The sequence below is a fragment of the Cupressus sempervirens genome, chromosome 7 (genome assembly GCF_028749045.1).
Source record: "Cupressus sempervirens isolate cs-2001-9-10 chromosome 7, ASM2874904v1, whole genome shotgun sequence".
Taxonomy (NCBI): Eukaryota; Viridiplantae; Streptophyta; class Pinopsida; order Cupressales; family Cupressaceae; genus Cupressus; species Cupressus sempervirens.
Window position 1 is genome coordinate 644,312,512 of NC_143124.1, and position 72,089 is coordinate 644,384,600.

At 34.9% G+C, this 72,089-nt stretch overlaps 1 protein-coding gene across 1 annotated transcript; it reads left to right on the top strand.

Annotated features, from left to right (window-relative positions):
• Nucleotides 1–15,453: 15,453 nt before the first annotated feature.
• On the top strand, nucleotides 15,454–47,509 carry LOC149548325 (phosphatidylinositol 3,4,5-trisphosphate 3-phosphatase and protein-tyrosine-phosphatase PTEN1-like). Its single transcript, XM_089792408.1, has 7 exons — nucleotides 15,454–16,138; nucleotides 19,853–20,029; nucleotides 23,164–23,277; nucleotides 23,366–23,548; nucleotides 46,720–46,956; nucleotides 47,041–47,139; nucleotides 47,332–47,509. The coding sequence occupies exons 1-7, from the start codon at nucleotides 15,908–15,910 to the stop codon at nucleotides 47,476–47,478; spliced, it is 1,188 nt and encodes a 395-aa protein (XP_089648534.1). The 5' UTR covers nucleotides 15,454–15,907; the 3' UTR covers nucleotides 47,479–47,509.
• The last annotated feature ends 24,580 nt before the right edge of the window (nucleotides 47,510–72,089 follow it).

The following is a 72,089-nucleotide window of genomic DNA, read 5'->3' on the forward strand; positions in this document are numbered from 1 at the left end:
AGGTTAATTACACCAGTATAGAGAAAGTTTGCCTCGCAATTGTGTTTGCTTCCCAAAATTTGTGACATTATATGCTTGCACACACTATACACCTCATAGAAAAAATTGATCCACTCAAGTATTTACTAGGTAAGGCTTTCCTCACGAGTAGGCTTGTTAAATGGATGATGATCCTTTCAAAGTTTGACATAGAGTATGTTGAGCATAAAGCAATCAAAGGGCAAGCCATAGCAGATCAATTGGTTGCTTTCCCACTACAAGATGATGCACCTATTCAAGTTGACTTTCTAGATGAGAACCTCATGTATATGACTGAAAGAACATGGAAGATGTTCTTTGATGGATCCTTTATGCAAAATGGTTATGGAGCTGGTGTGTTGTTTGTTTCTCCTCATGGGTAAACAATTGCTAAATCTTACAAGTTATTATTTCCATGTACAAATAACATTGATGAGTATGAAGCTTTAACAAATGAACTTAAAGTGGCTATAGAATGGAGAATTACAGAGTTACACATCTATGGGGATTCATAGCTGATAATCAACCAAGTCAATGATGATTATTTAATAAAAAATGAGAAATTGGTACCTTACAAGAAAATGGTTGATTCCTTAAGACGGTACTTCACATTTGTCTCATTTTAGCAAATCCCTAGAGCAAAAAACAAAGCAATTGATGCTATGGCTACACTTGCTTCACTTCTTCAATTAGAGCAACATGAATCAAGATTTGAATTCTTGGTGGAAGAGCTACATCACCCTATCTATGATTCCCAAGAAAGTCATGTTATTTTTTACCCTTGTTGGTCATGAGTCATCCCGTTACAATGCCATTTATTCATACCTTTGTGATGGCATTATACCTAAAACCTTTAACCAATCTGAATATAGAAACCTTATTCGAAATACCTCTCACCATTCCCTTATCTCTAGTGATTTGTATAGGAGGGGTCTAGATGGAACACTTCTTAGATGCTTAGAAAAGGAAGAATCTAATCAAGCATTAGTTGAAATCCATGAAGGCATCTGTGGGTAACATTTTAATGGTCTTTCCATGGCTCAAAGGTTGCTTAGGGTGGGGTACTATTGGCCCACAATGCAAATTGATGTAGTAGCTTTTGCAAAGTCACGTGAAAAGTGTCAAAAACATGGTAACCTAATACATGCTCTAGGCAAGGAACTCATTCCTTCTATCTCTCATTGGTCATTTCAGCATTGGGCCTTTGATCATGGTGGGCAAATTTATCCCAACTCATCATGTGGATACACGTTTATTATCACTGCTACTAAATACTTCACTAAATGGGTAGAAGTTGCCCCACTTTATTTTGCCTTAGGCAAGATAGTTTCTCTATTTATTCTGAATCATATTATCTATAGATATGGAATTCCTTCCGAGATTATCACTAACAACAGAGGCTAGTTTAAAAATAAGGACCTTAAACAATTCTATAAGAAATTCAAGATAAAATAGCATTGGTCCTCCATTTACTTCCCACAAGGAAATGGTCAAGTAGAAGCATCTAATAAAATCATTCTCAAAATCTTACATAGAATAGTTCATAAGAATGGTAGAGATTGGCACTTAAAGATAAATCCAGCTTTTTCAACCTATAGAAAATGTATTTGTACTCCTACTAGGGCTACTCCTTTTTCCCTTACATATGGTGTTGAAGTAGTGTTACCTTTAGAGGTTGAGATTCCTTCACTCCGAGTTTCCCTCAAAGGTCTAGTTATAGATGAAGACTACTGCGCCAAGCATCATTTGACCATATGAGGGTCTATCAAAAGCGCATGTCAAAAGCATTCAACAAAAAGGTTCACCCTAGAGAATTCTAGGTGGGAGATCTTGTCCTATGTGAAAATCCTAAGAATCAATAGAATAGAGATCAAAAGGGTAAATTTGAACCTAATTGGCTTGGATCTTACATTATTACATCAACTTTTGGGTCTAGTACCTATTTACTATTCACAGCAGAGGGAGAGCAGCTCCCTGATTCTATTAATGTCTTGCACCTAAAGAAGTTCTATCCATGATGCCCATTCTGTCTAGGGGCATCTTTGTACATATTTATTGCTCTTGAAAAAATACAAAAAAATGATATATTTAAAAAATCCAAAATGATATATTGTCAAAATTCTAAAACTTGAAAAAAGTCCTAAAAAAATGACCATCTTAGTAATCAACGTTTTGATGTATCTCCAAAAATAATTATATATTACAAAAATAAATAAATAAATCCAAGTGGTGAAAACCTAGAAATGGGCACTACTTGAGGCCTTTGCACCCCTATTTCTTAGCGCGTGTCCGCGACACTTGACCTTTCTCCATCATGCCTTTTCCTTGTTGCCTTGGCCTGGAATTGGTCTTTGTTTAGGGGGCATAACTATGTTAGCTTTGGTCTCTTGGTTGTGTTAGTCTTTAGGATACCTCGCAAATGGTGTTTTTCAACATCACCCCAACTATATTTTTTAATACAATGTAATGCCCCGCCAAGGGATCCAAAAAAATTAACCTAGAATCTCACTAAGTTTGGTAGCATATTTTTTTTTAAAAAACATGAAAGTAAATACCACTTATAAATTATACACAATAATGGAAGCAATAGCAATGTCCATCTAAAAGTAAACATGACATACATAACAGGTTATATTCTTTAAGGATCCCTTAACAATGAGTTACATCTAAATCAACTAACATTATTGAATCCATCTAATACAACAACCATATGAAATAATAATAAGTCCAATTACATTTCCCAATGCTCAATCATCCATTGTACATGTCACAGGGTATGAAAAGCTTAAAAGAATATACATATGTGAAATAAGGTACATCATCCTACTCTACTCCATGATATGACAAGGTAAAGATAATCACAAGTCATGCATGATACATCGTCATAGAAGATATAGACATCCAAGATCAAACATAATAAACTAAATGCACGGTTCCTCCCAACTGTAAATAGCATCATTAGACCATCATGGATCCTAGCCATCCCTCTGTGCGTAACATTCCAAAACAACGAAGAGATCATCGGTATTAACATAGTAGGAATGTCACACCTATACATACTACATCATATGTAGAAAGTAATCTAACTTGCAAATATAAGCATAAGATAACATCATCTAACATATGCTAATCATCAATAAAAGGATACATATCCACCATCATAAAGGACGCATCAACCATGATGTCTCAAACAGATCTCAAATGATAAGAGTGGAAAAACACTACCACCTGACTACATGGAACCTAAGTGGTCCACTCCCACTGTGCTGAGGAGATAATCTCAAGTCCCAAACAGGCTATCAAAATCACATAGCATAATATTCTCTAAGTCCAGGAATCCTAAAAGTACACTAACTCAAAGGTTCCAATCACAAAACTAACATCTAATCTCAGAGGCACACAATGACATGTAGGAAACCTACTATGCAAGCGGGAAAGTGTCATCGCATATATCATGTAGAAGTTACCCTGGCAGTTAGCTTACAACTCCATGGGTCCCTACTGATCCTCATGCGGCCACTAGTATCCTCTCATACTGACAAGGCATACTATGGAATGCAAGGTCGCAACCAAGCGTTCTCTCTACTCCCATCCTAGTCTATACTAGCACTGGAGGCATGGGCGAGAACAAAACAATTATCTTTTTAGGTTCATTTAGTTAGTATTAAGTGTGAATGTTTTCACTTATTAAAAAAACTTACAATGAGTTACTCTGGTAGCCACTTAGGGCCCCGACCCCCATTGCAAGCCACTTCCTGACATACAAGCAGATAACTTACCCTAAACTCATGGAATCATAAATCTCAAAATCACAAAAGACAATCCACAATATAAACATCAAATCTCCATGAGTCAACTGAAAAGCATAATAGATAATCATGACCACAATAGTTCTCTATTAGCCACTGAAGGTATCCCTGATAATCACAATAATCATTGGTTCTCAATAACCAAAATATATCTCAAAATCATACTGATCGAAGACTCCAACATGGTTGAGTCAAAATATGTCACAACATGACATCATAAATCAACATTTCAGTCCCATCATGGTGACTGGAAAGCAATCCAAGGATAACTAATCAATGACTCAAAAATGGTTAAGTCAAGTGTCTTAAATACACATACATCTCAGCTTCACACATGAAGACTGATAAGCAATAACAAACAGTAAATACAACATCTCATAGAGCATACCATCACATAACCATGGTTAGGTTTATAAAGATCAGAATTAAAAGACATCATCATGACATCACAATCATAACCCCCGAGCCTCTGGTAGACGTCCTATAATTGGTCAACACTAGTCAACCCAAAAACCCAAAATAGAAGCATAGAGAAAACACAATGCAAGCACATGTTTTGGTTTATTAAAATCACATAGTTGAAATAAGTGTGGAGGTATCAGTTTCCATTTCCAATTTTAGATATTGAATGGAAGAATGTTTTGCACATTTTTTCTAACCCATGTATATGTTTGGTAAATAAAGGTTTCTCTTTATAATTCTAAAAATCGATCTTCCAATTATTAAAATAATGTTATATTGAAAATGTCCCCCATCAAAATTCCAATTAAATTCCATAAACATTTCTTTTCATAATTCAATTCAATTAATTAAATCTATATAGTTAAACTGTAATATTACCAAGTAATTCACTATTATAAAAGATGAATCTTTAATACAAATCATTTATCAATTCTAATAATTTAAATTTAATAACATACATACATACTTACATATATATATATATATATATATATGCAATGATAAATATTAAAAACGTTTTAAGAAAATCGAAATGGAGAAATTTGATTTTGTAACCATCGAAATGTATACACATATATATATTAACACCACTGTTGGCACGCGATACCCTGCAGTCGTAGGGCCTACGACGATAGTGGGTACTGTGTACCCTCTGTTGTCGCAGTACCTGAGGCGTCAGCAAATATGGGGTGCGGCTTTCATCCCCCCTAACTTATGCAGTATGAAATAAATTTTATAATAACATTTGTAATCACTGCGATTCGAATTTTTAAAAAGGATAAATTTCTGCAGCAATTTTAACATGCGGATTATTATGATATATATACATATGTATATATATATATATATATATATATATGTATATATACATATATGTATATATACATATATATATATACATATATATATATATATATATACATATATATATACATATATATATACATATACATATATATATATATACATATATATATACATATACATATATATATATACATATATATATACATATACATATATATATATATATACATATATATGTATATATACATATATATATATATATACATATATATATATATACATATATATATATATATATATATACATATATATATATATGTATATGTATATATATATGTATATATATATGTATATATATATATATATGCAGATCTGAAACATGTTTATACCTACACAATTTTAAAGGCTTTCAATTTTAAGAAATTCCATAAAATATTTGTTCTCCAAATTTACCCAATAAATTTTCTAATGGATTTGGCTATAATTTAAACCCTAGCCCCGTAATCTCTTTAGATCTACACATATAAGATTTCACCAAATAAAATTTTACTACCCATATTAAGAATGCATACAACCAAAATAGGAAAAACCCTCAGAAAGCATATGGAAGACACGAAGAAGACAGGAAGTGCAAGAGGTGGAAATATCATAAGCAAAATCACAAGTGTCTACCCAAATTCTGATGCTAATTTGCTTCTCCTCAGAAAACCGCAGAGCAAGCTCCTCCCTTCTCCAACATTCCCGAGTCCTTCAACACACTCCAAAAACGCTCTCCCTGAGCCTCTAGGAGTGCCCGAATATAAAAGCCTCTCAAGAAGCACCTAGAATGTCTCTAGAAACAACTAGAAGGTGTCACCCACTAAGCATGCATCTTTTCCAACCTTCTAGATGAATCATGAGGTTGTGGGCACCATGTGCTTTAATTGGTGCACTAACTCCTAAGTTGCTGACATAAGTGAAATCAAGAGGTGCGTTTACTCCTAGGCAAGCTTATAACTTTTATTTTAATTTTTTATAAATTTCATTTTAATTTTTATAACTATTATTATTATTATTTATTTATTACTTTATTATTATTATTAATTTTCAATTAATTACTTTTATTTAATTCTTTTCCTCAATTAATTCTCATTTAATTAATTATAGTCAAAATATCAAAGATCATGATATTATATTAATTTTGTCCAAATAATTAATTAAATCTATTTATTTAAGACTTAATTAATAGAAAATTCACCATAGACCTCCAAGATAAAATATGAAAACCCATCATAGAACAATTCATACAAAATTAGTCTAAAGGGTTAAAAATCACAAAATATGTCATTCGACACATTCGGAAGGTAAAATATCCAGATACTTGTCCTATCTCTCTAGGACAAATGGTTTAAGGGTTTGGGATTTGGACTTGAGAATTTATCTCCCTTCTCTTATCATTGAGATAGTGTAATAGGGTATGCTCATCCTGGCAATTCAGGGAAGTTGATACCCAGTACCTACAACCTGCATAAAAAAACCATGCATGTAAATACAATATATATAATGCTAAGCTAAACAGGCAATGGCAGGAAGTGGTGCATCATGTAGATCCCGACTAGCAGGTGACTACGACTCCCTTCCTTAACCACATTAGAAATGCCATACAATAAGAGCAAACATGCACACTATACACATGCAAGTATGGGGTAAGTATCCATAATAAAACACCTGTGATAATAAACCATCTAACTAATCATCATCAATAACTAAAAGCAATGTAATCATCATGATGCATACATGAAATGTAGAGTCTAAATAATCTCATCATACATCAACTAAATCCATAACATAATGTCTGATAGTCTCGAAACAATGCTACTAATCCATCAACATAAATCTAGTCTAACATGGTCTGATAATAATAGCAACAATGTGTCCAAAAAGATATGAGTGAGGGTAGGCACTACACACAACCCCTAACATCGAGTATTTTTCAACACTTATTGGTTTGGTCTTGCCCAGTTTTTTCATGAGATCTTACCTGCTTGCAAGCATTCGATCCTTATCCTCGGAACTCAATATCAATTACCACACTTAAATTTTTAAACAGAAACACTTAATGTTTGACCTATGTCATGATCTTTTCTTTATGTGCTGACTGTTATTGATTTTTATTGAGTGTCCTTGTTTGATATGTTTCTCCAAGATACATAGCTAGAGGGCTTGGGGCATGGGGCATGTTTTAATTTTCTTTCTACATGTGAGTGTGGTCTTGAAACTCTAGAGTGTCTCTTGTTGTCCCTTTGAAACACTTAGGAGATTTGAGGCATCATCCTTGACTGTTTTTGCACAATCATTCTTATGATCATCCTGACATTTGTGCCATGATGTGAGCATGGTTTTTCTATATTAAATAGGGTAAGCTAACATTGAAGTCATCTTGACCTTTATGTCTTTGATTCTTATGTTAGAATCTTGCCACATTCCAATCCAATGTAAATCACATTCATATCTTCATAGTTGTGCTTGTAACTAGTGATGATTGTGTAATTTTTCGATGTTTGTTAATAATGGCCCAATGATGAAAATAAGTTCTTTTACATTCTCTAATGAATGATGAACACAAAATCCTATGTCATAGTTTCTCTATTGCATGTACACCTTTGCATTTTCATGTAGCTTGCATTATTAGACTTCATGTTAGTTTGCATTTTTAGGCTGCATTATGAGTTTGAGAGGGTTTTCCCTTCATTTTTATTGTGGACTTTTAATCAATTGTGGTCATGTTTTGATCTTCATTTCCTTATCTTCTTTCATGATCTCAATCAAAATTTATATCATTAACAGTTGATTAATTTTGAGGCATTATATTTCTTACGAAAATTTTTCTTTTCTTCTTTTTGTTTCTTTCCATATCTTCCAAATTTCTACCTTCCATTCATTTTCACCCCACTTCTTTTCTTCTAATTCACCTTTGGGGCATAATATTTCATGCTTGATGATCTACCTTGGTTTTATGATCAGGTTATATTTTTCATTTTACATCAAGAACTTTATCTTTTGTTCAATTTGATCAAACTCATCAATTTGTTATTTCTCCTCTATCTCATTTCAATTTTGATCACAAGGGGGTAGTACCTATCAACTTCAATCCTTGACTCAGTTTTATCAATTTTATCCTCGAGTTTTTAAAGTCACAATTTATTTGTATTCTTTGTTCTAATGTGTTCCCAAATCAACCACACATCTAGGTTGTTTTGTGATCCCAAATCGATCTCACACTTCAATTTCTTTCTTTGACTACACATGTTCCCAAATCGATCACACATTAGTCAAAGAGGGGAAAATGCATGCACCCTAAAATGGTCGCTTAGACTATGGGCCCCCATTATTCAATTTATCATATTTCCTAAATTAATGCATTGCAATATTTTAATAAATCAATTCAAATCATTTTCCTTGATCAAATTGTAATTAATTCAATTATTTCAATATTTCCTAAGGTTTGATCATTTTATCCTAGGTCTTATTTAATTAAAAGAAAACCTCCCTTTTAATTAAATAACTAATCCACATTTAATTAATTAAGAGAAAAACCCCTCTTTTAATTTAATTAAATATTTCCTATTTAATTAAAAGAACTTGCTCCCTTTTAATTAAATAAAATCCCACTTGAAAATGAAATAAAATAAATAAAAAATTAAACAAATTATTTTTTTCCTCTACACTTAAGTGCGCGTATTTCTAAGTGGGATTTCATTTAATTTTCCTCCTCTTTTCTCATTGGTGGAATTTTGTCTCACATAGATCATTCTTTCTCCACCTTTGATTAAATCTTATTGCCTCTTAATCTTAATCGTCCATTCTTCCTTATAAGAGAGAGCCCTCTCCTCATTTTTGACATCCACGATTATGTTATTGTTATACTGCAGGTTTGGAGAGTGATTTTTGGAGAAGGAGTTTGAGCATTAGAGCTTTTTTGTGGAGAACTTCTATCTTCTTGTCTTCTTCTCTCATGCATCCATGGCTTCCATCATCATGCTCCATCCTTGCATTTTCATATTAGCTTAGATCCATGTTTGCTTTCATAGATTAGATCTTGCATCGCTATTTCCTTTCATAGATTAGATTTCCTTTCTTGCATTGCTTTGCATTGTTATCATTTAGATTAGCTTGCATCTTCATTTGAATTCATATTTTGATCCTTGAATCTCTCATTTTATGGTGTACTTGCATGGGCACAAACTAGGTCAAAACTGAGGGCCTTCGTTACAAACCTTTGCACTCCATGAATAGAGAGCTATAAGCTATCATTTGAGACCTTATTGTTGAGAAATCTTGGATATAATGACTCATATAAGTGTTTCAACATTTTAGCACACATAGATGGAAAGTAAAATCACAGTAAAAGGTAACCAACACAAAGGTACAAAACCAAAACTAGAAACCCGAACCAAAAATAATGACTAACAAAAGAAAAATAGGAAAACCTTGTCACTGGAGCTCCTCCACAACCTTAGTCAAATCTTTGGCAATATCAACAATCCCTTGAAGGAGATCCTCAACAATGGAACAAGGGAAACTTCAATGGCCCTTTTAACACTTTGCCTTGTCCTTCTGCTAGGTCCACCAGTCATTTTGGTATGCATAGGAGAGATAATTTCCTCATTGCTCCTCCTGCTCAAACCAAATGTTGTTGTGCATAAACTAGTAGTTATCATGTCCATATATTGTCCACTATCCTTGACCAATTTCCTAAGGCTAGCTTCATAGGCCATCAATTTTGTAGGAATATTCCCAATTTCCCCATCAAGCTCAATCCTTTTGTTTCTTTCAATATCTAGATTCTTCTGCAACTCTTTAACATTTTTCTTTAATGAAATGATTTCATTATAGAGCCATGTATTAGCCTACAAAGTAATATCCACCTTCATTTTATCTTTGTCAAGAAACAAAAGCTTTCTATTGAAATTTTGCGCCCTAGTTTCCTCATTCACACTCTTTAGCTCATGGTGACTAGAATCAATGTGGGTCTCTTCTAGTGTAGCCTCTTTCAGCTTAGATTTTGTGTCTTGAGCAAATTAATTTTCCTCCTTGTCCATCATCTGGGTTGAATCAATAGTATTTGTCTCATGGGTAGTAAGCATTGTATTATCATCCTTCTTGGTTTCCATTTGACTGCCCTCTTCCTTTGCAACTTCATTTGTGGGTGTACTATATGTCATCTTAATATCTTTGTCCTTTGAAATCAAAGAATTGTCTAAGTTCTTAATTTTAGGGTCCGGATAACCCACATTACTCCTTGTCCACCAAACTTGGCCACATAATCATCCTGACTACTTGAGTACCCATCATTGTTCAAGCTTAATTTTTCACTCTTCATTTCTCCTTCCTCTATATTCTCATTTTCTACTTTCGTGGTACCCTTTTCCTCTACCAAGCTATCTTCTCTACCCTCAGGTTTGTTCTTACTTTTCCTTTCTCATTTAACCCTCTTGTTTTTCTTTTTCTTTGCACTTTCCTTCTCACTAGCTCAGTTGCTATCTGATTTAGTATCCATGTCCTTAATCTCCTCAATTTTAACATTGTGCATTTTGACCTTTTTAACATTAGTTTTATCTAGAATCTCCTTCCCAAATATCTTCTTTCTTTTACTAGTTGATGGAGAGAGATTAATAGCATTCTCCCTACAATATTCCTCAATAAGAAGGATCAGTCCTTCATGAAGAATAGGCCTAGAAATATTTTTCCTATGAGCATTGAGGTTGTTTAACAAGGGAAAGAAACCTTGTCCTTGTATTTGAAGTGATTTAATAGAACAAAATGAGAATTATGCACTCTTTTGGATCTCCCATCAAGGATGAAATACTTGTGAATGCATGACATAACATCTTACCACATGACCTTAATCTAGTTAAGATCAAAGAAGTCCCCTTCCTTAACCAGTTTTCTCTCTTCTTCAGGGTTCTTCAGAAAATTTTTCAAGGCTGCATTCAAGATTTTAGTCTCTTTCTTGAATTTTATTCCCCCAATAGAAAGCCCAGTTATTTGTGTAATAAACTCTTCCATAATGTTCAAAAAAATCTCTTTCTCAAAGGGAATAATATTAAACCATGATTTTGCTCTTTAGAAACAACTTTAGGAATAGTTCCAAGAAATTCTTCCTACTTAATCCTATCAATATTTTGATCAACATTTAGGATAGAAGAAAAAAAGGAAACCAGTTCATCAGCAATCTCCTTCTCTTCAGTCACTTCATTCAGGCCCACCTTCAATTTAGTTATTTGGTTGGCAGCCCTATGTTTCATAGTAGTCAAGTGAAAAAATTTGGAATTTCTATCTCCTTCTTGAAGTCATATCACTCTAGACCTCTGCCTCCAAAAGATCTCTTCCTTTGAGACAATATTGTGAAAATTGACCATTTTTTCATTTTCTTCAGCAAGAATGATCTTAGAATAACCTTCCATCAGAATTTTATCTTGAATATCTTTTAGTTCCATTAACACATTAGATTTTTCCTTAAAAATATCTCCAAATTCACTCTTATTCCATTCCTTCACTTTCCTTTTAACATGCCTAATTTTAGTGACTAAGCAATAGAGAAAAGTTCCTTCCACCTTTAAATTCCACCAACTTATGGATTTTCAAGAAAAATATGGGTGCTGGGTCCACATTTTTTCAAATCTAAAAGGAATTTTTTTCTTTTCCTTAATCAAATTTGCCACAAAACTAGAGGAAAATGGTTAGAAACCACCTTAGAGATATGAGACAAGGAGCAAGAGAACTCTTGAGCCCGATTAGGAGAAATAAGGACCCTATCCAAGCAAGCTTGAATACAATTCTCTCCCACTCTCTTATTGGTCCAAGTGAAACAAATTCTATAAAGATCAATATCCATCAACCCTTCACCATTAATAAAGTCCATTAGATCCAATCTACCATAAAGTTGGCTTGGATTACCTCCCATTTTTTCATGTTCATAGAAAGGAACATTGAAAGTCCCCCAACACAATCTAGCTACCATTATAATCCTTGCTTTTAAGATTTGACAATCTATTCCAAAACTTTTTCCTTAAATTTTTACTATTAGGAGTGTAAATATTAACCAAATTCTAGTCGACACCCAAATGTAAATGTTGAAAGTTAATTGCTAAGAAGTTATTATTCAAATCAATAAGCTGTCCAAAAACAACAACTTGATTCCACATAATCAGAGTTCCCCCCAAAGCCCCTTCAAAACTACTAGCCAACACCTCATAGTTTTTGAAAAACCTTAACTTTTTCGCCTTTTCCTTCTCCATTTTAGTTTCTTGAATGACTAAAATATCAGGTTTATGCTTTCTAACTAGATTTCTAACCACCTCCATCTTATGAAGACTGTTAAGTCCACTTATATTCCATGAAATAATCTTCATTTTTTTGGGGGTCAATTCTAGAATAGTAGCCTAGTTACCATATGCTATATTCTGCATACTCTCCATCTCCCTTAAATTCTTAAGGGTTTTCCTTCCTACTTTACTTGAAGATCCAACATCTACCTTCAATTTAGGGGAGATCTTCTTCATTTTCTTCTTCCTAGTTGAAACTCTAGAAGATGACATTGAGGGGCCACCTTCCTTATCCGATTTCTTCTTTGAACTTGCCTTTTTAAAAAAAAAAATAGCAATTTTTTGCTCCTTTTACTTGAGAAAATCCTCCAAGTTAGTGTCAAGTACCATATCGCCATAAAAGAATCTTCAATAATAGGTTTAGACAAGGGAAGATTAACATCTTCAAGAAATATATCCATACTCTTTCCCAAAGTCTCAATGGGGTTCTCCTCCCAAATTTCCCCATCCTCAAATTCACTCTCCAGAGGAGAGTCTTCTTTGTCTTATGACAATATTTGGGACAAACAATATGGTTGAGACCACTTCATATCTAACTTTGAACCATTCATGAGAGGGGAAATAAGAAAAGACACCTCATTTCTTATGACCATATCATCCTGATATTCCATTTTGACACAAACTGCTTTCTCCTTCCCCACTAAATCAATTTCTTTGTCTGCCTTCTCAATCACGTTACTATCAGTTTTGTTATCCGCCTTCTCTTTCTCCACCTTATTATTTGTAACATTGATAGCATTATTCACAAGATTAGAGGCATTTCCTTTTGGATCCTTAGGTTTCTAGACTAGTGTAAGGGATTTCTTCTTTTCTTTTGCCACCTTATTTTCTTGCATCACCTTAGTAGCTTTTTTTTTGGTTTTTTTGGGTAGTTTTTATCCAAATGGCCCACTTTCTTGTAGTAAAAATAAGCATGAGGCAAATCTTCAAATTCCACCTCCTGAGACCTCTTTCCCAATTTAGAAAACATGTCCACTTTTTGAGGTAAATCCTTAAACTAAGAAACTTTCACACAAATCCTAGCATATAGAAGTTTGGTTCTAGTAGCAATCATGTTATCAATAGCTATAAGCTCCCCAAAGGACGCATAAATCCCTTTAAAAACATCTTCATGCTAGAATTCTAATGGGAGACCTCAAAGCCAAACCCAAACAAGTGTTGTAAGGAAGAAGGCATCAGATAAATCAGATTAGGTTCCCATTTCCTAACCGTAAGGGAGTTGCTTCCAAATAACTAGGGTCCCCCATAGAGTAATATAAGACAATTTGTTTGACTAATCAATATTCGAGGTAATATAAGATTAATTATGAGAGTCAACTAAAACATAAGGATGAATTTCAAGTGTCTAAAAGTGGGCAACAAGGATATCCTCTCCCCAAAGTATTTAGAATGAAGTCTGTAGAATTGCCAACCTCAAATTCCTTTTGAGTGGACTTGTTTGCAATTTTCTTCCTTTAGGTGGTTTTGTTGACCATAATGCTTTGCATAATTATATACAAATTTATATCTTCCTACAATATTTCAGAGTGTATTTTAACTTCTTCTACAAATAATACTATTGCTAAAGCTATGACCTTAATAAACTTAAATGCATTTATATTGTAGTTGATAACCTTGTTCAATAGCAACAAAAAAAAAGATTATTTAATGACAACTTCTCTTGGATTTATAAACAACAATTGACAAGCAATTTTATCTCAAACAATTAGAGATTTTTAAGAATTTTAAATTAGGTAAGTGGATTATGTGAAATTTATATCAATGTTTAGTTTTTAAATGAAGAGGGGATCCATGGACTTAGCTTAACCAATTCAACTAATATTGGTAAGTCTAATTAATTAAATATTATTTAATTCTTAACTCATAGTGGAGGTAATATAAAATTAAATATGATAGGATAAATTTGAGGTGTTTAAAAATGGGCTAACCAATATCTTCCATGTTCAAGAGTATCTAGAGTGAAGCGAGTATAACTTCAAACTAGTTTTTGGTACTCTTGTTTGTTATCGTATTCTAGCTAAGTTCCTTCCCACTTTTTGTCCACAATAATTCTTTGTTAAATTATATGGAAAACTTTTATTTTTCTATGCAAGTTCATTTTTTTCAACTTAAATAAATTGATTATTCAATGAAAACTTCTCTTTAGACTTAAAAACAACAATTGACAAACACATATAATCCCAAATTCTTAACTATATGAGGTAAAGACTTATTTTAAAGAGTTTAAAATTTTTAATGTATTTTAAAGAACTTATATCTATATGACAATAAATGACGAGAATGAAATAAAAACTAAGAGAATAATAAGTCACATAAAAATTAAACGTCAACTTAAAATAAATAAATAACAAAAGCAAATTTAATCTCAATTTTTCACATGTGTAAAGTGAAGACTTGTTTTAAAGAGTTCTTATTTTGAACAAATTAGAATATACACACATCACATGAATAGTAAGATTAAATACTTTAATACTTTTTACATCTAACTATTCGATTAACGACAATAAACAATAAGAAGGATTAAAAAATATTATGAGAATAATAAACGGCATAAAAATTAAACATTAACTTTTAAAAGTTAATAATACTAAATGATTGAATAAAAAATGACATGTACCAATAATATGCCAAAACTCATATAGTAAAATGGCAAAAATGAGAGTTGCATTTGACAATTCATTTATTTTGGAAAGATAGAAAATGTTTAGGAAGTTCCGTAGGAGGTGATGTCTTGTTGGTATCCTCTAAATAATTGATGTTGGGAAATGAGAGAGACATATGTGAGGTGTACGAGACAAGGACTCTGAAGTTGTAGCTTCGTGAATACATTTCTTCCCACACGTGAACAGCGTGGCCACGTGTATGGACCAATAGCACAGATGCTGCTGACGTGGTGGTAGGCGTCCAGATCACCCACCTCCACTAAGGGGAGACGACGACTTCCTCATTTGGGGGATTGATAATCAATCATCATAGCTTCGCCCCCATTTGTCGCCTTGTAAATTCTGTGGAAGCTATGGGAGGAGAAATCGGGTGTAAGGCACCAGATGCCTCCAATTTCTTCAACATTTCATCACGGGGCATGAAAACATAGTTCCTGGAATTCATTCACGGCTTGATTTGGTCGGTGATGGCTTGACTCGGCGGGATTGTCCAGGGGAATGGAAAGAAGACGCAATCGCTCACCGCCCTGTGACCATTTCAGCTCTGCCGCCTCTGCGTCTATTTCGGATGAGACCCACACATTAGATTGCCCGGTGGGAATGATTTTCGATTGCTCCGGCAGATTTTGGAGAGGGAAAGATTTTCTGGAGGAATTTGGGGCGAGAATCTGAAGGAGTTGGGATTGGGAATTGAGAGGCGGGCACGACGGGGGCTAAACAGTCGATCGCGGGGGGAGGGGGAGGAGGGGACGGGGAGAAAGGGCATTGGCATGGCGGGCATATGCTTCGCGAGAAAATTCTGGAGGTGGTGTTGGGTGCTCGTTTTATACGAGCAATTGTGTCCAAGAAGCGGCGTCGATTCGTCCTCGGGAGCTTCGATCTGGACATGTCGTACATAACAGATCGCCTCGTTGCCATGTCCTTCCCCTCCCAAAACATCCGCGCTGTTTACAGAAATCCTCTGTGGCAGGTCCGGCGCGTACTTGACATCAAGCACAGCTGTTTTTACAAGGTAACGTTTTTCATTACTCCTCACTTTGCGGATGTGAAATGATCGTTGTTTGACTGATACTACCTTTTGCCACTGCGTTTTTCCTTCGTATGGTTAAAATTTGTGGATTGTATCTCTCCTTTGATTGAAATTCTGTGGAATTTACGTTTCTTCTGGTTGAGATTCTGCGATTTGTCTAAAATAGTAATTGAAGCCGCCCTCTTGGCTTTGGACTGGCTATGATTTGATACAATTTGCATATCAATGGACGTGATTTGAAGTAGCTGAGCAATTGAATTTGTAGAGGTATGAATTTCGGGTTCGATATTTTAACCGGAGGATTATTGTGTTGTGGCATGCTTGGTACCCTTTGATGGTTCAGTAACTAACAGGCAGAGCACAGTAGCATATTTTTGACATTACAATGGAACTTTTTAAACACTAGTATGCTATTCTCAATGAGTCGATATGTATATTTTTTGAAAAGGATATGTGCATGGAAGATGCGTTGATTACAGAGAGATTGCCAATAATGCCATTACCCTTGTTTTAGAATGTTTGAACTTTCTATCCTGTCAATGTTTCCATCCCATTCACATATCAGGGGAATTTATTGAATTGTTATTGCTTGTCTTTATACTTTCATAGTGGCATGGTGTCAGTGGCGTCAGCCTTATTTGTATTATAAGTTTTCTCTACGAATGAGGATTTAACCCGCTGCACTTTTGATGGCTTTATGTTATCCTAACTTCCATTGCCAGTTAGAAAATGCAACTTTTGTTACCATTAGATCAAAGAAATATAATTGATTTTCCTTCTTATGGTTAGAATGTTTGAACTTTCTATCCTATCAATGTTTCCATCCCATTCACATATCAGGGGAATTAATGGAATTGTTATTGCTTGTCTTTATACTTTCATAGTGGCATGGTGTCAGTGGCGTCCGCCTTTATTTGTATTATAGGTTTTTCTACGAATGAGGGTTTAATGTGCTGCACTTTTGATGGCTTTATGTTATTCTAACTTCCATCTGTAGCAGAAAAATAAACATACTAACTTACAATATCAAGAATTTAACTAATTGTTCATCTGACTTTTCTTTACAACCGGCTCATATTATAAAACTTTTTCAGATGTTATTAATAAGCTAGATAATATCAAAAGGGTCTGCACAACCATTGAAGGCTATACCTGGGCACGAGTCCCAGAGTTCGCAGTGTGGAAACATAGGTCTCTAATACCAAATGTAATGCCCTGCCAAGGAACCCGGAAGGACAAGACTAAATGCTACTGAGTTTATTGAATTAAATTTTATTTTTGAATTAAAAAGGAATGGAAATTATAGCCTTTAAAAAGGATTTAAGGGATTTTCTTGCGACCTAAAGGCAGCGACCTCTTACTGCGCTTCCTAATCAGTAAAACATAATATTGTGATTGAATTCAGGTTCCAGGAAGACTCGAGATAAGAATATTCTAATGTCAGATTTTTTGAACATTTAAAACCCAAAAGCATTACATGGCTTTTTAATGAGTAATCTGTTGAACTGCGTCAGCTCCTAGAAGGAACCATTATACAGAATTCTCTATAAATTTTCAAAGTGCAGAGAAAATTCAATCAGATGTTTGACTTGCTGAAGGAAAAAATTTAGTTTGCTTTGCTGCTGTATAGAAGGTAAACCTTATTATTAGATTTAGAAGGATCAGAAAATAAAATCCCCTGAAAAAAAAACAAGTAAAGAGGTATTAGAATTCCTAATAATATCCAGAAATAATATTTAGAAGTTTAGAAGAACTATCATATGCCACTGTAATTTTATTTAACCGATTGCAGCTGAAATGTGGTTAGATACAATAAATACAATGAGAAGCTGGAATACAAATTTCTGTACAAAGACATACGAAGAAAAATAGAATATATCTTAATTTACCTCTGATTCACCACTTTTTAGCCAACATCTAACAAACTACAAAAATGCACAGTGCTAGGCAGATTTCCTCCTACAGTGCTCAAATCGGTAATGAGTAATTTACTGGATGTATGAAGGTTGCTTGTGAACTTTTGGACTTTTAGTGATTCAGGAACATTCCAATGCAGCATTAAATATTTTGCTACTATTGCAATCCTGTGTAATCTTTGTATATTTAATGTGAATGTGGGGACATTTTATGTTTGAAAGAAATCAAATGCTCTTGTTGTAGCCATCCTCTACCATTTCTGGCCATTTTTTGAAAAAAGAGCTGTACCAGGGATGTTTTTGACCTGCCACTGTATCCTCTGAATGTTTTCTATAGGTGACAAGTCTGAAAATGCAGAGGACACATCCTCGGAGTACATGTCAATGTTACTTAAATCATTAGATGTAATGGATGCCAAGTAATCCATCCATGCACAAGAAATGGGTTTCTTGTGAACAACTAATGATGCATAAGCAATGGTTATATTTAGTTGAATCTTGAAAGATCATGTCATATAATCTAATGCACTATGGAAATATGAGTATAACTATGATTGTTTGCTCTTCCATTTGTGACTTCACATCTGCTGTTGGTTAGGGATGAGCTGCATCAAGAAGTCACTGTCAGTTCTGATCCTCATTACCTATCAGGAGCTTCACTGGGGAGAATATAAATTTGGGTCTGGTATCTAGTGTCTTCTTCATCATCTACCAAATAAATGTTTCCAAGGGAGCGGTTGCAAGACTCTATAGTTCCTTATTAAGTAGAGGTTTGGTTGTTGTGTTGACATCAATCATAAATTTGCATCTGTCACCTGGATTAATCCTTAAGGATGCCTGGTATTATTAGAGCATAAAGTTGTAATTGCCAATCAGATGTTTGAGCGTACTGTGATTGCTTAAAATTTGTCTCTCTACTTTTCTCTTTCTCAGTTTTCCTAGCTGCTTTGTTTTGACCATTTGTATATAGCAAAGTTTGTAATTTAAATTCTCTAATAGTAGGATCTATTAAAAGTCTTAATCCTGCAATCTAAGCGGCAAAATGAACTTCATTGATAAATTTTCTTATCCAAGTTAATGTAGTAAAATATGATCCTCTTCTTCAAAAAATAAAAAGGAAACAAACATGTAGTTGACATATATGTGTTCTTTTCCTGGTTTTGTTTAAATCTTGGGAGCCTGATTTCATGGCTTGGTTAGAACTAAGGTGCTTAGCTATTAGGCGGATCAAACTCTCTCTGTCTCTGTCTCTCTCTCTCTCCCCCCCACACACACACACACGTGTGCACTCCCTGTATATGGGGCTTGAAGAGCATGTGTGTGGTTACATCTCCATGCCTCTTAAATATTTCGGCTTGAAGGAGACGATAATATATTTTCTCTTCCTATTGGTTTTCATGAATAATGAACAAATCTCCATAACTAATGTTTTATTCAGTCATTTATGTTATATCGATATATATTTACTCACAGAAATATTGCGCTGTAGAACTTAGACACTTTAAACCTATTATTTGTGTAAATTTGACATGAGTGGAACAGTTCTTGCAAATATAAAAAATACCTTATGAGAAAATGAAAAGGATAAAATTTCCAGGTAAACAAGAGGTTTTTAAGGATGATTAGGGATTCCTTATATTGGAACTATTTAGTTTCACTCCAATAGCGGAGACTCGTGGAAATTTCTTGTGTTTTTGATTGATTACTTGATAGAATCTGAGGTAGGCTAGTTGATTTTTCAGATTCCGTTCAAGATTTCTGACTATAGTAGTGTTTGCAGGTTTATAATCTTTGTGCAGAAGAAACTTATGATCCAGGGTACTTCCATGGTCGAGTTGAAGTAATCCCCTTTGATGACAACCATGTTCCACCCCTTTCGCTTATCAAATTATTCTGTGAGAGTGTACATGCTTGGCTTTCTTCTGATTCTCGGAATGTTGCTGTGATTCACTGTATGGTAAGTTGAGGTCATTGTTGGACTGAGGTTGACCATTTTACTATAATAGATGTTAATTGAAAGTAATGGCCAGAGGATCTTTATTTGTTGATTACGTCTTGAGAACATGTTCTTGAATTTTATAAATTAGTTTTGCATGCTTTTGTGGGATTTCATCTCTTAATAGACTAACAAGCAATTCTTTGATTTTAAATTTTAAATATTATGTTTTATTTTACTTTGTAAATTTTGATCAACCTGGTCAGAATTTCTTGCAAGATGGTATTCAGTGAATACTTCTATGCATTTCAGCAAATTGAAATGCATAATGGGATACGTTAGGAAGCAGAACAGTGCTATTGATGTTTGAACTTTGAATCTTGGGAGTGACAAGAGGATAACTGTTTCAGTGATAATACAAGTAAATTGTTGATTTTCAAAAATCTCACAATTGTATTGTTGCAGGGATTATATCAATCCATGCAGAGGGAAACTAATAGCAATGAAGACTCTTCGGGATTTGATGAAATTGTTTTGATTATGGATAATGTCTCCTTGACATTTTTGGGAGTATGCTTATCTGTATTTTAAGTTTTGTGAATGCTTTTAGAATTTATTTTTGGCATTTATATACAAGTTGAGATTCAACATAAGGATGCGGTGCATTTGGACTGAAATGCTGAGAATTTGATGTATTTTACAATGTTTTCCTTTGAGTTTTGACCCATTTTTTTGATCTAATTCTTCATGGCAACAAATATAGTTCTTTTGATAAAATAATCCATGGTCAAAGAGAATCAAACAATTAAATTTCTAAGAGAATTGTAAAATTTAAACTTTCTAAGCTTCAAGCTTTTATTCTTGTGAGCTTTACTGAGGATTTGTATATCATTAACTGGAACATTTGAGTGTCAATGCAGAATCAAACAATTAAATTTCTAAGAGAATTGTAAAATTTAAACTTTCTAAGCTTCAAGCTTTTATTCTTGTGAGCTTTACTGAGGATTTGTATATCATTAACTGGAACATTTGAGTGTCAATGCCACTTTGGGGCATTGTGTATGATAGAGTTATCTGTTCTTTCAGAGAAAGAATGTAAATAGTCTATTGTTTTGACTCTCAACAAGCAGCTATTCATCAATCTTTGAAGGTTTCAACATCATCTTTAGCTTATTTACTGTGATTGGTCTACTCTGCATATACTCAACTGGGTTCTAGTTCATAATTGTCAATGGATTATATTCCGTGGTTCTTTTGAGCCCAGTATCTGGAAGATTTAATCTTACCCTTGTTCAGTATCTGCTATGTAGTGAAATTGTCATTAGGTACTTGTTATTGAACAAGTCTAAGAACAGCCAGTACTGTCATCTTTCAATTTGGACTGCCTAATATTGATGGTTCTGTGAATGATATTCTTCTGAGGAAGTCCTCGGAGCCTTTCTGGTTGTTATAGTATTCTGTGCTTTTGATTAAGTATGGATTTTTATATGTGACGATCTCTGTTTGCATCCTTTTATATATTTAGTCTTTTAGCTTTTATCGATATGTGGATGAATGTACAAGTTGATTTGGAAACTGCAAACGCTATGAAAAAAAGAAAATGCAATGCAAGGATTGGGAAATGAAGCGATTCATGAGAGATGCCATCTTTATATCAAAGATAATTCTCACTTCTTTGTTTGCTTCTTTTGTTATTATTCTTTATTATAGGAAGTACTACATCTATTGTCAGGAAATATGCTGAAAAGTGGAAGGATTTAGCGACAAAACGTAAGCATTTTTTCATCAATTATTAGACTTTAGTTATGGAACTAATGCAGAACTCTGGTACAAGAAGACAGAGTTAATTGATGAAAAAATCCCTCTCTTTGATACTTTTAAAATTGAGTTCCAATCTTAATGCAACACTTGAAAAGTCAAGATGTCTTGAGCTGGAGTTCAATGGAGGACACAGGTGCTTGACAATACAATATGCATTTCCAGTTTGAAAAACTAGAATTAATGAACATGAAGGGTGCTGAGAAAATTGGTTTTTTAAGAGCATAGCGGGGAAGATTGACTCTGTTGGAAGACTAACTCATGAAAATGATTTTATTTGGATATTTACAATAGCAATCCTCTATGATGAAAACAGAATTTGTTTACTCTGCAACTCATTGGCTTGTTTGATGAATTTCAATTAAGATGGATTTATGGCAACAGTGGAACTTTTTAGGCTGAAAAGGATCTTTTAGATGGTGCCTATGATTGCTGGAATGTCATTTTAAACACCTTGAGATTGATTTGATTTTCTATTTTGCCTTACAGGTGGACTGACGAGTCAGTAAAGCATAAGAGTCCGATAACAGATTTGGTTTCATCTCTCACCTGCTAACTTGAGAAATCCAAGTTCAGAGGACAATTTACTAGAACAAATAATTCTTTGTAATTAGTTAAGGATTCCTTCCCAAGAAGTGATCCTATGGAAGATGGCTCATGTATGATGTAGTGATAGTCAATATACATGCTGCTAAAATTAGAATGGGGAAGTTTTTCAGAGAGCCATGGTGCTCGATATTGTTTATTAACAGTGTTACTTATTCTTGGAGCTTTGTTTATTTATTTTTGTAAATGCCTTCTGTTAAGGTATAGATTTGATACAAAAATTGTGTCAAGCCTCCCTTGAAATGCCATTGCACTTATTAACTACTAAAACCTGCACTATGTTTATTAACAACACTATTTATTCTGTGAGCTGTAGTTGTATATTTTAATAAACGCCTTGTTGTAAGGTATATGCTTGATCAAATATTATGTCAAGCCTTACTTAAAATTGCACTCAGTAATCCCTAATTTATCCTGCACATTGTTTAATATTTATCATTCTTCTGTAACCTGGACCTGAAATATCAGACATAATTTGATAATTTCATTTACCTGCTTTCAGTTTCTGTTTTGTCACTAATGGTTGCATTGCTTATAAGTGCAGCGTGTTTCCTTTACTATGTCCATTCCTTGTTGAAACCTAAGGCTTATAGTTCTCAATAGTGCCAGTTGGTAATATAACATATATTTTTAGGATTCCTTGCGACTTGGGTTTGCTAAATTAAATGCATCCATGCATATTGGACTATTGATATGTGATGGTGCAATACATTTTTATAATATCCAAACAGGCAGGTAAAGGCAGGACAGGTTTGATGGTGTGTGCGTATCTTGTATACATGGGTACTCCAGCTGAGGAGGCTTTGCAGTTGTATGCAGATCGTCGAAGCTATGTCAATGAAGGGGTATGCGACATTGATTTAAATTAGAAAATTTTGGGAAATTCCTATTGTGAATTCTCATTAGCTTAATAATTTTTTAATTTTGTCTTAGGTAACTATTGCAAGCCAGCGACGCTATGTTGGCTACTGGAGTAAATCAGTTGTATTTCACAACGGGAACACAACTCCTGAGGTCATCCTACCTGTACCAAAAAGCCGAGAACTCCAAAGAATTCGCTTGTATGATACTTTATGTTCTAGTCCTGTGCAGTTTGTTATCCAAGAAATCAGAGAGGTATGTATTCAGTACTTCATTTCGGACCTTCACTTCCAACATAACAAAATGCTGGGTTTCTGGCTATCCCATAGATGTAATATATGCTTATAAATAGGTTTCAACAATTCAAGTTCTAATTATGATAGTAATAGTGGATTTTGTGTTATGTGCATTAACAACAGATGGTTCTTGTGTGTTTGTTGATATCATTTTTTTCCTGGATTAGGGACTTCCTATTTATAAATGAAGGAGCACATATACTTTTTTTTAGTATTAGTAATTTATTCTGATGTTTCATTGTTTATAGAGAGTTAAAACTTAATACAGAGATTCATGAAGTTTAATATTGTCATGAATTTTAATAGGTAAATTCTATGAAGTGTGAGATACAAGCTCCATGGCAATGTCCATAATTTTGTTGTTAGGGATTTTCTAGCAACAAAGGAATTTTCTTTCTGCCTTTTTCTCTATAGAGACGTGTAAAGTTTAAAGCTAGGCAAGACATCAATACACAGATGATATGTGCTTCACCTCACTGATTTGATGAAGATAAGAATGCATTCTTATGAGAGGCTGAAAAAATGAGTATCCGATCCAAACCAGAACTAAGAAGCTATAAAAATCATATATAAATGGCTCCTAAATCTTACGTAAGCATAGCAGTAATTGAATCCTGCTCCTTGGGTCCAAGCAATTTATATGCTTCCCCAACTGAGAAACCTGAAGTTTCCACTTATTTGAATGAGCTGAAAAAATAGGCCCTTGGCAATAAGCCAAAACCGACCCATTCCTATCATCCTCCACACTCATTGAATCGAGAAAGAAAGCAAACTAGGCTGTTTATGGGCTCTGAACTAAAAACTGATGCCAAAGTCAATTCAATAGAATTATCCTTAGAGCCTGTTAAAGCATGTTGAAAAAAAATTTGAGCAGTCTTCTAAAAAACCACACTTCTTTGCTTTCAATTTACATGTAAGTATAAACGAATCAAAGCCAGTTTATTCCCTTCACTTTAAGAGGCACATCTTCTTCTTCCATACAAGAAGACGTTTCACATGTTAGTGGAACTTCAATCAGAGCATAAAAATCACAATTTTTTAACATTACTCCCTATTGAATGAAAGGAAACCTAGCAGCTTTCAGCTCTGCATCCCCTGTTCTGCTCTTTCCGTCAACTCCAAATCATCAATAATGAATTCAGATCTCTAGTAGCCGAAAGAGAGCAAGGAAAAAATTTGCTTATTTGACATCCTGTTTATCAACAAAGGTTGCTTTCATCTTTGTATAGATAAATAGGACAGACTCAAAAATAGTTTCAACTTGACATCTTGAAATATAGAAGCTTAAACTTGGTGCATAAAAGAAAGCCACCAAAATTTTCAGCCTATGTTCAGTCATCTTATTTTTTTCATCTTAATCAGCTTGAATATAAATTCTGTTGGAAGGGGGATATTTAGATCCTTCTCATAGTGTCCCCTCAATTTTGGAGGTGCTTCATTTGCATTTTAACTTATTTGGAGTGTCCCAATCTTTCCATGATTGTTGCACTGTTGTTATTGCGTGACCACATTGCTGTTATTATGAATGCTGCTGCTGGGGATTGCTACCAGTGTGGTTGCAGAATGGTTGTGTGCCATAGCATAAGTATACCACTAACCAAAATATTCTCCAAGTCTTGCATGGTGCAATTTATATAGCATTACCTTATTAATTTCTAGACCCACTTTGGTGCACATCAAGCCATGTCCTTGCTGGTTTTAGTGAGTTCATGAGGGGATTACTGCCTTGGAAAACATAGTATCAGATGTTGGGAGGATCTACTTCTGGGCCACAAGCCTTTGTGCTATCTCATGCTAAGTGGCCTCTTTTTGTCCATGGAGCGGCTTGGGGTGGAAAACCTTGATCACTTCATCGACTGGGGCGAAATTCTGTTTAAATTGTCTCATCTCAGTGGTCTTTCTAAGGAACATCTAAACTGGTGGGTGCTAATCAAGAAGAATTATTTGGTATCCTTTCTATTTCTCATCGTAGTGCTGACAATTTAATGTGGAGTGAGATTAGCTCCCGAGGTTGCTATTTCTGTCAGGGCTGGCACTCATTCTCTGCAGGTTGGAGAATCTTTTGATTGCTACTTATATAGCATATGGTATTTGAGTATTAATCCCAATTTAAAAATACTTCAGTGGTTTGTCTGACAGACTAAGATGCTCATTTCTGAAAATATCATTAAGTGGGGTATGCTAGGTTTTAATATTTGCTTCAGATGTAATACCACCTCTTCTCTGCTTGGAAGGAGGCCTCCTCCATTTGGATCTGTGTGTGTGTCTTTTGGGGTCCACTTCTGAGACAAATTTAGCTTAGAAATCTCCACCTAGCAATGAATGTCTGTTATTCCATCTTGTTTAAAGGCTAGCATCTTAAAATTTATGGCTGGCCTTATCTTTTTGTTGCATTTGGTATATTTGGATTTGTTAAGAACAAAAGGTATTTTTTGTTATGCAAACACTCTGAAAATCATTCTGATCCTCAAAAGTAAGCTAGCTATGGTGGAAAATGTCAGGTCTCACTTCAATAATACACAAAATCTAAATGTACCATCTAGTGCTAAACTCTATTTTATCAAAAGTGGAACCTTGTGGGTTTCATCAACGATGCTCTGGCTGGCTTCCCTGCCCTGGAAATTCATTTCATTTATCCTCTTCTTTTTTTCTTGTTGCTGCCACAAAGTCAATTCTCTAGCATTTGCTCTTGCTGCTGGTGTAGTATGGTCTGGGCCTTAGTTTAAGATTTTAGACTTCAAATCTTGGATAGGCTTCTTGCAACATTGCAGAAATAATGACATTTTTAGTCATCTTGCAGCAAGGGGAAAAATAAAGAACCTCACCATTTATGGGGATTCTAAGTGGATAATCCAATTCTTTTTTGGGTAAACATTTGATCAAATCTGTCCCAAAGTCTTTTGTAATTTTAAGTCTAAAGATAAATAATTTTTTTTTGACTAGATCAGCTAGTAGCATGTTCCTAGAAATTCAAATTCTCTTGCTGATAAGAAGGCTGATGAAGGCATACATTTTTTCTATGTTCTACGTGTGCATAGATCCTTGTCCATATTCTACCTATGCCCATTGGTAATGTAATACTTAGCATCAAGATTCATGATAGATTTCCCTTTGAGTCATTAATTGATTGATGTAATTTGAGCCTTGAACTTGATGGCTAGGCACTGGAAGATGCATCTTAGTGATCAGTATGAACTATTTTTTGTCCTCCTACACGTTGACATTAAGAATTGCAATAGAGTTCTTAGCAAGCAATGGTTACATTCATACTCAGGACTTTGCTTTCAACAAATGTGCCTTTGGCGGTATTTTGGAGACCAGTATGAGTAACTTCAATGCTCACAACATACATATATGTCTAGTTTTCTTGAAGCCATAGTAACCTTCTGAACACGAATTTCTGTGATTCCAACCAGGACCATGCCGTCTATCTATCATGTGATAGATTTATGTGGAAATCCAGATTGCAACTGCATCTGTCATCAGACCCCCACTTTCTCTTCAGATTTCTACTAACAGACATAGATTTACTTGATAGTGGAGGGTGAAAATATAGTAGTAGGATACAAAGATGCAACCTCTCAGATTTTTTTGTTATGATTTTGCCTAGTAATTAGATAAACATCAATAAAAGAGCATAAACAATACAGAAAAGACTAAATGCATTTATCCTGGGAAAACCTTTCCACTTAAGGGAAAAACCCAGCTGCACCAGCAAAATATCACTTTTATTGATAATCAAAATGTTCTGAATGCAAGGCTTTCGCTTGATTGTTTACAATCAACATAGCAATCACATAAATAAATTGAAACGAGACTCTTCATATTGCACATGAAGGTCTCTTCAAATTTCTAATACAAGACCCTTAATATTTCCAAATATTCAACACTTCATATTTCCATACGCATGCCTCTTGGCATGACGTATGAAACATGTCTTTTACATAAGATTAATTTAAATATAATCACAAATAACTCTTTCAGCTGAAGATGACCATAACGGTCATAACAAACATATTTCTATCTCATAGAATCAGAGATGAAGATCTCTATTGCAGCTACAAACTTCAATACTCCCTCTTAGCAAGAGAGAGATCTTTAGTTAGGCATGCTTACATAGTTGCAACCAAAGATGATAAGTTCACACAACATATGTTATCTTAGCATAACATAATCCCCCATAGTTACTTCATAAGCACATAGATTGAAGTCACACAAATGACTTTCACCATGCCTGCTTGCATAGGGTAGAATGGAAAAAAAAACTTCTTCCAGAGAAGGAAACATTTCCACCATGCCTACTCGTAAAGGGTGGTCCATTGTACCTACTCGTAGAGGGCGAAACGAGGGCTTTCACCTTAGACTTCTCTCAGAGAAGAATACATTTCCACCATGCCTATTCGCAAAGGGTGGTCCACCATAGCCACTCGTAGAGGGTGGAATGAGGGCTTTCACCTCAAGCTTCTCCCAGATAAGAATGCATTTCCACCATGCTTACTTGCAAAGGGTAGTCCACCATACCTACTCGCAAAGGGTGGAACAAGGGCTTTCACCTTAGACTTCTCCCAGAGAAGGATACATTTCCATCATGCCCATTCGCAGAGGGTGGTCCACCATAACTACTCACGGAGGGTAGAATGAGGGCTTTCACCTCGGACTTCTCCTAGAGAATAATACATTTCCACCATGCCTATTTATAGAGGATGGTCCACCATAACAACTTGCAAAGGGTGGAATAAGGGCTTTCACCTCAAACATCTCCCAGAGAAGAATGTATTTCTAATATGCCTACTCGCAAAGGGTGGTCCACCATAACTACTTGCAGAGGGTGGAATGAGGGCTTTCACCTCAAACTTCTCCCAGAGAATAATGCATTTCCACCGTGCCTACTCGCAAAGGGTGGTCCACCATACCTACTCTCAGAGGGTGGAACGTGGGCTTTCACCTCAAACTTCTTCCAGAGAAGAATGCATGTCCACCATGCCTGCTCGCATAGGGTGGAACAAGGGCATTCAACTCAAACTTCTTTCAGAGAAGAATGCATTAATAATTGAAATTTTCTCTTAACAAAAATTCCCTCTCAGCAGGGACAACTTTGAACACCACGATAAGATAGCTAACTATTGCAAACTTGCAAAGGGTTGGGCATCTCCCTCTGTCATGTAACCTCCCTCTAAAACCGAATAGTCTCTCTATCTCTTCCTCTTTTAATAATGTGCCACTAGTTTAGTATCAAGACTGCAAACAATGTTGCACTATCTCTCACCATCCCATTGTGTTCCACAACCAAGAGAGATTCATAAGATACATGTATCGTAGAGATCAATGCAAATATATACTCTATTTCCAGCTATAAACGTCATAGAATACCTATCTCTTTGAAGTTTGATCTCAATACACACAATATTTGAATAAGAGACCAGCATTCATATGACAATCATAAACCTTTCTAACAAAATGTGATACTGAGCATAAAGGTGTTACCATAAAAGAAAATGAGAATTGGCATCTTCCACAATAACCTGCCAGTCTAATCACATGCTTCTGCACAATGTCAAGTCAGCATACACATGCTACAAAATATATGACTTTGAGAATCAGAATCAATGAACACAGGTAACAAAATACATCTTATAGTTTACCTCAACGGTAAGGAGTTATATCTCAAAAACTCATTAGATTCAAATAGCAGAGATATGCAGAATCGTGCAGCTACTTTATATCTGAACTAAGTTGCCGGTTTTGATTTTGGTACGGATGTGGGTTCAAGATTCGGGTTCGAAATTTCTCTCCAGTTTTTGTTGGGTTGGGTTCGGATTCATTTTGGGTTCGTCTGTACAAAGATGTCTTTTTAAAATAAATTATATATATATATATATAAAATTTGTTTGCCCTGCTGAGCATTTTTCCTTCTTGCATCTTTCAACAAATGTAAAAAAATGACAGTCAATGAGATAATACAGACATCATTTTTGCCCATCGTGTTTAGGTTTACGGAAACAATGAAAGTCTAAAGACAATAGCAAATACACCGTCAACTTTAGTGTTAAGTTTTCAAATTCTGGTCAATACCAAAATCCATGTCAGTTTTGGGTCAAACAATAAAATTTGCCCAAACGCATAAAAGTTTGTCTCCAAGTCATCAGGAAAATTAAAAAGTTGCTCAAATTCGTTGGTCATTCGACTAGGGTCCTGTCCACTTTTCCAGCGATTTTGTCAGAAAAAAAAGTGAATCTGCTTCAAATTCGAACCAACTTCAAACAAGGACCAAATTGACTACCAAATTCGGGGGTCGACGAGCGAATATGGTAATATGGTATCTGAACAACATTCCTAGTAAAAAAAAATCACACACTACTTATCTCCTTATGGCTTATTTAGTTTCCTCAATCAACCAGACATGGTGGGCACTGGTCTGCATATTGTGAAACAGTGCGGCGATCCTCCTTAGCAGCTGTTGGAGCAGCTGGATAACTCTTCTATGACGAGGACCATCCCAGTAACTGTGCGAGATATTAAGTACTAAAGAAAACTTAACATATTACTGATGGTTCTATGACAAACAGTCTGCAACCCTAATATTTTTCAAGGTACACGAACCCTCTGATTTCTCATAGAGTCAAACATAACTTCTGAAGCTCGCACGCAATGACCTCATAAAACATTTACTGTTGTGACCATACAGGTTCCAATGGCATTGATACACATGAACCGGAGCAGGGGAAGAATTGGAAGAGGGATCCTTCAATTTAGCAGTTTCATCGTGAATGACAGACATAGCAAGACCTTCACTATGCTCCTGCCCTTTTGCCTTTAACATTTTTATTGACTTATTTTTTATACACCATATACACTTCAATCCTCAATAACAAATTTATTGGAATCTGGCCAACTCTATAATTTTCAAAAGAAATAACTCAATGTCCGCGCGAATCCTTGATCACAGATTTAGAGGATCCTAACTCAGGTAGCTCCTTAAATTATAATAAAAAGAAGATCCTAAGTCTCAGGCATTCAACCTGCCCCCCAAGCTGCATAGAAACTGGGTATTTATGGCTTTGGTCTTCTTGAGAAGCTCCTGTCACCCACTATCATTGTCAAAATAGACAAAGAAAGAAAACGACAAATCAGATGGAATGCAACACTATAACTATATCGACAACACAGATGAAGTGGAAGCCGATAAACAGAATCAGGTTGAATGGGATAGACATGTGGTTACAAATAAAACAAATAATGTGAAAACCTAAAGACCACAACCCAATAACTCTCAACACAACTGATCCTCCTTTCCGGCAACTTGAATGACTGCATCAACAGGAACGACTCATCATAGGAACCCAGGTCGCAGTCATGTGAAGATATCTACTCAGGAAAATTACAGTTCTCCAGGGACACAAAGTTTGTGGTCAGAATGAAGCAGCCAGACAAGAGTTAGTGCTTTGTACGCCTTGTGTATTTCACCTTTGCTGAGATTTGACCCTTACTTTCCTCATCTATAACAACCTCCAACCATTCGAATCTGAATAGGCCTGATTGACAGAAGTTTCTGTATCAAATTCTGATAGATTTAACAAGTTGTTTTGTATGGCCCAAACTTGAAGAGCAAACGTTGACAATTATAATAATAAGAGAAACAGCAACTGAAGAATCAACCGAATAAAGAATCAGCAGCCTGACCAATATGAAGAACACGAGAAAAAACAATCTTGATGTAACGCCCCGCCAAGGGATCCAAAAGAATTAACCTAAAGTTTCACTAAGTTTGCTAAACATTTTTTTTTTTTTTTTAAAGTAAGAAAGTATGACATACACATCACACAAATAGTAGCGGAAGCAATAACATGTAATCATCGACAAACATACATTGCAAGTTACATTTCTTAAAGATCCCAAGACGTTGAGTCACGTTTAAGTTTAATTAATTCTAAGTCTAACAACTAACACATACATATAAAAGAATAATCAGAAACTCCAATGTCCATAATATACATTTGTTCCGAATGCTCCTTGGCAAATTAATTCGGAATGCTCATTCATCCACTGTACATGTCACAGGGTATGAAAGGCTTAAAAGAATATACATATGTAAATATCAAGATACAACATCCTCAAATCCATGATACAAAGTACAGTAAAAATATATGAAACTATTCACCATACATGATACATCCATACATCCATAATGATAAAACATCTATCATAAAATCTAACCATCCATCATACTAATCCAAGAACATAGTGAAGGTAAATGCCAATCACGAAATCTCCAGCCACGGTGACCACGGAACGGATCTCAATGGTAAGAGTAAAAGCACTACCACCCGACCGCGTGAAACCTAAATGGTCCACTCCCACCGCGCTGAGGAGATAGTCTCAAGTCCCAAAATAGGATAACAAAACCTATAATCATAATTACTCTCTAAGTCCAGGAAATCCTATAAGTATGCTAACTCAAGGGTTCCTAAAAAGATCGACATCTATATCCCAGAGGTACCACAAGACACGTAGGAAACCTAATATGCAAGCGGGAAAGTGTCATCGCAAAAGTCATGTAGAAGTTACCCGAGCAATCCCTTAGGAATCCCGGGTCCCTACTGATCCTGCGGCCACTAGTATCCTCTCGTACTGACGAGGCATACTATGGAATGCAAGGTCGTAACCAAGCGTCCTCTCTACCCCATCCTAGTCTGTACTAGCACTCATGGCATGGGAGAGAACATACAATTATCTTGTTAGGTTCATTTTCTCTCATTTAGTGTAAATGTTTTCACTTATTAAAAACGACTTACAATGGGTTTCTCAAGGCAGCCTCTTAGGGCTCCGACCCCCATTGCAAGCCACTTCCCGACTCTACACATAGATAACCTACCCTAGCTCATGAACTCATAAATCAAAGAATCATAATAAAACCATCTCAGTCCTATGCGAGCAACTGAAAATATCATAAAAGGATAATCCACAAAATATATCAGTTCTTCATGAGCAACAGATAACATCAAATAGTAATCAAGTAATCACGACAGTTCTCTATCAGCAACTGAAGGCATCAATGATAAGTCACAAAATCCAATGGTTCTCTAATGAGCAACCAGAAAGTAATACAAGTATAACTGATCGAGACTCAAAAATGGTTATCAAATATAACTGATCGAGACTCAAAAATGGTTAAGTTAGGTATTCTCAATTACATACATCTCAGCTTCACACAAGGAAACTGGAAAGCAATCACAAACAGTAACCACAATCATGTCATAGAGCACTTCATCACATTACCATGGTCAGGTTTAAGAAAGATCGAGACCAAATCATCAAGACATCACATTCACAAACCCCGAGCCTCTGGTAACAACCTGAACTGGTCAACGCTAAACCAACCCCAAAACATTCAAAGTACAAAGACAACATCAAAGTCAAGAGATTGGATCTGAAAGTATATATTTTTTAAGTTAAGGTAAGGTTTGTGATTTAGTTTAATGTCGAATTCAAGTAACAAAGTTTTCACAACTACCCTTTTTCGAATAACCCAGTTCTATAATAATTTTCATTAAATCAATATCCAAATTGTAATTTAGTCAAATAAAATTCATTATTAATTAACTTAATTAAACTAATTATAATTAAATTAATCAATATTCATTAGATCTAATTAATTATTTTAATCCAACTAATAATTGTTAATTTATTAATATTTAAACAAAATTATTAATAAATTAAAATTTACAACTATAACAATGCAATTAATATTTATTTATTAAATATTTATAAAGTTTAATATATTATAAAAATTAAATATATATTATAATTTTTATTATTTAAAATTTTTAATTAAATAAATTTCGTTTTTTATAATTTTTTTTTAAAAAAAAAATTATAAAAATAATAAAAATAAAAAAACGAATTTAAATCCTCCCACGTTTATAGCCCGTCGGCTTTGGCCGCAGGCCTGCGGTCGCAGGGCCTGCGGCAGCAGGTACTCTGTACCTGCCGTCGCAGTACCTGCGACGCAGGTACTGTCGGCCTGCGCCGACAGTGGGGGCGGGTACGGGGTACTTCCCTCCCCCCCACTAAATTATATATTTTATAATATTTTTTTTATTTTTTATATATATATATATTTTTAAGATTTTGTTATTTGATTTAAAACCATCCAATCTCCCATACATGTTTAATTCAATATTTGATTTGATTTGATTTTACTAAATTAATTCATCTAATCAGATTTTATAAATACCTAAAATTTATAATGTAAATCTTTTCTTTAAATAAATTCATATATATTATTATTAATCAATTTCAAGTAAATTTATTTTATTAAATTTTATCAATCATAAAATTTAAATAAAATAAATCAATCATATTTATTTTTCCAACTTAGAGTTTTCTTCATCCAATTTCAAAACCCTAACCTTATTAAATTTCTCAAATTCCATTTAATTCAAACTCAAATCTTTATTTAATTCTTATTTATTTCAACTGTTGAATGAGGTCTTTAAAATGGTTTTCAAACCTGGATTTACAGATGAAAATGAATAGCAAAAAGGTCCAGAATGAAGAATTGACACATTCATACAATGAAATTTGAAAAGACAAGTTCTTACAATCACGAAGTAGACAGAAATATCAAATTGCATAATTCAAGCAATGATCAAAACACAAGACCCTACCTGAACCTGATGCTAACACACAAACACCCAAGAATTGTGAGAAGATTCGCCTCCCCCAAAATTCGCATCCAAATTCCTCTCTCAAATGTTGTCTCTAATCCTCCCTTCAAAAATGAACCCTCTCATTGTGATAAGCAAATTCTCCTCAATTCGGGGCACTAATTGTGCGTTTACCCGAGAAGACTCTTTGCACAACTCAGTTAACTCCAAATTAACTTTTATTATCTTTTCTAATTCTTTTGCATTCAACTTTCATGCACATTAAGTTGAATGATTAAATAACTTTATTTAAAATTTCACTTGACTTCAATTCTTAATTAATTTATTACTTCAAATCTTATGTGCACTTTTAAGAAATTAAAATAACATTACTAATTTTTACAATTTAATCTTTTAATTTAATTCTTATATTTAACTCATGTTTAGATCATGCGATCTAGAATTCTTAATAAATTAATATCTTTCAACTTTTAATTCATTTTAGAACTTAATTGATAACATATTTAATTAATTTAAATAACAATAATATTTAGCATTTATTTAAAAATGAACTCCAAATATATTATTATTAAATTAAATAAATATTATCCTGTTCTAAATATATCTTAAACTTTAATTTCCAACTTTAATTCTTTTATTTAATTAATTAATTAATTAATTAAATATAAAGATATCATAATAATTCCTTATTAAATTAAAACATTAATTAGTCTTTTTAATTAGACTTAATTAATAGAAAATACACCAAGGACTCATAAAGCAACATACGAAAACCCAACATAGAAGAATACATACCAAATCAAACACAAGGGTTATAATCACCAAATTACATCATTTGATGCATTCGGAGAGTATTTAACTCAGATACTTGTCCTAATTATCAATTAGGACAATTGGCTAAAGGGTTTAGGATTTGGACTTAAGAGTTTATCTCCCCTCTCTTACCATTGAGACAGTGCGATAGGGTACGCTCATACTGACAATTCAGGGAAGTCGATACCCGGTACCTGCAACCTGCATAAAATCCACGCATGTACAAACACAATATTCTAAGTTAAACAGGCAATGGCAGGAAGTGGTGCATCGTGTAGATCCCGACTAGCAGGTGACTACGACTTCCTTCCTTAACCATATCAGAAACATCATACATAAATAAAACAACACGCACACCATACACATGCAGTATGGGGTAAGTATCCATAAGAAACACATGGAATAATGAACCATCTAACTAATCATCATTGATAACTGAAACCATTGAATAATCATCATACATGCATGAAATATAGAGTACCAAGTAATCTCATCATATAATAAACTGAGTGTAAACATCATCTGATAATCTCTAAAATAATAATACTACCCATCAAACATAAATTGGCCTAAAAGAGTTTGGCAATCATATCATAATGTAGCTCGAAAAATGTAAACTAGGGGCAGGCACTACATCCACCCCCCCTAGACTTAGGCTTACTCCTGGAAGCCTATAAACAAATAGGGATATAAATCCCGTAATCTAGATGCATCCTCCCATGTAGCTGAAGAGTCATCAGTAGGGTCCCATTGGACCCTTACCTGCTCTATGGTTCGACCCCTGAGGGTCAACTCCCGCTGCTCCAGAATACGTATTGGCTCCAAAGCTAGCTGCCCGTCCTCTACCTGTAAAGCATTCCAATCAAGAATATGTACAACATCAGGAATATACTGTCTAAGTACTGAAACATGGAAAACATCGTGAATGCGAGCAAGGCTGGGTGGTAAAGCAAGACGATAGGCAACTGGACCAATCCTCTCAAGAATATCGAATGGTCCCACAAAGCGAGGTGCTAGCTTCGAGCCCTTTCCATAACGGATCGGACTCTTCCGCGGACGCACTCTCAAGAAAACCTTCTCTCCCACAGCAAACTGCTTATCTGACCTATGAGCATCAGCATACTTCTTCTGCCTATCCTGTGCCGTTGTCAAGTGCTCTCGGATACGCACCACCTGTTGCTCCATGTCACGAAGCATCTCGGGGCCCAACAGGATGCGATCCTCAAGGCTATCCCAACTCAAAGGTGTACGACAAGGGCGTCCATATAAGGCTTGGAAAGGTGCCATGCCAATAGAACTGTGATACCCGTTGTTGTAAGCAAACTCCACTAGGTAGAGATAGTCCTCCCAATGAGTCTGCCTATCCATCACGTACATCCTCAACATATCCTCGAGAACCTGATTCACTCTCTCTGTCTGCCCATCTGTCTCTGGGTGATATGCTGAACTGAAGTTCAACTGCGCTCCAAGATCATGCTGTAGTGATGTCCAAAATGCGTAAGTGAAAACATGATCCCTATCCGAAATGATCTTTCGGGGAATACCATGTAGTCTCACAATGTCACGCATGAAGACATTAGCCACTGAAGCTGCAGTGTAGGAAGACCTGATTGGTGCAAAATGTGCCACCTTGGTCAACCGATCAACGGTGACCATGATAGCATCATGACGACGAAGAGTCATAGGTAATCCTACTATGAAATCCATAGAGATGATGTCCCACTTCCATGAAGGAACGAGATTCGGTTGCAAAAGTCCTGCTGGATGCTGGTGTTCTGCCTTGACTCTCTGACACTCAAGACATCTAGCCACAAAATCAGCAATGTCGCGCTTCATCCCGGACCAATAGAATAAACGTCGCAAATCTGCATGCATCTTCTTGACACCTGGATGTGCCGGGTAAGGTGCACGATGGGCCTCTGATAGGATCAATATGCGAAGCTCATCCAGTAGCGGCACATAGATCCTTCCTGAAAGTCTCAAAAGGCCATCTGACTCTAGGACATAGCCTAAAAACTTTCCCTCCAAGGGTCTCCCTGAATTGATCTCACTGCACACCTCCAGATACCATGAATCGGTGGGGAGTGCCTGAAGTATCTGACATCTCAAATCGACACTAAGAGTCATAGATGATATCACATGTTTCCTGCGACTCAAAGCATCAGCTACAACATTCTCCTTCCCCTGGATATACTTCACCTCAAAGTCATACTCGCACAAAAACTCCATCCAACGCCTTTGCCTAGCATTCAGATTAGGCTGCGTGAATATGTACTGAAGACTACGATGATCGCTATGTAGTTCAAATCTGTGTCCCAACAAGAAATGTCTCCATCTCACTAAGGCATGAACTACTGCTGCTAACTCAAGGTCATGTGTAGGATAATTCAACTCATGATCCTTGAGTTTGCGTGACTCATATGCAATCACTCGACCATTCTGCATTAGAACTGCTCCAATACCCTCGAGGGAAGCATCTGTACACACCATGAACTCACCTTCTGGATCAGGTACAGCTAAGATCGGTGCACTGGTCAGAAGCTCTTTGAGTTTCTGAAATGCTTCTACACACTTTTCTGTCCAAAGAAACTTCTTTCCTTTCCTCTGAAGGGAGGTAATAGGGTGTGCTATTCTGGAGAAGTTTTGAACAAATCTGCGATAATACCCAGCTAGACCCATGAAACTACGAATCTCCGACACAGTAGTGGGTGCAGGCCAATCTACTATTGCCTGGATCTTCGCAGGGTCTACAGAGATACCTTCGCCTGAAATAACGTGTCCCAAATACTGTATCTCTGATTGAAAGAAATCACACTTTGCCGCATTGGCATAAAGTTGATTATCTCTCAAGCACTGCAAAACTAAACTCAAATGTTCCTCATGTTCCTTTTGGGACTTAGAATATATCAGAATATCATCGAGGAACACAAGAACAAATCTATCAAGATAGGAACGGAACACCCCATTCATTAAGCACATGAAAATTGATGGAGCGTTTGTCAGCTCAAAGGGTACCACTGTGAACTCATAATGCCCGTAGTGAGTTCGGAAGGCGGTCTTATGAATATCAACCTCCTTGATGCGAAGTTGATGGTATCCTGACTTAAGATCAATCTTAGAGAACACTGTAGCTCCCCTGATCTGATCAAATAAATCATCAATCTTTGGTAAAGGATACCTGTTCTTTATTGTCACCTTATTCAGCTGTCTGTAATCGATGCAAAGGCGCAAAGAACCATCCTTCTTCTTCACAAAGAGCACTGGAGCTCCCCATGGTGATACACTAGGTCGAATACTACCCTTGGCCAAAAGTTCCTCTAACTGCAAACGCAACTCACTTAGCTCCTGAGTGGTCATACGGTAAGGAGCTCTAGAGATAGGTTCCGCTCCTGGAGTGAGCTCAATGCTAAAATCAATGTCTCTCTTCGGAGGCATGCCTGGAATCTCACTCGGAAAGACATCAACATACTCCTGTAAAATAGGGTGATCTAGGGTCTTCCTCGTAGATTCTTCCTCATCAAGCTCATTTACCGAAACGGCAAATACCTGACACCCCTTACGAAAGCTTCGCTTAAGTTGCATAGTAGAGATCATTCGTAGGGATATAGGTCTCGGTATCCCCACAATCTCAATATCCTTCCCTTGGTCATCCTGACACATAATGGTCTTCTTTCTGCAGTCAATACTAGCCCTATGAGAGCCAAGCCAATCCATACCTAAGACCACATCGTAGGAGCCAAGAGGAATAACTCGAAAATCGACTGAAGTCTCAAACCCTCCTATGCTAAGTCCACACTTGTGAACTACCGAATCTGTGGAAACGTTAGCACCTGAGGCTAGTTCCACTTGCCAACCATGGTCTTGCTTAACCGACTCCAGCTTACACTTATCAACTAGAGATGGAGAAATGAAAGAATCTGTAGCACCTGAATCAAATAATACAGAGAGGTGTACCTCGGATAGCTCCTGTAGTCTCAACTACTGTCCCCTGATGGTCTGCCTGACGGTGATCCACCGCTGCAAATACTCTATGAGATCCACCTGTATTTCCGACTGTAGGCTCAGATGCTGCTGGCCTGGGTCCTGAATACTGAGATGCTCGCTGTGGGCAGTATGCTGCAATATGACCAATCTGTCCACACGAATAACATCCCGTGCCTCTGCCAGATCCTCTCCCTATAGGTGGTGCATTCGACCGCTGGTGGCTACCCCTGCTAGCAAAAGACTGGTTGCTCTGTGCAGGCCGAGATTGCTGATTCTGCCTATTACGTTGAGCATTGCGATTGATCCTAGGGTTGGATCCACCGCCACCACTCTGTGCCTGAGGGTAAAATCCCTTATGCTGCTGAGGCTGCTGCTGAGAATGCTGATGAGAATGCGGCTGAGAATACTGATTCCTCCTAGGGAAGGGAGGCTTCCTGATCCCACCGGAATTGTGGTTGCCCTTAGATCCTGCTATAGTAGGCGCTCCCACAAATCCTCCTTGCCCAAAGTTGACACTCTGCTCTACCAGGATAGCTCGATGTACCGCATCCTTGAGGGTCTTAGGCTCAAATACCTTAACACCTCCAATAAAACGGTTGTTCAAGCCTCGAATGAAATGTTGTGCCAACTGTGCTGGGTTGTCACTGAATCCCGAAAAAGGCATGAGCTCATAGAACTTGCGCTCATACTCTACAACGGTCATAGTGAACTGTCTCAGGTTATGGAACTCATCTGCTCTATGCTGCTTCCATTCCTCTGGTAGGAATCGCTCATGAAAACTCTCCAAGAAAATCTCCCAAGTGACACTACCCATGTCAATGCCCAACTTCTTCTCCTCAATAGTCCACCAGGTGGCTCCAAATAACTCTAGATTGGTAATGGCAAACCTCGCTTTGACATTACTGTCAAAGTCCTGCATAGCAAAAATCCTGTCAAGGGCAATAAGCCATTGCTTAGCTACATACCCAGAACCTTGCCCATTAAAGAGTTTGATCTTGGACCTCTGAAGATCCTTCATCTGAGAAGATACTATGAATCTATGTCGGTCCTTCTGAGGACTCCTAGATCTGCGTCTATGCTCATGTCCAACCTGGTGTGCTCTATCCTGCTCAAGAACAGGAGGTAAGCGATCAATAAGGGTTCGCATCATTTGCCTCAGATCAACCTCCTCAGAGTCGGCATGTCCCTCATCGTGGTTCTCTTCCTGATGCTCACTGACATGCTCTTCCCTATTCTCTTCCTGAATGGGACTCTCATGGATAGACTCATGAACACTAACATCTCTGCCTCGTCCACGACCTCTGCCACGGCCAAGGCTACGGCCCCTAACGGAAGATCTCGTCCCAGATACCATCCTATAATAATATCCAAGACACAAGATGCTAAAATAACCATGAAACATACTACTGAAATACATAGATAAAAGACACATGTTTTGCAAACAAGATATTTTCAGTTTTCAGTTTACCTATAATTTCAGTTTAAGTATAATTTCAGTTTTGAAGTTTTGAGTGTTGAAGTATGAATAAAATAGGTAACTAATAGTTTATATACAGTTTTCAGTTCAACTAGCTTCAAGTTTTAGTTTAAGGTTTGCATTTTTATTCAACTAGTTAACACTAGTGGCGTTCCAATATACCTAGAGCTCCCAATGTAGAAACTTGGGCTCTGATACCAGATGTAACGCCCCGCCAAGGGATCCAAAAGAATTAACCTAAAGTTTCACTAAGTTTGCTAAACATTTTTTTTTTTTTGTAAAAGTAAGAAAGTATGACATACACATCACACAAATAGTAGCGGAAGCAATAACATGTAATCATCGACAAACATACATTGCAAGTTACATTTCTTAAAGATCCCAAGACGTTGAGTCACGTTTAAGTTTAATTAATTCTAAGTCTAACAACTAACACATACATATAAAAGAATAATCAGAAACTCCAATGTCCATAATATACATTTGTTCCGAATGCTCCTTGGCAAATTAATTCGGAATGCTCATTCATCCACTGTACATGTCACAGGGTATGAAAGGCTTAAAAGAATATACATATGTAAAGATCAAGATACAACATCCTCAAATCCATGATACAAAGTACAGTAAAAATATATGAAACTATTCACCATACATGATACATCCATACATCCATAATGATAAAACATCTATCATAAAATCTAACCATCCATCATACTAATCCAAGAACATAGTGAAGGTAAATGCCAATCACGAAATCTCCAGCCACGGTGACCACGGAACGGATCTCAATGGTAAGAGTAAAAGCACTACCACCCAACCGCGTGAAACCTAAATGGTCCACTCCCACCGCGCTGAGGAGATAGTCTCAAGTCCCAAAATAGGATAACAAAACCTATAATCATAATTACTCTCTAAGTCCAGGAAATCCTATAAGTATGCTAACTCAAGGGTTCCTAAAAAGATCGACATCTATATCCCAGAGGTACCACAAGACACGTAGGAAACCTAATATGCAAGCGGGAAAGTGTCATCGCAAAAGTCATGTAGAAGTTACCCGAGCAATCCCTTAGGAATCCCGGGTCCCTACTGATCCTGCGGCCACTAGTATCCTCTCGTACTGACGAGGCATACTATGGAATGCAAGGTCGTAACCAAGCGTCCTCTCTACCCCATCCTAGTCTGTACTAGCACTCATGGCATGAGAGAGAACATACAATTATCTTGTTAGGTTCATTTTCTCTCATTTAGTGTAAATGTTTTCACTTATTAAAAACGACTTACAATGGGTTTCTCAAGGCAGCCTCTTAGGGCTCCGACCCCCATTGCAAGCCACTTCCCGACTCTACACATAGATAACCTACCCTAGCTCATGAACTCATAAATCAAAGAATCATAATAAAACCATCTCAGTCCTATGCGAGCAACTGAAAATATCATAAAAGGATAATCCACAAAATATATCAGTTCTTCATGAGCAACAGATAACATCAAATAGTAATCAAGTAATCACGACAGTTCTCTATCAGCAACTGAAGGCATCAATGATAAGTCACAAAATCCAATGGTTCTCTAATGAGCAACCAGAAAGTAATACAAGTATAACTGATCGAGACTCAGAAATGGTTATCAAATATAACTGATCGAGACTCAAAAATGGTTAAGTTAGGTATTCTCAATTACATACATCTCAGCTTCACACAAGGAAACTGGAAAGCAATCACAAACAGTAACCACAATCATGTCATAGAGCACTTCATCACATTACCATGGTCAGGTTTAAGAAAGATCGAGACCAAATCATCAAGACATCACATTCACAAACCCCGAGCCTCTGGTAACAACCTGAACTGGTCAACGCTAAACCAACCCCAAAACATTCAAAGTACAAAGACAACATCAAAGTCAAGAGATTGGATCTGAAAGAATATTTTTTTTAAGTTAAGGTAAGGTTTGTGATTTAGTTTAATGTCGAATTCAAGTAACAAAGTTTTCACAACTACCCTTTTTCGAATAACCCAGTTCTATAATAATTTTCATTAAATCAATATCCAAATTGTAATTTAGTCAAATAAAATTCATTATTAATTAACTTAATTAAACTAATTATAATTAAATTAATCAATATTCATTAGATCTAATTAATTATTTTAATCCAACTAATAATTGTTAATTTATTAATATTTAAACAAAATTATTAATAAATTAAAATTTACAAGTATAACAATGCAATTAATATTTATTTATTAAATATTTATAAAGTTTAATATATTATAAAAATTAAATATATATTATAATTTTTATTATTTAAAATTTTTAATTAAATAAATTTCGTTTTTGATAATTTTAAAAAAAAAAAAAATTATAAAAAAAATAAAAATAAAAAAACGAATTTAAATCCTCCCACGTTTATAGCCCGTCGGCTTTGGCCGCAGGCCTGCGGCGGCAGGTACTCTGTACCTGCCGTCGCAGTACCTGCGACGCAGGTACTGTCGGCCTGCGCCGACAGTGGGGGCGGGTACGGGGTACTTCCTTCCCCCCCACTAAATTATATATTTTATAATATATATATATTTTTTATATATATATATATATTTTTTAAGATTTTGTTATTTGATTTAAAACCATCCAATCTCCCATACATGTTTAATTCAATATTTGATTTGATTTGATTTTACTAAATTAATTCATCTAATCAGATTTTATAAATACCTAAAATTTATAATGTAAATCTTTTCTTTAAATAAATTCATATATATTATTATTAATCAATTTCAAGTAAATTTATTTTATTAAATTTTATCAATCATAAAATTTAAATAAAATAAATCAATCATATTTATTTTTCCAACTTAGAGTTTTCTTCATCCAATTTCAAAACCCTAACCTTATTAAATTTCTCAAATTCCATTTAATTCAAACTCAAATCTTTATTTAATTCTTATTTAATTTCAACTGTTGAATGAGGTCTTCTAAATGGTTTTCAAACCTGGATTTACAAATGAAAATGAATAGCAAAAAGGTCCAGAATGAAGAATTGACACATTCATACAATGAAATTTGAAAAGACAAGTTCTTACAATCACGAAGTAGACAGAAATATCAAATTGCATAATTCAAGCAATGATCAAAACACAAGACCCTACCTGAACCTGATGCTAACACACAAACACCCAAGAATTGTGAGAAGATTCGCCTCCCCCAAAATTCGCATCCAAATTCCTCTCTCAAATGTTGTCTCTAATCCTCCCTTCAAAAATGAACCCTCTCATTGTGATAAGCAAATTCTCCTCAATTCGGGGCACTAATTGTGCGTTTACCCGAGAAGACTCTTTGCACAACTCAGTTAACTCCAAATTAACTTTTATTATCTTTTCTAATTCTTTTGCATTCAACTTTCATGCACATTAAGTTGAATGATTAAATAACTTTTTTAAAAATTTCACTTGACTTCGATTCTTAATTAATTTATTACTTTAAATCTTATGTGCACTTTTAAGAAATTAAAATAACATTACTAATTTTTATAATTTAATCTTTTAATTTAATTCTTATATTTAACTCATGTTTAGATCATGCGATCTAGAATTCTTAATAAATTAATATCTTTCAACTTTTAATTCATTTTAGAACTTAATTGATAACATATTTAATTAATTTAAATAACAATAATATTTAGCATTTATTTAAAAATGAACTCCAAATATATTATTATTAAATTAAATAAATATTATCCTGTTCTAAATATATCTTAAACTTTAATTTCCAACTTTAATTCTTTTATTTAATTAATTAATTAATTAATTAAATATAAAGATATCATAATAATTCCTTATTAAATTAAAACATTAATTAGTCTTTTTAATTAGACTTAATTAATAGAAAATACACCAAGGACTCATAAAGCAACATACGAAAACCCAACATAGAAGAATACATACCAAATCAAACACAAGGGTTATAATCACCAAATTACATCATTTGATGCATTCGGAGAGTATTTAACTCAGATACTTGTCCTAATTATCAATTAGGACAATTGGCTAAAGGGTTTAGGATTTGGACTTAAGAGTTTATCTCCCCTCTCTTACCATTGAGACAGTGCGATAGGGTACGCTCATCCTGACAATTCAGGGAAGTCGATACCCGGTACCTGCAACCTGCATAAAATCTACGCATGTACAAACACAATATTCTAAGCTAAACAAGCAATGGCAGGAAGTGGTGCATCGTGTAGATCCCGACTAGCAGGTGACTACGACTCCCTTCCTTAACCATATCAGAAACATCATACATAAATAAAACAACACGCACACCATACACATGCAGTATGGGGTAAGTATCCATAAGAAACACATGGAATAATGAACCATCTAACTAATCATCATTGATAACTGAAACCATTGAATAATCATCATACATGCATGAAATATAGAGTACCAAGTAATCTCATCATATAATAAACTGAGTGTAAACATCATCTGATAATCTCTAAAATAATAATACTACCCATCAAACATAAATTGGCCTAAAAGAGTTTGGCAATCATATCATAATGTAGCTCGAAAAATGTAAACTAGGGGCAGGCACTACACCTGACTATCAACTGCCCCCAAGAAATGGATGACGTCCCCTATAAATATATTTATAAAAATCTCTAAGAGATAGAGTTGACTCTATAAATCTGACAAGCATTACTAAAAGAAGATGAGACTCATAAAATCACTGAGGAACATAATGGAGGTAAAGACATCACCATATAATGAGACAGTGCCACCACATCACTAACTGATGCTGCAGAAACTACATAAATGGTTGCCAACACAGCATATAAAGACCATGTTATCACACAACGACTATGATTACAATTCTGAACTTGACGTAAGAGAGAAATATGAAGCCAGAACAGATGCATGTGAGAGGACGACAGAAATATGAAGAAATCTTTAACAGAATTAGGAGCTCAATGAAGAACAGCTTCACTAACATACAAAGAAACAAAGAGCTTCACCAGCAGTAAGACGGAGCTGAAGAAACACCCAGAGCTTCCACAATCGATCTTTAGAAGAAATTTTTTAACGAGATATCCTTAAATCTAGTCCAACATCGCATTCTTTTCCATCGGCAAGTAATACACACAGAGACTCGGAAAGGAAACGGAACTGCTGCCCAAGTTGACCAGCTCCTGTCAATGGTATAGCTTTCATGCACTTCCAAGTATAACCAGCATCAAAAGTAAATTCTGATCATAATTCCTCCAAGATGTGCAGAAGATTTTCCATGCACCAGGTATAGAGGCCATTATTTGCCTAGAACAATGGAGGTGACTTTAAAAACAATCTTACACATTCTCCTTTACTGCTGTTATCAGAGGCTCTGGTACCATGTTAAGATTTTGCCCTGTAATTAGATAAACAACAATAAAAGAGCATAAATAATACACAAAGACTCGATACATCTATCTTGGTAAAACCCTTCCACTTGAAGGGAAAAACCCAGCCACACCAGCAAAATATCACTTTTATTGATAATCAAAATGCTCTCAGTACAAGGCTTTTGCTTGATTGCTTACAATAAACTGAGCAATCACATAAATAGATTGAAATGAGACTCTTAATATCACAAATCAAGGTCTCTTCAAATTTCTAATACAAGACCCTTTATATTTCCAAATATTCAACACTGCATATTTCCATACGCATGCCTCTTTGCATGACATATGACACATCTTTTTACATAATATTAACTTAATATAATCACAAATAACTCTTTCAGCTGAAGATGACCATAATGGTCATAACAAACATATTTCTATCTCATAGAATCAGAGATGAAGATCTCTATTGCAGCTACAAACTTCAACATTTTTTGCTGGTGGGTAATAGTAGAACTGTTTTCCATAGAGGAAAGAACATTGTATTAACAATCACCTTACAAAGTGCCTTTGAATATTCTCACATCAAATTTGAAAATAAGATGTCATGGATGTTATGAATTAGCCAGAAGCAGCATCACAAACAAAAACCCTCATAAGCTGCCAACAAAGCGAAAGCCACAACTATTTGCCGGGGATGTTGAAATTGTGGTTGTTCATTACATTACAGTAATAATGCTTAGGATTATGTCTGTGAAGTGGGAAGGAAGGCCAATGATAATTTCATAGCTGATTGATATGATCTTTGTCTGTCCCAGGAATCAGGTCAACTTTACCAACCTGCAGTGGAGATGGCACGTGATTATTGCAGGAAAGTGCATAAAGGAAGTCAAAACACAATGAATCCACGCTATTACCTTTCATTCTTGCACAATGACAACGATGAGAAAAAAGGGGACGAGGAACAGCCTCATTTTGTGGTGCAAATGGATACAGAAAGTTCTATCATAGACAAGAAGACATGTTTAGACTATAACTTCAACGAGCCTCTCTTGGTAAATTATGCATTTCACTTGTTCTATACTTTTATTATGCATGTGAAACTGATTCTAATGGTCATCAGACTACTCTTTTGTCAGATCACAGGTGATGTAAGAATAATATTTTATGACAAAACTGGTAACAGGCTTTTCTATGCTTGCTTCAATACTGCCTTTATTGTTAACAGCATCTTACAGGTATTGTATATTTTTCATCTTTTCTGTTCCAGTCTTAACTATGTATAGTTATTCTATAAAAAACTAGCTAACCCATGGCTTCGTATGGCAGAATTCCTATTTATTAGCTTGTTCTCATTCTTATATACTAGCTATACGAAATCATACAGAGAGAAAAAGGACTAAGACCTCAATTCTTTGTGTGGTTCACAGTTTTCCCAAGGAGAACTAGACAAAGTAGGACGGAAAGCAAAATCTATGTTTGGCCCCAAGTTCTGTGTGGAATTATTATTTGGGCCCGCAGTGCCTCATCATCCTGATGTAATTATTAATGTGGGTAACCTTGAGGATTCTTTCTGATTTTAATTTATAATTTGGGTTTCCTTGTTCACTTCGTTTTAGTCTCTTGGCCTACAGAATTCATTCACTTAAAGATCTTTTTCTTCAGAAAATAAATCAACGATACCGATAATCTTCTGTAGGCATCTAGTTAAAAATTTCCTATTGATTGTAAATTCTTTTAAATGATGCAATTTAGCTTCAATCAACTTGCAGTATGATGGTGCATTTTTTACTGTCTTTGATGCTTGAAAGTGACAAATGGATTTTGTCGTCTATATTTGCCTCTTGTACTGTCTTTGATGCTTATCTCCCAGCTTCCAACAGATAAATGCAGGGTCATTTCCCAATTTTGGGAACTTTTGAGATCCAACATATCCTAGTAAGTTGACATGCGTGCAGGCGTTGAGTCATCTCCATAGTCATTAACTTCTATAACTTGGAAAATAATTATTTATAAAAATAATTAATAACTTGGAAAATAATTAATTATAAATTTATTTTTAGATGCATTTGTCAAATTTCAATTTGATAAGGAGGTTTTTCCAAACAAGTCAATTTGTGATATTGCTGTCAGGATTCAACTGTGCAGTTTTTGAGTCAAATTAGTTGACCCGAATGGGATTGCAAGCAAAGTGGGCATAACATTGGAGGAAACTTTGTGGTTATGCCTGCTTGAGCTGAAGTAGTACTTGGATGGGTGAGTCCGGGTGCTTCACCTATGTGAACTTCATCTAGATGCAATGAGGGCTAAGTGTTCCATTCATTCTCATGAGAGATGGGTTCTTGTGAACTTGTTACTCATGAAGCATGGGTCAATAAGTTGGACTCAAAAAGTTTCAAAATTGAATTCTGATAGTAATATTTGTTTTCACTTGTCCATTTTTTTTTTTTTAAAGATAACATTAATAATTGCTATTGTTACTTCAATGGTATGCAATTTTAGATTTATTTAGTTTTAATTGCTCAGCTTTTTAGTTTCCTTTGAATGCTACCACATTCAACCTCTAACTTCTAAGTGCTACTACTTATCCGATTTTGAGTTTTAGAAGCCAAATAGAGACCATTTTTGGTTTTGCTACATTGGAACTGCAGCTCCATTTCCAAATGGAATGTTTTAACTAGGAACATGCTCAGTTAGACAGGCGCTGAGGCAAATCTAATTGAAATTGAGAAATTATTTTCTTGTTTGTTGGTGATAGTTTGGTAGACTACATTCATGGTTTCATTCAAGGGATGGTACACATGAGAGAGTGCAGTGTTTTCGTAACTTATTTTTCAACCTACTTGAAGCAAAAAATTGGAGGCAGTAGTCATACCAGTTTTGAGATTATCAGTTTAGCACTTAAATGCTTTATTGTCGATCTCATGGTCTTATTTCGCTTTTATGAGGGAGACGGTTAGGATAAAATATGGTAGACAAAATGCCTACATCTATCTACATGGAGTAAGATTTCTCGTCACCATTTAGAAAAAATTTACAATCTTTTTTATTTTATGAATACGAGACTAAACTGTGTAATTGTAAATCGGTAATAATTATGTCTTATCAAAATTTGTGAGACAAGGGTGATTTATTAGGTAAGCTAAGCTATAAAAACCTTACAAATGATATAATGGGTAAACTATGAAATTTAGCTTCTATTGATGCAAAGGGATACAGTTATATATACGTAAATAAATAAATAAAATGTACAGACCAAGGTATTTAAAATGTAAATGCTAGTGTCATATCTACTAGCATAATTAAGGATTGTCTCACAAGCTTCACAATAGGTATAAAAATGTACTAAAGACAATGGCAAATAACATGACGATTATCAATCGATCTCTAATAATCCTACGCATTCGGTGCATAGTCCTAGAACTTGGTGGAAGGCTAAATATTAAATATAAGATTGAAGAATTCCAAAATATAAAGAATTCTCGTCTATCAAGAGATGCCTTCCAAAGATCAAGGATTGTGATTTTCTTTCTCTGTGAACTAGGCGAATATATCGGGCCCTAGATATTAAAATAAATTCACCAAGAAGTCATCAAATGACCAGGTTAACGAAATTTATACAAAACATTATGAAAAGGCTCTAGCCCTCTAGACAAAGTTCATGCATTTTAAAGGTATAGACCTCTTAACAAGTTTATGCATTTTAAAGGCATTAATATGGAAGACAAGCTTCTAGAAAAAGAAATAAGGTGTTAATGTTCCTCTAAGGATCAATAGTCGTGAGTGCATAACTTCGTCAATCTGTAGTGTTGCATGGGACGTAACACTCTAAATTTTTTTTAGAAATGTAAAGTGGACATTGAAATACCTCCAACTAAGTTTTGAAGGTGTTACTCATCAGGGGCAACTTGTTCAAATTACACACCTAGTGAAATGTGTCCAAAAAATGGTTTTTTAAACATTCTATCAAAACTTAATCTAAAAATCTCTAATATTAAAAATATCATTTGTTATTAATAGAATATTGTATAACTATATAAAATGTAACATATATGTAAATTAAATGGACCAAATCATTATTACTATTCATAAATATTTGTTATATATAACTCTTATATTAAATACAAAAAGAGTCTTAAACACAAAATTTATTTGTTGTTTAAAAATAACACATAATTATATAAAATACAAGTTATATCTAACACTAATTTTTTTTTGACATTTTCACATATCTCATAAGAAAATATAAAGAATTTATTAGCATTCACCTTTTATATTTTTGGTAAGACATATTATTAATATGTTTTTCTCTATCTATCCCAATAGTTGTATGCATAAGAGTAGTAATTGTACATTAAGATATCAATATTTATTTAAGTGAGCATATTACTTTTTAAGTGACACATAGATTAGATAGCGACAATATTTTTGTTTGAGGTGAAAAATTATTTATTTCACTTATTAATGAATTTACTTATTTATTTTTTTATAAATTTGTAAGTTTTATTTGTTCAAGTATTGGTCTATTTTTTTAAATCAGCATTTGATTTTATTATTGTTTAGAAATAGATCAATCAATTGCAATATATGGTAAAAAAATGTGGGAAGATTAGATAAAATATTCACAAGAGGGTGTTCAACTATTGGGCCCCACTCAACTACTAGTTCCTCTCTTGTAACACAAAAAAAATTGAACTTTCTTTATCGATTATTTTGATGCCTGAGTTCTACCTTGACATATAGGAGGTTATTAATTTGATTTGAATTTTTTAATTTTTATTTGAGAGTTGGGTAAAATATTTGAAGTACTTGAACTTCATCTTTATTTTGCCAATTAGAATTTTGATGACCTATCAAAGCTTAAATTTCTAATTTAAGTTGATAGGCTTATATGTGGCTCCCAGATTTTACAATTTTTAGCCAAGAAATTGTCAGCCCCAACAGTGAAAATGTTATTTTTGGCTATTTTTCTGATGTTGAGCTAATTTGTAGAAATTTCTAGAACATTCACAAATTATATTAGAATAAAATTCCATTTGTTTGAAAAAGGAAACAACTTGGTAAAACTACAATTTTAGGCATGTTTCAAAAATGTTGCCAATCTTCTTGTTGATTTGGGAGATTGCCCCCAGCCATATCATTACATGCAAGGAATTATTTTTGTTTCATATCACGCCAAAAAAATTGAAAGAACGAAAGACAATTCTGAGATGAGCTTTACAAAGATCATAAAAGGATGAAACATGTTACATATTTTTATTTTAATGTGCTCGTATATGTCATCTTGTAGACCATTAGCAATTTTGACAAAAAGTGCAATTGAAATTGATTGCTTGCATTTTGTTTTTTGTGAAAGTTTATTCAGTAAAATCTTATTTTTCGTTCAATAAGATAAGATACATTTATTAATGTCCAACAAGAGACTAACGAGGATCTAAGGGATTGGAAATAGTACAAAGGGCAAAACACCAGTAGAGGGAGTACCAAATGGCGTCCGCAGAAAGAATGTGAAAAAACAACAAAAGAACCAAGAAAAAAGAATAACAACAGTTAAGAACTCCTTATAGGCGAGTAGTCCAGAATGGAAAGGTGGATATTAGGGCAATCAGGTACTCTAGAAGGTTGTCTTTGAGGTCTATTAGAGGGACATTGCTGAGTGTAATCTCTGTGGGGTCTCATAGATCTCGTGTGAACCAAGATAGTGCAGAGAGGCCACTTCGATCCTCGGGCAGGAACTGTAGGACTGAAAAAAGAGGCGATGAGTTGCGTATGAGTTGAGGTTGAGCAAACTTGGAGCTATATAGTGTGCTTGCGAAGCTACATGGTCTCTTGGAGGTAGAGTGCAAGACAGTGTTGGTCAATATATTTGAAGAATGAGGGAAGAGACCGACACTCTTTGAACAAATAGTAGAATCTCCCTCGAATCTCATAGTAAATGGGACAATGAAAAATAAAGTGAGACTCAGTCTCGACCTCCCCAAGATGACGAAGACAATAGATCCTGTCCTCCTTACCAATCTGGTGATTAGTTTGAATAAGTAGCTAGTGAGAACCTACCCTAAAAGATCCCAAGGAGATACGAAGAGTGTGAGTCCAACGATGAGTGAGGTACCAAGGATGTAAGATGATCCCGTCTTGGATATCAAGAAAGTGCTCAACATAGAAGGCCATGCACAGACGAAGCCCACCTGGGGGATTTCTCCAGGTCATGATAACATACTCTCTATAGATGTCAAGTCTAACATGCTCATTCAACTCTCGCTAAGGTGGAAGAAGATGGGCTGGAGCGTCAAGAGAAAATTGGAAGGGGGGAAGACGATCCAAACTAATACCAATCGAGCCCAAGAGAGTAGAGCCTTGGATATATCAACGACAAGACCTGTGACCAGAATTTGAACCCGGAACCTCTGTTGAGGAACAATAAGCTAAGTAGTAATATTTGTGACGATCATCAGAGGAATCAACAAAGCTTCAAAGCCAGTGAAGAATCCAAACTAAATCAAATATAGTCACCAATTTGAAAGGGTGAGTGCCAAACTTAGCCAGAACGATGCTGTGTGGTGTGAACTGATGACATCTGATAATGCGTTGAAGGAAAAGAGTTTGGACTCTCTCAATAGAGGCCTAGTCAGACTCCAAGAGGGACGGGGCCCAAACAATAGAGCCATAGAGGATAGTGGGCTTGACCAGGGAGTCAAGAAAAGACATCTTGGTCATAGTGTCCTAGAAGTGGTGTCGAAAACACTATCGTTCAAGAATAGCAAGGGAGCCGAGCCCCTTGTTGACTTTGGGCTGCATGGCTGGTCTCAGGCTGAATCGAGGTCCATAATACTTAACCCCCAAGTAAGTATATGAAGAAGCAATCTCAATCTCGGTACCCTGGAAGTAAAAATGGAGATGGGATGTCCTCAAACAATTGAAGACCATAACTCGAGTCTTGCCCAAATTTACAACTAGCTCATGTGAGTCACAAAAAGAGGCCAAGCCATCAAGGAAGCGCTGAAGACCATCGAGGGAAGATGCTAGGAGAATCACATCATCAACAAATAGGAGAATAGAGATCAATACCTGATATAGATAACAACCATCACCAGGGAGTGAGCAATCACGGAGAAAAGCCTTAAGCTCATCAATGTAGATGCCAAAGAGAGTGGGGGAGAGAGGAGAACCCTGTTTCACCTTGATAGTGCTTTGGATAGGATCAGAGAAGCCTTGTGGAGTCCTGAATCTGCCCTCAACGCGCTCGTATAACCTCATAATAGCTGTAAGAAGAATCTTTGAGATCTCGATGTCCTTAAGATGTTGAAAGAGCCACCCGAGGCATAGAGTCGAAAGCTTTGCGGAAGTCAACAAAACAACAATAAACTTTTGCCAAGAGGTGGCAAGCCTCCTCAATGATGGCCCATAAAGTCAAAATGTGATTAGTGGTTTGAAAATCTGAACAAAATCCAGCCTGATCTCTAGCCTGACAATGTCACTGATCGAGCTCGCTGGACAGGATACCATTCAACACTGTCACATGGAGTTTGGCAAAGATATGCCCAACCATGATGGTCCTGTAATTTTCAGGATCAGAGGCTGGCCCATATTTATGGATCAGATAGATAATATGTCATGACCAAGAGTTTAAACAATGTTATTTGACATATTAAACATGTGGGGAGAGATTTTGTTTAACTATTTTGAAATATAATTTATTTAGGAAAGAACATATAGCCCATGTTGATTAGTTCTTTGATTAGTTACATTTGATATCCAAGGTTCAGATGTACCAATTGAACAAACAAACACTTAAACAATTTCAAGTCTTGTCATTCCATTGCTCAATATCTTCTGTAAACTATTTGCAACATTAGCTAGTTGTCCACTGTTCTAAAATAAGACTTGCAAAATGTAAAAGTTAATTAAAGCAAAGCATCATAATAATATCCACACAAGTTTGACACAAGGATTTAACATGGAAACCCAATTTGGAAAAAACCACCAGCAACATGTCACCAATTTTCACTCTTTTGAAGTGAGCCATGTTATGAGCCAACTTTGTTAAAGGTTACAATACACATTTTTAGATGTGACCTTTTTAAAGGATTCAATCACCCTGTTAGGAGTGGCCTTGTTAGAGGACTTTAGAACATTTCATTAAAATGTCATCTTGTTAAATGATTTACATAGACTATTAAGTCCTTATGACTGTTAGGTCAACCTTGATTAAAGGATTTCAAATACTGTTCATAATGGTTAGAAAGTAACAATAGGTTTGATTTGTTAAGTACAACCCACTTTGCATGTATAGATCTCTGTTTAGCTCCTAATATTGATAAACTGTCTGGCTTCCATTGTCATCTTAATCTCAAATTTTCTTGGCAACCCTTAAAAAAATCACCCTTCACTTCTTCTCAACATAATTACGCCTTCGCTTAGATTTGCTAGCCAATTACATCAATAACAACTCCAACTCTTTGGAACTTCTTCACATGTGCACAACCTTTCTACCCATACAAAAGGTTTGCCTCTATACATAAATAGGCAATTCTAATCTTTTGCTACTTAATCAACACCATAGATCTTAGGATTCACAATTCGATCCATCAAATTCAATGAATTTGATCACCATTTTGTTTATCTCTTCTTTTCTAGAAATTTCTCCATGACTTAATCCCCTAGGTCGATTACCTAATCCTCTCCTAGAATTAAATGATCCAACTCATCAATCCTTATCTTTAACATGCTTTCCAAAATCCAAGAGATCAACTTAGTCCACTAGAAATTACAATTCCTCCTAAACAGTTAAAATGTTGTTCCTCAGTCAACACTAAGTTTTGACACTTGGTCAGCATTGGGTTGGTAGGTCGCTATAAAACTTCTTTACTCGATATCAACATTGTCACTAAATCGATATTGATGCTTGGTCAACACTGAATTTGCTCGGCACTTACTGTGGCTTGGTTGACACTAGCATCACTCGACATGTTCATTAAAATTTCTTAGTCTTTTAAGTCTATTACTCGGTCAAGCCTACATATTTGATCTATCTTTGCTCACACTTTCAAGGCTTGAACATTATTGTTTTCTCCTCTTGCAACATGATTTAAACAATCACTTTATCTTGCCAAAGTCTAACTAATCAAATGTCCACTTGTAGTTTCTTCTTCATAACTCAACCTATCCTCTAGATGCTTTTGTTATGAACAACTTCTCAAATACTCTTCATCAATCAAATAGATATGACATTTAGAATAGATAGCAAACTGTCACACCAATATATTTGACATCAATGACAACAGAACAATTGTTTCAATTGTTGTTTCCAACAATCCCCTTCTTTGGCATTGACGACAAAACTGTTATAAAAAAACTTGTAGGAGTACTTCAGGTTACCATACAATCCAAGATTTGTATAGTCTTCGAGTAACACTCTCAATGTAGAAAATCTTTATTAATATCCTTAGCTTCATTTTGATGCATATCTCTGATTTGGCAACACTCTTAAAAGTTTATGAACTCCCTCTTACTTAGCATGTCTCTAGCAACATCTACTTTCTCCCTCTGGGATATTCTCTCCCACTAGATTCATACTATCTCTTTTCTTCTTAGATAATCTCTCCCTCTTTGAAAATAATGCCAAAGACATTATCTCTTTCTCATACATCTTGATTATGTAGATAATTGATAAGTAGGAGATAATTTCCACAACAAGTCAAATTGCGATATTGCTATCAGGATTTAACTGTGTGATTTTGAGTCAAACTCATTGACCCATATTTCATGAGTAGTGATTCAACATGAATCCATCTCTCATGAGAATAAATGGAACACTTAGCACTCATTGGATCTATGTAGATAAGTGCATATCAGGTCTAAATTCTTCATTTGCCATCTTCATATGATTGATTTGTTATATTGTCCTTCTTCTTCACTATTGCCATAGGCAACTCCTAAAGTAGATATGTCTACATCAATGTGTAAGATAGTCTAAGGAATACATTCCATGCAATGCTTCTCTGCAGTTTAAGTAGCTTTGTGTAGGGGAATTACCCCTAGTTTACCTCTAAGATATTCATGAGCATCCTTAGGTAAAGCTTTAGTGAATGTGACTGCAATTTTCTCTTTTGTGTTCACATATTCCAATTCACTTCTTTGTCTTGAAGTAGCTCTCTCAAGTAATGATACTTGATAGCAATGTGCTTTGTCTTCGTGTGCAAACCCAGATTCTTTGATATGTTAATAGCACTTGTGTTATCACAATAGATAACCACTAGATTAGTAATCTCTTCCTTCACACCTTTCAACAATTGTTTGATTCAAATGATATTGGAACAATTTACTGTTGCTGCCACATACTCGGCCTTAGCTATTGATTGGGAAATGTAGTTTTCCTTCTTGCTTTTCCATGAAATTAGTCTCTTTCCTAGAAAGAATGCACCACCACTTGTGCTCTTCCTTTCATCAACGTTTTCTGTCCAATCAAAGTCAATGAATACCTTAAGTTCAAACTTATCTTTCTTCTTGTAATACAATCCATAGACTTTTGTTCCTTTAAGATATCTCACTATTCTCTTCATTTCCATCATATGATTGTCCTTAGAAAATGCTGAAAATATAGCAACTATCCTGATAGCTAATGCAATATCTAGTCTGCTATGAACAACATATTGTAGTTTACCAATAATTGATTTATATTATGTCTAGTTCACATCAGTAGAATCATCATTCTTAGATAGTTTGTGTTTAGTAATCATAGGTGTACATACTAGTTTAGAATTGTCCATCCCGAAAGTTTTTAGTATTCCCTTGATATATTTGGACCGAGTAATGAAGATACCTTGCTTCATTTGATATACTTGTAAACCAACAAAGAATTTGATCTCAGCAAACATTGACATTTCAAATTCCTTCTTCATTTCATCAGCAAAAGTTTTGCATAATGCTTCCTTTCCTCCAACTATGAGATCGTCAACAACAAATTCAAATAACAATACCTCATTGTTCTTTTCAGTCTTCATATATAGATTGTTATTGTCATTTGTCCTTGCAAAACCAATCTTCACCAAATAGTTATGCAGTCTTTCATACCATGCTTTTGGGTCTTGTTTCAATCCACATAAAGCTTTTTGTAGCTTACACACCATGTTCTTCTTGCTAGGATCCACAAATCCTTTAGGCTGATCTATGTATACTTCTTCCAGTATCCCATTTAGAAATGTAGATTTGACATCCATTTGATATACCTTGAATCCTTTATAAGAAGAATATGCAAGCAACGTTCTAACTCCTTCTAATCTTACTACATGGGAAAATGTTTCCCCATAGTCAACACCTTCCTCTTGTGCATATTCTTTGCATACCAATCTAGCCTTATTCCTTGTGACTTCACCTTTCTCATTCAGTTTGTTCATGAATACCCACTTGATTCTAATAACTTTTTTTTCTTTAGGTCTGGGTACTAGAGACCATATTTTGTTCTTTTCAAAATTTTCAATTTCTTCATTCATAGATTGTATCTAATCTTCATTCTCCAAAGCATCTTTCACAGATTTGGGCTCAAACTCACAAAGTAAGCATGTATCACTTTTGAGTCTTTTTCTTGTCACAACACCAAACTCTTTATCTCCAATGATTTGTTCAAGTGTATTATGTCTCCTCACATTTTTCTAACACGTACTCTTTTCTTCTTTGTTCTTCAATAGGTTCATCTTGAAAAATAATTTCAAGCTCATGGTCTCTCACTTGTTCATGTTTTGCACGCTTGACATTGCCTTCCTATTGTTTGAATTCCTCTGTCTGTGACTCGACATCATTTATTTGTTGCTCAACACCCAGAGTCTGCTTCTCAACAATTGGTTGTTACAACTCGACATTCCCAGTCTATTAAGGATCAACAACTTTAATTTCTTGTTCAGGTGGAGCCCCTAGAGCACTATCATTCACACATATGACTAAACTATACTTTTTAGGTTCTATCTTACATTCAACTTCATTTTTCTCTATATATTTGTCAACTTTCACATTTGCATTTTCCACAACTTTGTTAATGTTAGAGTTCAAACATTTATAAGCTTTGCTCTTAGTAGAATATCCTCAGAATATACCTTCATCACTTTTAGAATCAAGTTTTCCACTCCTATTGTCTTTAAGTATGTAACATTTGCTTCTAAAAACTTTGAAATATTTCACATTAGGTTCATATCCATACCACAATTCAAAAGGTGTAGCTTTTGTACCTTCCTTGACTTGCACTCTATTAAGAGTATAAACAACCATACTTGCAAGTTCTCTCCAGTATTTCTGTGATACATTTGTCTTCATCATTAGTGTTCTAGCTCACTCTATATTTGATCTATTCCTTCTTTCATATATTCCATTTTGAGGAGTGGTCCTAGGTGTAAAAATTTGTCTTTTGATTCTTGTTTCATTGTAGAATATGTTTAACTCATTGGAAATGAATTCATCACCTTTGTCAGATGTCAAACAATTCATACTCTTCCTTGTGTCCTTTTCAACTCTAGCTAAATACCACTTAAATAGTTGAAAAGTGTTATATTTTTTCTAAAGAAATATCACATTCAACATCCTAGAATAATCATCAACAAATAAAATGAAATATTTGTCTCCATAGTAGCTTTGAACTCCAATAGGTCCACATAAGTCAATATGAACCAATTCCAAAATGTCATCATATGAATATGTTTTGCTCTTGAAATTAGACTTTTTCATTTTTCCCAATTGCCATTGTTTACACATAGCATTGTCTAATTTCTTATGTTTTGGAAAACCTCTCACTCTTTTCACTTTACTAATGCTAACCAAATTGTCAAAATTTACTGACATAACCTCTTGTGCCATAACCAAATATCTTCATATTGTGCAAACAAACATGTCTCATCAAATAAATTTAGATAAAACAAGTTACCTCTTGTTTGATCACCACTTCTAATCAGTTTACTATCAACATCAAATATTTTGGCCTTCCTATGATGGAATACAACTTTGAAGCATGATTTGTTTAGTTGTGAAACACTCAATGGATTATAGTTAAGTCCTTGAACCCAGTAAATATTTTCACATTTGATCTTGTTAGTTAGTTGAATTGTCCCTTTACCTTTCACAAGACATGGAACATCATTACCAAATTTAACACAACCACCCTTGTATGGTCCAATATCCTCAAATTTACTTCTATCACTAGTCATGTGATTAGAGAAACCACTATCAATTATCCATCTATCACTTTTGTTCACATAAGAGATTAAAGATTTTTTCTCATCTTCATCATAATCTTCTTTCATCATTACTTTTAGATTCAGTATCAGTTTTATCTTTAACAATATAACAAGATTTCTTACCTTTGTCCTTGTAATCCTTCTTCTCGAAGTCTCAGTCATCTCTTCTTCCTTTGTACTTTCTCTCATTTCTTTTATTTTTTCAATATTAGCTAGTTGTCTACTATTCTAAAATAATAGACTTTGTAGAATGTAAACTTTAATTAATAAAGCATTATAATAACATCCACACAAGTTTGACACTAAGATTTAACATGAAAAACTGAATTTTTTCTCTTCTAAAGTGAGCCATGTTAGGAGCCAACCTTGTTAAAGGTTAAAACACAAATTGTTAAATGTGACCTTGTTAAAGGATTTAATCACCTGTTAGGAGTGGCCTTGTTAGAGGACTTTCAAAATTTTATTAGAATGTCACGTGATTAAAGGATTTACATAAATGGTTAAGTCCTTATGACTGTTAGGTCAACCTTGATTAAAGGATTTCAAATACTGTTCACAATGGTTAGAAAGTAACAAGAAGTTTGATATGTTAAGTACAACTCACTTTGCATTTATAGATCTCTGTTCAGCTCTTAATATTGATACACTATGTAGCCTCCATTGTCATCCCAATCTTTGATTTTCTTGGAGACCCTTCAAGAAATCACCCTTTATTTCTTCTCAACTCAATTGAGCCTTTTTCTTAGATTCGTCAATCAACAACGTCAACAACAACTCTAACTCTCTAGAACTTCTTCACATGCGCATAGTCTCTCTACCTAGACAAAAAGTTTGCCACCTTAAATAGGTAGTTATGATCTTTTGGCACTTAATCAACATCGTAGATCTTAGGGTTCATGATTCGATCCATCAAATTCAATGAATATAATTGCCATTATGTTTATCTCTACTTTTCTAGAAACTTCTCCTTGAATTCATCTCTTAGGTCAATTACCTAATCCTTTCCAGGAATTAAATGATCCAACTCATCGATCCTTATATTCAATATGCTTTCCATATCCAAAGAAATCAACTTAGTTAGTTGGAAATTATGATTCATCTCAAACAGTTAAAATGTTGTTCCTCAACCAACACTAAGTTCTTACACTTGGTCATCATTGGGTTACTAGGTTGCTATAAAAATTCTTGCTCGGCATCAACATTATGACTTGGTCGATATTGATGCTCGGTCAAAATTGAATTTTCTCAGTACTTACTATGGTTTGATTGACACTAGCATTACTTGGCATGTTCATCAATATTCCTTAGTCTTTTGACTTGTTACTTGGTCAAGCCTACACATTTGATCTATCTTTTCTCACACTTTCAAGACTTGAACATTACTGTCTTCTCCTCTTGCAACATGATTTAAACAATCACTTTATCTTGTCAAAGTCTAACTAATCAAATGTCCATTTGTACTTTCCTCTTCATAACTCAACCTATCCTCTAGATGCTTTTGTTTTTGATTAAAGAAAACATGTTTTCAAGGATGACTAAAACCCTTTTACAAATTAAAAAAAATTCAATGAAGCCCAAACCAAACAATACAATAGCCCATAGGTGGAATAGGTCGCCAATGAGAACAAGGTGACTAGGGTGGCGACATAGATAACACAGTACTCCTCAGACACAAAAATAGGTTTTGAATGGGCACATAAAACCCCATGGTTAAAAAAGAGATAGACAATAAGTCCCTAACCGTGTCAAACTACAGAGGACAATAGGCCAAAAAATCCAGGAGAGGCAAAATGGGACAGGGACTCAAGATTTCCCTTTTGGTCCTATCTTTTGAGAACGTAATGCCATATCAAAAGATTGAGTGAAGGGCTTGACTTTTTTTTCCCCTTTTACTGCTATCCATATATCCTCCACCATACTAGTAGCTTTCTTCCACGCAAATTCAACAACACCACAACCAACCCCCAAAACCCCCATGACTTGGGAAGAAATCTGGACCATTGTATAAGGGACAACAACAACATCTAGAGACAGAGCCATAAGAGGGGCTATAATTGAATCACCAGTGGCAGAATTCGAAGGAGGGAGAATAGAAGAGATCACCACTGCTAGGGAAACATTCATACCATCAGAGACAAAAATCAAATCCACCACCAAAGTGTCTTGAGAAGAGTCACTATCCCCAACAGAGGGGACTTTTTGAACCATGTAGTGATCATCCGAAACCCCCTTCCACCAAGAAGGTGGCTGCTTTAGTCTAGATTTTTCAGAGGAGTAATGAGCAGCAAAGTGGCTGGTCTTGTGGCATTTCCTGCATTAGAAGGGGATACCCTCATAATCAAGAAGTTGAATCCAAGAGCCAAGAGGGGAGGCTAACTTAATCTTTTCAGGGAGTCCCTTGGAGACATTGATATCCTCTAGAGTGCGAGCATACATCATCTAAAAAACATTGGAAGATGCAGTATCAACTAGTAAGAAGTCCCTGAGGGCCTCCCCACCGTTTCCAGGATTGAATCCAACCCTAGGTGAAGGGGGAGATTCGACAACCTAACCCACAACGAGATTTTATTAAAGGATTCTGTTGATGGGTCAAAATCCTTATACCAAGGTTTAGCCATCAATGGAAACTTCTCCCCCCATGAGAAACCACGATGCATGATGGCATTTATATCTTTAGTAGTAGAAAATTTCATAATGAAAAAACCCCTTGCCATAGGGTAAATCTGGACTATTTTTGAAATGAGGGGCTCCCAAACATGAGTGATCTAGGTGTGTAGATCTGACGTAGAGGGCCAAAAACCCTTAAAACAAAAAATAACATCGGCAAAAGAGAAGTCCTCCATATAAGTGGAGATCTCATCAACAATATCAGACTCTAAATCAATCATAATTGGGTTACTTACAACGACAGACACAACATCACGGAGCCTCGAATGCATAGCCAGACCTCCAATGCCAGCCTCATAAGCAGCTACATCAATGTAGGAAATGGAAGAATGAACCACAACACCATGAGGTAAAGCAATAGCTGTCATAGTAGGAGAAACCATAGAGGGGCCGCCAAAACCAACCCCGAAGGAAAGGGTAGGAGAGGACGGGTTTTGAATCCCATCAAGGGCATCACCGCAAAGGATGGAATCTAGGACAAAAGAAGCATTCATTGGAGATGCCAAGCCAAACCTACCTTCAACCACACCCTTGGAAGAAGCCTTCATATAGGCCGACGTAGATGCAGAGGTTGAACTGGGACCAGTTGCCCATGTGGGCATAACATAAGCATTCACAAGCACCATTTTCATCACCATCCAACAATTAAATTAAGTAATTGTTACCTAACCAGATCTAACTCTTTAACAAACCTCTAGATTCTTTTTTTATGAACAACTTCTCAAATCCTCTTCATCAATCATATAGATATGACATGTAGATCATATAGGAAACTATCTCACCAATAGATTTTACATTAATGACAATATAACAATTGTTTCAATTGTAGTTTCCAATAGTTTAAACAAGATGTTACACCCTTGATGTTAATATAACTAATGTTTATCTTTTAATCTCCTATATAGAATCGTATTCATATTTATCTAGGTTATAATCTAATCAATAATTATAAATTCAAATAAAATTGCATAATTGCATAATCTTAGTGTGTTAGATAATCTTATCGATGGATCCTTGGCTTATCCTAAACCTGCACCTAAGCACAAGCTAAATATTGAGTAATTGATGATGTTTATATTGGCATATGATGAAGATGTTTATTTTTTTGGTCACAAATTATTGATCACACATTGTCATTATTGGAAACTACTCTATTACCAAAAGAAAGGTAGGATTTATTGGTGCTAGTATTGATTGCATGAAAGATTTGGTTAATTGTTCAAGGCAACTATTGATATCATAGTTGGACATGATGATATACATACATGATGATTTAGGTTACACATGATATATCCAAGGTGACTTTAGGAGATGCCGTATGCAAAGCGTGTTGTGGAGGTAATATTAATGATATCGCCACTTGGAGTTAAGATGTCAATTTAGTCTTGTGAAATTGAGGTACCTGTTAGTTATAATATCTTTTTGTTTTGATCTATGTATTAGAGGGCTGATCTTGAATAGTTGTGTTCACATTTTTCTACCTTTACATGACTACAAATGAGAATAAAGTTGTATTTTGATGATGGATTTGGTAATACATTTTAGGGTTTTATCACTAATCTAAAAGGTGAATATAGAAGTGATGAAATCAAAGAGAAAATTGATTGTGATAACATAAGCTATCAAAGCCAAAGTTTAAAAGTGAAGGAGTTGAGTCTATGTTAGTAGAGAAGTGGAATTATTAGATCTATTAGGCATCAAAGTGTTTCTATAAGATCATTTAATTTAGTTCACCACTCAAGGTTAGGTTAATTGACTTGTAGTTAAAATCCTTTCACAAGGTTACTCTTAAGAATGAATTTTTAGCTCCAATCTTGGATGTGGAAATTGGCGATATGACTAGGAAGATCTCTAGTCCAAGGAAATGAACTCACATTATGACAAGGAAGTTGGTGTTTGATGCTCCTCAAGCTCTTCTTGATGTGAAGTCTTTAGCGCATAACCTGTCAAGGCTGAAGGAGGACATGACGTCTTGCATCAAAGAGCTTCTTTGATGTCTCTAGTTTCTCTTCTATTTGTTGGTTCTAGTTTCTAGATTTTTGCATTTGATTTTCTAATTGTGTTGGGTGTGTTTACTAGTGTTTTTGGTTTACAATGTAGTCTCTTTTTGGGTCTTTCTTTGAATTAATAATGTAACCTTTTGTAATGTGTTTTGGGGTCCCCTCCAAATACATTTTTTCCATTAATAAAAAATAGGGTTAGGATCCTATATGATTTTGTGAAAACCTCTAACAGGGAGGTCTCATGGAATGAGATCTAAATCCTCTAAGAAGACTCTTCTAGCTCCAAATCTAGCTTTAGAAACTTCTAATTGGGTCTAATCTTAGTAGAGTGACTATATTATCCTAATAAGGGAAAACTTTATTACTGCAATACTGAGATTTGTGGGTACCAACTCCCACTGTAGTTTTCCCCTTATTCCTAGGGTGTCTTGATACCAAAACTTGTGTTATATGTTTATATTGTGGATGCTTGATTTACTAAGTGATTGTCTTACATTATCAATTGTGTATTTATCAATTCAGATGCTTATGAAAACATTTGCAAGATTCATGGTTGCATTGAACCAATTCCCCCTCAGTTCCTAGTAAGCCAAATAGTTTATACATACCAACCTAAATATAATTCTTACAATATCTTCAAATAACATGATTTACTAAAAACTCTAATTAAAGGGGAGACCCCTTGGTGAATGGTGGAACTCATTTCTTATATAGCCAACAACCAAGGCTCAAAGCTTATGGGGTTTTTCTTTACAATATCAATAGTAGACAATTTCTTTCCTTAGAATTTACACACAAAAATTCAAGACTAATATATTCATCTTGTGATGGATTTAAAAATTCCCCTTTTCCACTAGTCTACAGTGGCCTTTAATGTTGATGGGAAGGGAAATATGCATGTTATGGGGATTTCTTCTTTTCTCATACCTATCAAGATATTTTTATTCACACATATTGGAGATGCTTATTTTTTCCCCCTACTCTCCCTTTGTATAACTTTTGCCCTTCACAAAAAAATTACTAATTAGTACTCCCCCTTTGACATCAATGATAAAGGTGGGTCAAAATTCTATATACAAATGAAAAATTTGATTCTCAAGATTGCACATCAAGGTAAAATCCTAACACAACCTAAAAATATCTCTTCAAAGTCTAAAAATTTGTGTCCCTTGTAGGTTTTACTTGTTCTCCTACATGAATTACTGCACAAATACCATAAGTTGTAACTTTTTCTCCATTAAGATCCATATGTACAAAGTTATCATAAGATCTTTTAGCATCAATCAATGTATCCAACTAGTTTTGCAATAAGTCAATCTTGGGTGCTAGATGATCTTTGAATACATTAAACCTCCCAATAATTCTTTCCTTGTCATGCTTTAGATTCATAATTATTAATTTTCTAATTTCTAATTTCTATTTTGTAAGGGAATTATGAGTTTCAAAATTCTAACTCTTACACATTCCTAATTTTTAGCCTACACCTCTTACATCTTTCTATATGCATCTACCTTACACTTTGTTCTTCCATTTTTCTTGCACATTTCTATTTACAATTCTTACATGTTGTCATAATTTGTAATAATTTTCCATTTTGTGGCACAATTTTTGAAGTTTCATACATGATTATGACATCTTTCTAGTTTACATTCTTTCTTTCCAATTCTTACATTTGTCTTTAAAATTCTATAAATTGAGCCATTATGCACTTTTTTTGGCTAACCATGATTCAATTACTCTCGTCATTATATTATTTTCTATCATTATCCTTTTACTTTCAATTATAGGTGCATCTTCTCAATTGGAGCTACATGATATCTCGACCACTCTCATAAAGTAGTTTATATCATCAAGTAGCTAGGAACATGATCAAAAGAAAATAAAGAAAAAATAAAACACACTACAACATGAGCCAACAACCATTTTGATTCATTATTACTTTCTTTATTAAGTGTTGTCAGTATCGATACTTTTGTTTGATAGATGGTTGATAGATTCATAGTTGAAAGTGTTGTAATCAGAGTGTGAAATCATATTGAAAATTGGTTCAAGTAGTTTAATGTGTGTTTTGTCAAGCACGATTTTATTGAAGCACAATGTTTAAGTCTACATATTCATGTCCAAGTGTTTAACAGAAGGAGTGATTATTTATAATGATTATGTACAAGGTTTATTGCAATTTTCTTGGTGAGTTTTGCAAATTTTTTGGGTTTTTGAAGATATTTGATTTTTTATGGTGCACATTTTCCGTATATTTTGTAATTTTTAGATTTATTTAGGTTCATATTTGATTGTAGGGGGTTTTTAGGACTTGATATACTTTTTATTTATTTTTTCAAGCTTGTGTTTGCTTTCTGTGGATTTTTTTAAAGATCATTTTAAATTTTTCTGAAAAAATTTAGGATCATATTTCATTTTTTCTTCATATTTTTTTAGCTCTTTAAGGTATGTACAGAGAAATAATTACTCATAGTGTCTAGCAAGGAAAGGGTATTGTGGATGGATGATGGATAAAGGTAACTTAGAATATTTTCAAGCTTATTTTGGGTCACCAAAGACCATACACATAAATGGGAGAACATGTTTTATGACTCAAAGACTCAATATGAAAATGATAGGCTATTGGCACTTTGGGAACTAGATGGCAGACAATGCATGGGGATGGACATGCCAAGTGGGTTTTCTGAAAGTATGTTGTCATTTAGTGTCCTTATTTTTATCAAGACCAAGATAGGATTGTGATAGGAAAATGATAGGATGTGAATGGGATAAGAAAGATCAATAATGAAAAAAGGAGTATGGACTAGAGGTTACAATGGGATAGGAAAATATGGACCAAGGGGATTAGGGTAGTGTTAAGTAGATAGGCTAGGATGTTGGCATAGCGACTATATCCCCGATGAGATCCCTCTCCACCATCAGTATGTGCTTTTGATGTGATGGAAAAATCACTATGGTATCAGAGCGCAAGTCACCGGTTCGAGTCCCTCAAGCCCTTTGACCCTTTGTCCATGTAGGCTTGGATTATCAACATGGTATGTAGTGGGTGCAAATCTTACATGATAAATGGTTGTATCCGACTCCATCTTGTGGGGGGTGTTGGTGTAGCGACTGTATCCCTGATGAAATCCCTCTCCACCATCAGTACATGCTTTTGGTGTGATGGAAAAATCTACACAGGATGTGCTTCTATAGAGATCTGTATCCTTATTAAGATCAAATTTGGGGAAAGGGACATGTGAATGGTGATAGGATAAGGGATATAAGGGACATGATAAAATGAATGGGTTTGATGGGAAATAATGGTAGGATACCATTAGGAAAACCTTCCCTCAAGTATGAAAAGTAAGATGTTCGTAGACTACACATGACACCTATTTGCCAAGTTTTCATCATGGTAATTGCCCAAGCACTTGTTTGCCAGGTTTTTACTATTGGATAGAATGATTTCTCTTTGTTATTTCTTTGTGCCAAGACACCTATTTACTAGGTTTTCATCAAGGCAACTATTTTTTTTTCCCTTTTTTCCCCTTTTTTAGATTTTTAAATTTTTTTTTATGTTTTCTACAAGGTAATGGACACATGACATGAAGTGAATAGAGGAATCAAGAACCTTTATTATGTGAATGGTTGTATTAAAAGGAATACCATAGTGGACCATGACTATGATAATAGGCTTATAGATGTTGGTAGGGTAATAAAAAATGGGGATACAATGGATTCATGCTTGAGAATGGATAGGTTTGATGAAAGGAAAAATATGTAGGAGGGTGGAGGGAGTGGAACAAGGATTGAATTTTAGTGAAGGGAAATGGATGCAAGAACCAAATTGGTACACACCTTGAAGGGTGATGGAAAGATGTAGGAAAGAGAGATTTCAGATTTGACAAAGAAAAGGATGTGGATTTTGGGACATGAGGACCCAAAATGGATTTGGAAGGTGGAAGATCTTTTGATGGAGAGATAGAAATTTTGGATGCCAACTTCAATCTTTCTTTAGAACTCTATGCTTCAAGAAGTTTCTTGGGAATCCACGTGTATTTTGATTTTTCATTCTTGTGTGCGTCCTTAGATTGTATTGATTGCAAAAGAGATTTAGGAACCCATATTTCATTTGACTTTTCTTTTGCTTAATGGGCCTTTGTGAACCTTTTGATATTTCTTTTTGGATCATATGTTTCTTTATATTTACATGTTGATCTTTAAATACATGTGGATTGATGGACTTATAGATCTTATCCAAATTATTTGGAGATGGAATGAAATTCATGGATGGACAGGAATTATGTGAAATACTTTTAGATGGATGGAAGGTTCTCCAAGATTTGTGCCTTTTCTTACTTGCATATGGAAAAGTGTGAGTGGATTGTGCACTAGTGGATGGAGGAACATATGCCTAAAACAGATGGAAGGGGTAAAGAAGGAGCTATACATTTGGATATGGATTTGGAAGGGATATTGATTCCTTGAGAGTGATATTTAGGACTGAGGTCATGACCTTTAGAATTTTCTTTGACATGTAAGGATGTTGACATACTTGGTTCTTCACTGTTAGACCCTTTGACTAAATAATGTTTTTTACTAGTGTGATAGTTGCTACTAGATGGGAGCCCATTTTTAGGTGTATATGATATGGAATAATTAATAGGAACATTAATTGGACTAGACTTGATAGAGATAGGGTAACCCATTTGAAGTGGAAGGGTTTCATGAATATCTTGCACAAATGTGTTTAGACCATTAGGGGAATTAGGTGGAATAGTAGGGTCTTGTAATTACATAGGAGTGATACTAGGATCATTTGGCGGGATGGGATCTTGTGGGAGATCTAAAGGGATAATAGGATTTGGAGGGGGATATACAGGGATAATGTGATAATATGGTGAACATGAATGAATGATGGGATCTTTTGGAAGGTCTGGGAGTGTAGGGTATTTTGATCTTTACTTAGATTTGGATCATTAGGGAAAATGGAAGGGTGATCTTGATCTTTCTTAGGAAGTGAAAGGTCAATGGGAAACAGAACATCTTGGATAATTGAGTCATTATGTGGCTCAAGGGAAATGAGGTCTTGGTCAAAGATTAGATTAGCTTGGACATTGTTTGGATCTTGATCTTGATTAATTTTAGGACTCATTTATATGTTCTTTAAATCACCCTCTTGACATGGTTTATGAAATTTTAAAAAAGGGATTAGTGTTTGGACATGAAGGTGATGAACTTTGAATATGACTCTCTTGAATGAGATTTCTCAAAGATGGTAGACATAATGGTATTAGATAGTGAATTTGGAAATCATGAAATGGACTTATGTCAAGGATGGGACTAGTTTTAAGTTGTTCTATAGATAGCCTTAAATAATTTTCATCATTAGAAATGAAAACTTGAAGATAATGAGGGAAAATGCTCTTGTGAGTCTTTGGAAGATGAAGGACTCATGGAAGACATGGATGTTTCTTTGAGGTTCATTTCTTGAGGAGAAATAGGTGTTTCATCCATGTGAATATTTTGGGATAAGTCATTTCTAGACTTGGGTGAAATATCATCCTCATCTTGTTTTAATAACTTTTGAAAGATTTGATTCAAAGTATATGATTTGAATTTTTGTTGCTTGGTTAATCTTGTTAGTGTTATAGAATTGATATGTACACATTGTACAAATTTATCTATAAGTTGAAGATTTTCCTCAAAAATAATTTCATTGATCATGTTTTCTTGATATGAAAAATTTGGCATGTTTGAGTTGGTTTTTGTTCCATAAAAAATTATTGGATTTGTGGACATAAAGTATTTTTGATAAAATATTTTTGAAAGAAAAATTGTTTGTGGACTTGGTATTGGTTGAATTGTTTGCACAAAAGGTTGTAGTGTTGTTTGAGGGCCACTTGATTCAAATAAAATAAAAATTTGTTCAAAGTCATGGGTGGCCCCCATTGGATCATTCCACTTGTTAGTGACGTGTTTGGTGAAGAAACCATGTTGTACATTTCATTTGAATAATATGAGGCAAATTTTTAAATAAATTTGGATTGATCATATTTAAAGGTCTTGGCTAAGAAATATTTGGTTGAAGTTTTTCTTTTCCTTCGTGAGTTGTGCAAAAAGTTTTGTCATTTTTAATTTGTCCATGATAGATTTTACACGAGCTTAAGAATTTTTTTATATTGGGAAATTATAAATATTAGCCATGTAATAAATTCTTTTTATAATGGATTTCATTTTCTTTTGAATCTTTTTGGACTCATTGTCTATATTTTTTTGCAGCGTTTCGATAAGGAGTATGTGAGATTCAAGTGATTGATCATAATTTGTTGTAGGTGTCATTTGTAGTGAATCAAAAGAGGTATTAACCTGCAAGGTTTATGTCATGTTTGGGTCAAAACATTGTGTTGGATCAAAGGGTATTTATGAAGCATTCATGATGTTTGTTACAAAGCCTTGTTGTTTCAAATGTATGTTTTGTCTAAAGTTAAAGAATTTTTATGGATTATATTCACTTGAAATATACATGGTTTGATATGGAATTTATTGCCATGGGGAAGTTTTTGGCCTTGAAAGGATTGACATGATGTCTAGATGAAAATTTACCTAAATATAAGCGATGTATACAAAATGCACTTTATTTTTTGGATTTTTGGACTTTGAAATGAAAATGCAACTAAGGTGTGAAAGATTTATTTTTGGATTTTATATTTAAAGGATGTATATGAAACTAAGGTATGACAATCGAAAGGTTCCAAAGGTATGGAGTGAAAATGAAAGTTTTGATTTGAATAAGGTATGCAAATGCAAGTATTTTTAGATTCTTATATAAGTATGAAAAATGCATATAAAAGGTATGTAGACAATTTTTTTTGGGATTTTGAACTTTGGATTATGCAAATGAAAATAAAGATATGCACATCAAGGTATTTTTATTTTTTTTGGACTTTGGATTATGACAATGAAACTAAAGGTTTATGTATGGCACTATGTAATAAAGGGTTAATGATATTTAGGACATTTAAGGTTTGAAGTGTAATGTGGGGTTATGCAAAGGTTAAATTATGTAAAATAATGTTGGGTTTAAAAATATTTGTGGACTTTGTGAAAGTTGATATTTGGAAATGTTCCTTGGACTTTGGAGGCTTTTGATGTTTTGAAAATGATTTTGGATTTGATATGAATTTTTTTTTTGGATATGATATGACTATGCAAAATGCAACTATATTTTTTGGATTTTTGGGATAAAGGAATTATATGAAAAACTAAGGGATATGCAAACCAATTTTTATGCAACTATGGTTTTATGCAAACTAGGATTATGCAAACAAGGTTATACAACCTAGTGTTATGCAAAATGAAGATTATGAAAACTAAGGACATTGAAAATGAGGTTTGAATTTTGAGCAAAATATTTGGAAAATACAAGGCTAAGAGTCTAAACTTACAAGGATGAATATTGGATCTTGACCAAGAAAAGGGACAAAATCAAAAGATCAAATTTGATAAAAAGGACTAAGTTAAATCCATCAGGACATAGATAAAATTTAACTCAAAGAAAATGATAAAAGGACAAATGATAAAAAGATAAAGGTCAAGATCCTTTATTCATCCAAATAAGGATATATGCTAAGACACATACTTCTTTGAATTTTCAACAAAACTTAAAGGTCATAGGTTGAAACTGAGTGTTATGATAGAATCAAAATGAGGAATATACAAGGATCTAGATTGAAAATTAAGGTTATGATAGGATAAAAATAAGGACTATGAGGATCAAAATGAGGATAATGATGGCTATGCAAGGATAAAAATGAAGACTAGGATATGCAAAATGAAAGGTATCCTAAGTACAAAATAAGGATAACGTTGGGATCAAGATGAGGACTATGTAATAGGAAAAAAAGATGCAAGTGCAAAATGGAAATTATGAAAGGACTATGATAAGGAAATTATAATGAAAAATGAAAGATTGATATGAAAAATGAAAGCTAAGAGACATGCCATGAGATCCTTAGGAAACAAGTTTGTGTTTCCCTGTTTGTGTAATATTTTTGGACAAGTTTGACAAGTGTATATTGGCAATGTGTTCAAAGATTGAATGTGTTTGTGAGAGTCTATATATTTTGGCAATTGTCTTGATTAGTGAAAATACTCATGGAAGATAATACAAGAAGAATGGTTTTTGTTAAAGTGGACAAACACACCACAACCTAAGATGAAAATATTATATCCACCAAATTCTCACTTGAACAAAAGTTTAGTTGTGCTTATCAATAGAAAACAACCTAGAAACTTGGTAGCATAGGCTCCCCC

Excerpts from the sequence above, each read along its gene's own strand:
- LOC149548325 (XM_089792408.1), top strand. The coding sequence starts at position 15,908 with ATGCTTCGCGAGAAAATTCTGGAGGTGGTGTTGGGTGCTCGTTTTATA. Across the intron at positions 23,278-23,365 it reads GAAGCTATGTCAATGAAGGG|GTAACTATTGCAAGCCAGCG; the intron begins GTATGCGACATT and ends ATTTTGTCTTAG. Across the intron at positions 47,140-47,331 it reads TTGTTAACAGCATCTTACAG|TTTTCCCAAGGAGAACTAGA; the intron begins GTATTGTATATT and ends TGTGGTTCACAG.